Source organism: Dromiciops gliroides, chromosome 3, assembly GCF_019393635.1.
Source record: "Dromiciops gliroides isolate mDroGli1 chromosome 3, mDroGli1.pri, whole genome shotgun sequence".
Lineage (NCBI taxonomy): Eukaryota > Metazoa > Chordata > Mammalia > Microbiotheria > Microbiotheriidae > Dromiciops > Dromiciops gliroides.
In genome coordinates, this window is record NC_057863.1 from 128,025,243 (window position 1) to 128,097,331 (window position 72,089).

Here is a 72,089-nt window from a genome sequence, read left to right on the forward strand (position 1 = left end):
TTTAACAACTGAGAATAATGATGATTGCAAAAAATGTGAATTTGCTTAGACTCCAAATATAATATGTAATTATGCAATAATTCCAAGTCATAACTTTTTTACCAAGTATATAATTTCCCTTGTGAAAAATCAGAACATATTTTAATAAAAGTTTTAACAATCATAAGGAATAAAAATCTCTCTGAAAATAAGCCCATAATATTAATTTCAAAATGTAGATGCAATAGCATAAAAAAGACATCTTTACGTAACATTTGAACTGACTTTTTTGAGTAAATCTAGAACTGCCTGTTTATGGTAATAATAAATTTGATTACATGAATATGAAAAAAATTTGCAAATGTTCCCTTTTTTTTAAGCTTTGCAAAAATAATACTTCTAGAATTAATTTACACTTGCCATAGCAACCAATTTGCCAAGGAAATACTTTATAGAATTTGATCAAATAATTTGTTGGAAAAAACAATTTAGAATATGGGAGAACAATACTTCTGAAATTAATATTGTATTATGAAATCAAAACCATCTTGCATTGGTTCAAAAATGGAGACATAGATGAATAGAAGAAAATACACATGGAAGAATAAGAGACAATGAAATTCAATGGTCTACATGTGCTGGTACTGGTTTTATGTGGGAGCAATGGATTCATGAGTCCATCATTCTGATTTTGATGTTAGTCAGAGTTGTTAGCCATACCTGGAAAGGACATTCCCAAGCTGGCTGAGTTCCACAAGTCCACTGAAAAATTTTAATATATACACTGTCTCCTAGTCTCAAATCATGTAAGGAGAAGTCCAAGGGGCCAGCCTGTACTGCTGCTACTGCTTCGTGGAGTTCACGTAGCCTGGCTTGTAATTTCTGTATATAGGAAGCAACAGAGGTATCTCCCCCCACCAATGATGTATATACTGGGGAAAAAGGTTTTGCTTGGATAGGAGGATGTCCAAAAAGCATGTCATAAAGTGATATATGTAGTTCTCCTCTTAGCCTGCTGTGCAGATAGAACAGTGCCAAGGGTAGAACATCAGGCCACTTCAAATGAGTTTCAGTGCAGAATTTGCCAATAATGCTCTTAAGCTCTTCATACGTTCCACCTGGCCTGTGCTTTGTGGGTGGTAGGGTGTATAGAACTTTGGAGTTACTCCCAGGAAAGAGTAAATTTGGGATAGAACAGAATCAGTAAAATGTGTGCCTTTGTCAGAATCAATGCAGGCTGGTGGGCCAAAGCGAAGAACTATTTCTTTGAGGCGAATTTTGGCAACAAATGTAGTTGTGGCTGAGGTACATGGAAAAGCTGCTAAGTCATTCATAGTTGATCACTGCACAATATTGCTATTACTGTGTACAGTGTTCTCCTGGTTCTGCTCACTTCATTCAGCATCAATTCATGTAAATCTTTCCAGAGTTTTCTGAAATTGACTCATCATTTCTCATAGCACAATAGTATTTCATTATATTCATATACCACAACTTGCTCAGCCATTCCCCAAGTGATGGGCATTCCCTCAATTTCTCATTCTTTGCCACAACAAAAAGAGCTGATATAAGTATTTTTGTACATGTTGGTTCTTTACCCTTTTTTATGATCTCTTTGGGATATAGACCTAGTAGTGTTATTCCTGGATCAAACAGTATGTACAGTTTGATTTCCCTTTGGGCATAGTTCCAAATTGCTCTCTAGAATGATCAGAACAGTTCACAACTCTACCAACAATGCATTAGTGTTCCAATTTTCCCACATCTTCTCCTATATTTATCATTTTCTTTTTCTACTAGCCAATCTAATAGGTATGAAGCAGTACCTCAGAGTTGTTTTAATTTTAATTTCTCTAGTCACTAGTGATTTAATGTCTTTTTATATGATAATATATAGCTTTAATTTGAAAACTGCCTGTTCATATCCATTGAGTATTTCTCAATTGGAGAATTAATTGTATGCTTATAAATTTCATTCAGTTCTCTACATATTTGACAAAAGAGGCCTTTATCAGAATCACTTGCTGTAAAAATTGTTTCCCATCTTTCTGTTTTCCTTCTAACCTTGGTTTCATTGGTTTTGTTTATGCAAAAACTTAAAATTAATGTAATCAAAATTATCCATTTTGCAATTCATAATGTTCTCTATATCCTGTTTGGTCATAAATTCATCCCATTTCCATAGATCTAACAGTAAACTATTCCTTGCTCTTCTAATTTGCTTATCACCTTTTATGTCTAAACCATGTACCTATTTTTACCTTTTCTTAGTATAAAAGGTGAGATGTTGGTCTATGCCTAGTTTCTGCCACACTGTTTCCCAGCATTTCCAGAAATTTTTGTCAAATAGTGAGTTTTTGTCCCAGAACCTGGGATCTTTGCATTTACTATGGCCATTACCTACTGTGTCTTGTATACCTAACTTATTCCACTGATCCACCGCTTTATTTCTTAGCGAGTACCAAATAGGTTTTATGATTGATGCTTTCTAATATAGTTTTAGATCTGGTATAACTACAACAGCCTCTTTTGCATTTTTTCTTTAATTCCCTTGATGTTCTTAACCTTTTGTTCTTCCAGATGAATTTTATTATTTTTCTAGCTCTATAAAATTAATTTTTTGTAGATTCACTGCTCTGGTGCTGAAAAAGTAATTTAGGTAGAAATCTAATTTTATTATACTCTTTGATCCAGCAATGCTACTGCTAGATTTATATCCCAAAGACATCCCCCAAAAGAGAAAAAAGAGCTGTTTATACAAAAACATTTCTAACAGCTCTTTTTGTGGTGGCTAAGAATTGGAAATCAAAGGAATGCCCATCAATTAGGGAATGGCTAAACATACTGTGGTATATTATGGTGATGGAATATTATTGTGCTAGAAGAAATGACAAGCAGGATGACTTCAGAAAAGCCTGGAAAGACTTGTATGAACTGATGTATAGTGAAGTGAGCAGAACCAAGAGAATATTGTGCACAGAGACAGCAATATTGTTTGATGAAGAACTGTGAATGACTTGACTCTTCTCAACAATACAAAGATCTAAGACAATCCCAAAGGACTATTGATGAAACATACTATCTACCTCCAAAGAATTGATGATGGAACAGATGGAAATATGCTATTTTTATGTACTTTCATTTTTTGTTTTGTTTTTTGTTTTTTGTTTTTTTAGTGAGGCAATTGGGGCCAAGTGACTTGCCCAGGGTCACACAGCTAGTGTTAAGTGTCTGAGGCCGGATCTGAACTCAGGTACTCCTGACTCCAGGGCCGGTGCTCTATCCACTGCGCCACCTAGCTGCCCCATACTTTCATTTTTTAATGAAGTTTTCTTATACAAAATGACAAATATGGTAAAATGTCTCACATAATCATACATGTATAAACCATATCTGTTTGCCACCTCAGAGAGGGGGTCGGGGAGGGAGGGAAAGAGGGATAAAATTTGGAACCCAAAATCATAAATAAAAATGTTTATTATATTAGCTTGGCCTACCCATGAGCAAATTATATTTTTCTAATTGTTTGGATCTGACTTTATTTGTATGAAAAGTGTTTTGTAATTAGAAGTTAAATAGCTAAAGAAGTGAAAGTATCCAGAGACAACCAGAAACCAGAATCCCAACCAGAACCCAGTTTCCCTGATGACATCTCAACACTCAGAGAAGACAAGATTTCAAAGACTTTAAATGAACTTCTTTGTTTTTTTCCTTCTGTTATTATATACACCATCTGTAATATGTATTCTCTGCAGAGGCCCTCCCTCTGTAGACATTGTCAAAGAGCAGGTCCATGAGAGACTGCCCCTCTGGACAAAATTTTACCTTTCTCCCTTTCCTATATTGTTATTAACATATTATTTGTTAGCATAGGGTATGATAGTTTCTCAATGAAACAAAGGGGGAAATGTGATAAAATAACGGAATTTGGCAGACACCTAGGGGTCTTACCTGATTGATTTAGTATTGTTTGAGAAACTGACTAAGTACCTACTTGAGATGATTAGATATAGGCCACACCTGGCCTGCCCTGAGTGACATATACTGCTGACATCACCAGGGGGACCACTCTTGGCCAAGCAACTTGAAGGACCTCCCTTTTAGGGGAGGGAGAGAAAAATTAGAAAAGAGGACGCTGAGGCTGGGAGCTCTCTCTTTCCTATTGGTGAGCTTATAAGAGTGGACTGGAGAGGGGCTGCACAGCTGACTCCTATAGAAACTATGGACCCCAGGTGGTGAGTTAATAGAAATTAGGCCAGCTCTTTGAATTAGCTGAGCTCCAAGCAAGTTTGGGGATTGAGTCAGTCTTTGCTAGAGTCATGGAACTTATCCATTTTTCTCTTCCCCAATTCCCTTGTCCCTGGCTTTATTCATTTCACCTTTGTTATATATTTTATCCATTAATAAAAACCCAATTTGTTTGTGGAAAGAGGCTGTTAATCTCTTTTCTTATTTGCTTGGGAGAAATAACTTTAAAAAAGCAGTTTGAAAGGGAGGAAACTTTGTACCTAGAGGTCCTCATTATTTTCTGAACCCCATTATTATGGCAAGTCACCCAATTAACTCTCACCATATTATATTTGGCTCCTACAGTTTTGGTGAGCCAGCCAGGATAGTTCCTGGGTTTGTCTTGTCAAGAAGACTCCCAAATACTTTATATTGTTTACAGTTATTTTAAATGGAATTTCTCTTTCTATATCTTCTTGTTGAGCTTTGTTGGTAATATATAGAAGTGCTGATGATTTATGTGGTTTTATTTTATATCCTGCAACTTTGGTAATGTTGTTATTTCAAGTAGTTTTTTGTTTATTCTCTAGGATCCTCTAAGTATACTATAATATCATTTGCAAAGAGTGATAGTTTTGTTTCCTCATTGCCTAATTTAATTCCTTCAATTTCTTTTTCTTCTCTTATTGTTAAAACTAACATTTCTAGTACAATGTTGAATAATAATGGTGATATTAGGCATCCTTGTTTTACCACTTATCTGTTTAGGAAGGCTTCTAGCTTATTCCCATTAGAGATAATGCTTGCTGATGGTTTTAAATAGATACTACCTATCAATTTAAGGAAAGCTCCAATTAGTCCTTTGCTCTCTAGTGTTTTTAATAGGAATAGGTGCTGTATTTTGTCAAAAGCTTTCTCTGCAACTAGTGAGATAATTATGTGATTTTGGTTAGTTATTGATATGGTCAGTTATGTTGATAGTTTTCCTAATATGGAAGCAACCCTGCATTACTGATAAAATCCCACCTGCTCATAGTATATTATCCTGGTGATAATTTGCTGTAATCTTTTTGCTAATATTCTATTTAGAATTTTTACATCAATATTCATTAGGAAGTTTGGTCTAACATTTTCTTTCTCTGTTTATGCTCTTCCTGGTTTGGTAGGATCGTTTTTTCATTTCATTTCTGAAATAGTTTGTATAGTATTCAAATTAATTGTTCTTTAAATATTTGGTAGAATTCACTTGTAATCCCATCTGGCCCTAATGATGTTTTCTTAGGGAGTTTATTGATAACTTATTAAATTTCTTTTTCTAAAATGGGCTTATTTAAGGATTTTATTCAATCTTCTGTTAATCTGGGCAATTTATATTTTTGCAAATATTCATCTATTTCATTTAGATTGCCAGATTTATACAGCTGGACAAAATAGCTCCTAATTATTGCTTGAATTTCCTTTTCATTGGTGGTGAATTCATCCTTTTCATTTTTGATGCTGGTAATTTGGTTTTCTTCTTTCTTTTCTTACATAGAATTAACCAAAGGTTTATCTATTTTATTGTGTTTTTTAATGGAACTGGTTCTTAGAATTATTTACTATTTCTATAGTTTTCTTACTTTCAGTTTTTATTAATCTCTCCTTTAATTTTCAGAATTTCTAATTTGGTATTTAATTGGACATTTTTAATTTGTTCTTTTTGGGGGTGGGGCAATGAATCCATGGGTGGTACTTTATCCACTGTGCCACCTAGCTGTCCCCAATTTGCTCTTTTTCTATCTTTTTAAATTGCATGCCCAATTCATTGATCTGCTCTTTCTATATTTTATTTGTGTAAAGACTTAAAGATGTAAAATTTCCCCTAAGCACTGCTTGGGGTGTGTCCTATAAATTTTGGTATGTTGTCTCATTATTGTCATTCTCTGATGAAATTATCGATTGTTTCTATTATTCATTGCTTGATCAACTCATTCTTTAGGATTAGATTATTTTGTTTCAAATGAATTTTAAGCTATTGTTCCATGGCCTTTTATTACATGTAATTTTTTTTTTTTTGCATCATGATCTGAAAAGGATGCATTTGCTATTTCTGGCTTTTTGCATTTGATTATGAGGTTTTTATGTCCAAATACATGGTCAATTGTTGCATAGAAGCCATATGCTTTTGAGAAAAAGGTATATTCCTTCCTTCCTTCCCCCATTCGATTTTCTCCAGATATATAACTTCTGAAATTCTGTTACCTCCTTAACTTCTTTCTTGTTATTTTGTGGTTAGATTTGTCTAATTCTGAGAGGGGGAGCTTGAAGTCCCCCACTAGTATAGTTTTGCTATTTTTCTGTAACTCACTTAACTTCTCTAAGAATATGGATGCTATAACAATTGGTGTATATATATATATATGTATATATATATATGTATATATATATGATATTACTTAATTGTCTATGGTACCTTTTAGAAAGATGTAGTTTCTTTCCTTGTCTATTTTTATTAGATCTATTTTCATTTTTTTTGTCTAAGATGAGGATTTCCACCCCATTTTTTAACCTGAGCTGAAGCATACATACACATACACGTGTGTGTATGTGTGTGTATGTATATATAATATATGTATATATATATATATATTATAGATATATTTCTCTCTCTCATCCCTATCTCTATCTCTTCTGTTCCAGCCTTTTACTTTTACTCTGTGTGTGTCTCTCTTTGAATGTGTTTCTTGTAAACAACATATTATACAATTCTGGTTTTTAATCCACTCTGCTATTCCCTTTCATTTTATGGGAGTGTTCATCTCATTCACTTTCACAGTTATCATTACTGTGTATCTCCCTCTATCCTATCTTCCTCTTTTTATACTTTTCTCTCTCCTTTCACCCTGTCCCTCCTCACCAGAGTTTTGCTTTTGACCACTGTCTCCCTCAATCTGCCCTCCCTTCTATCAGCACCCACTCCCTTTTCTTTACGCTTTCCCCTCCTCCTTCCCTATAGAGTAAGATAGATTTATTTATCCAACTGAGTGTGTATGTTATTTCCTCTTTGAACCAAATCTGATGAGAGCAGAGTTTAAACAATGCTGATCCTCTCCCTTCTTTCTCTCCACTCCCAATATAATTTTTAACATGTACTTAGACCATGGATTTTTAAAATGTTAAAACATTGAGAAGAAAATTAAGGATGTTTGGAATTCATTGAATCTCTTTCTCCTCCTTTTGGAATATAATCTTTATTGCTTATACTTATATTTGGGTGATTTGTATTCGCCTTGGGCTAATCATACCCTTACTGTAATCCTATTGGCCAAAAAAAGAGCTTTGTTATTGCCACAGTGTGTGTGTGTGTGTGTGTGTGTGTGTGTGTGTGAAGCTGACTCTAAACTACTCTTCAGTGTTTTTACAATTTCTTTTGGCTTGACAGAAAACCTTACACTTTCAGTAATTGATTTAATAAGGCATTCTAATTTGACCTTTCTGATGAAATGAATATGTTGACTTTCACATAGTTTCAACCCCCCTACCTCGAATTTTATTTAACTATCCTTTGTTGCAATAAAACCTTTTGTTATAATAAGTCTTCATGATAATAAATCCCTAGCCAGTTTTCAAAACTGTACCTATTTGAGTTACTCATTTAGTTTAACAAAAAAAAACAAGACAAAAACCCAGTCCCTTATTCTACAGCGAGTACACGGGACTCTAGCCATTCCCTAATATAATAAAAGTCAACACTAGCTAGCTTTAAGAAATTCAGGCAGAATGTCTTCAGTGCTGATCTGAGAAGAGTTTCCCCACACTCAACACTCCATTTTCTGCCTCAGGACACACGCACCCTCCTTTGAAACACATATCTCTGTACTGTGACTCCTATAATACTTCTCTCTTTGACACATTCCAGCACATTTAATTCTTAAATGACATACTTATCAAATTTGCAGGTGAAACTTATAGCTTGGAGAGATAGCTAATATGTTGGATAACAGAATCTGGGTCCCCAAAGTCTCAAAAAGTTAAAAGTTTGTGTTGAGCCTAATGAGATGAAATTTAGGAATAAGTGAGAAGTGTTGGATGTATGTTTAAATCAGGTAACTTTTCAAGAAAAAGATAGGGTAGATATGTCTAGACAGTCTTTTTTCTGAAAAAGAACCAGGTATTTGAATGGACTGCAAGTGGAATATAAGGGGCAGCAAAGTGGGGAAAGACTCATCTTTCTGAGTTCAAATTTGGTCTCAGACACTTATTAGCTGTGTGATTCTGGGAAAATCATTTAACCCTATTTACCTTGGTTCCTTGATCTGTAAAAAGGGCTATAGAAGGAAATGGCAAACTGCTACTGTATCTCTGCTGAGAAACCCCAAGAATCAGACACGGCTGAAACAACTGAACAAAAATAACAAAAGTGCAATATCATTCAATAGATAAATGTGACACCCCCCAAAATTAATGGGATCTTGGGCTACATTAAGAAAGGTATAACCTCTAGAAGTAAGGTGATAGTACTTCTAGAAATAAGGTGAAGGACTCTGCCTTTATTGAACTTCATCTAGAACATTCTAGTTCCAATTCACTTTTGGATATCACGTTTTATTTTATTTTATTTATTTAATTTTGGTGAGGCAATTGGGGTTTAAGTGATTTGTCCAGGGTCACACAGCTAGTAAGTGTCAAGTGTCTGAGGCTGGATTTAAACTCAGGTCCTCCTGAATCCAGGGTCCGTGCCCTATCCACTGCACCACCTACCTGCCCTGGATGTCACATTTTAGTACAAAAAATAAACATTTTTGAGGAGGACAACCAGGGTGTCAAAGAACCTAGAAATCATACCATAAAGGGATGGATTGAAAAGAAGCCTGCAGGGGCAGCTAGGTAGCGCAGTGGATAGAGCACTGGCCCTGGAGTCAGGAGTACCTGAGTTCAAATCTGACCTCAGACACTTAACACTTACTAGCTGTGTGACCCTGGGCAAGTCACTTAACCCCAATTGCCTCACTAAAAAAAAGAGAAGAAAAGAAAAGAAGCCTGCAAATATTTGAAGATAAATAACATACTGATTTGGGTGCAGGGAGGGCCCATGGTAAGGGCAGCTAGGTGGCACAGTGGATAGAGCAACAGGTCTGGAGTCAGGAAGACCTGAGTTTTATTATTATTTTTCTGGACTTCCAGTTGTAAAACATTTACCAATACAGTCCTGAATGGATCCTAGTTATGCCAAGGTGCCTGGTCTGAACATTTTTGGGGGGTTCTTTTTGATTCATTCCTTGATCTGCTTTATCTACAAGCTATATTTAACAATCTAGAGCAATAATCTACAAAGTTTTTTGATTCCACACACTTGTCAGAAAAACAAAAATGTTAGAAAAGGAATCCTCAATATGCATATATTTACATAATTATACATTACATACATGCACTATTTAGTCATTTGTCAGTTGGGTCTGTTTGGTTTTCTTGGCAGAGATACTGAAATGGGTTGCCCTTTCCTTTTCTAGCTCATTATACAGATAAGGAAACTGAGGCAAGCAGAGTTAAGTGATTTACTCATGGTTACACAACTACTAAGTATCTGAGGCTATATTAAAACTCAGGAAGATAAGTCTTCCTGATACTAGTCCTGGTGCTCTATCCACTATATCACCTACCCGCCTAATACATATGCACTACTGTATTGATAATTATATACTTTAAAAAAACTTACACAAAATAAGGCAACTTGATAACATAGTGGATACAATGCCAGTCTTGGAGTCAGGAAGACTCATGTTCAAATATAGTCTCATACTTACTAGTTATGTGACTCTGAGCAAGTCATTTAACCTCCATCTGCCTCAGCTCTTTCATCTGCAAAACATAGATAATAATAATACCTATTCCCCAGTGTTGTTGTGAGAATTAAATGACATATTTGTAAAGTTGTTTGCAAACCTTAAAGTGCTATATAAATGCTAGCTATTAAAAATAGATTTTTTTTTTTGCGGGGAAATGGGGGTTAAGTGACTTGCCCAGGGTCACACAGCTAGTAAGTGTCAAGTGTCTGAGGCCGAATTTGAACTCAGGTACTCCTGAATCCAGGCCCGGTGCTTTACCCACTGTGCCACCTAACTGCCCCCTAGAATTTTTTTTAATGGATAAGATAAAGATGAAATTCTATTTATTCTAGAGTTAGTAGAGGTTTGGTTGAATAGGGCAGTGATATGGACAGACCAGTGCTTTAGGAAATTCATTTTGGCAGCCTTGTAAAGGATGGATTAGAGAACGGAGAAACTTGAGGCAGAGAGGCCAATTGGGAGGCTATGATAGTAGTCAAGTAAGAGATAAGGTCAGCTAAATCCTCTAACCCCCACTTTAGAGCTCACCATTCTAGTGTGTAATTTAAGATTCTAAATGTGGATTCTAATCTATTCCCCCAGTTTTGGGGGAAACTGACTAAAATCACTGATAAAACGAATTTAGGTTTTTTAAGGGTTTATTGAAAAATAGAAAGAAAAAGATTGAGAACAGAATTCCAACAGCCTGGCAGTCCTATCTTTCCTCAAGTTTCCTGTGAAGTCCTCTGCTGCCACCACCACCATCAAGTCACCCACCACCACCATCAAGTCAGGAACCCAAAAGAGCCAGAGCTCTCTGCGCAGGCTCCCTTTCCTCCTTCCTGTCTCCTCCCAGAAAATAGGAGGCTCCTCAAGTTGATTGGCTGGTAGCTTTGATAGACAGCACCCATGAGCAAAATGTCATTTCCTGACGCCAAGGAAAAGCCACATGGCCTTGCCCTCTGAGGCATTTTCCTCATGGCGGAGCTCTCCCACAGCAAGTCTCCAGTAGGTGGCATCATTCCAATCATTACACTAGACAACCTCATCTATGGAGACAGACTTTTAAAAATGATATATTATACTTGCCAAGTATTTAATATTACTAGACTACCTGTCCCAAGTAGCAAGGTTATTCAGAAACAGTGGTAGACCATTAGCAAACGTAGGTCATGTGATTACGGTCACTAAGTCTCTATGGTCCTCCAATTTTTCTACCTGTAGAGTGAAGAGTTGGAGCTCTGTGGTTCCTTCAAGTTTTGAACTTTTCTTCTCATTTTGAATAGAGGTGTCTGGGTCTACTGTTTGGCATTATAAAAGCCAACATAGATGCCAGATCTCTAGAGCTTCTTTATTACTTAATTTGCATAGCATTTATTCTGTCAATATTTGTTACAATGCAAAAGAATAAGAATGCTTATCACACTCAAATAAAGGTGGTTCATTCTTGGTGACTAACTACAGGTAGCCATTTCTTGCTTGTTCATCTTTCTACATCTTCCTGTCTTTCCACCATGACTCAGAACTCCTTTGTATGCCTAGAGTGTTAAGCAGAAAGGGGGCAACAGGAATCTAGGTGCTATCAGGGAGGGATATTGATTTCCAGAAAAACACAAAACAAGAAAACTCTGCCAGGTCCTTAAAATCCCACCATTTTGAGAATACTATAGAAAGTAAAAATCAATTTACTGGCCATTGATGAATGAAGTCCTTCAAGTCCTTGGAATCAGAAAATACTTAGGTGGGAATCCTGTCTCTGACACTTACTATGTGACCTGGTATAAATTACTTAATCTCTATGGGCCTCAGTTTCCTCATCAGTAAAATAAGGAGTTTGGATTTGATGATTTGAGGTCCCTTCCAACTCTAAATCTATCTATGATATAATGTAGGTAATATTATTATTAGATAATTATAATAATTAATTATTAGATGATTGATATTGGCAGTTAAACTAAAAATGCCATTTTAGTTCATTAATTTCAAATGTTAAATTCTTTACTTCCCTATTCCTTGGTGGAAAGGCTGTTAAACACTGAAATAAACAAAAGGCAGGGAGCAAAATAGAGGAAAACTCAAGATAACTATATCAGTTTCCTCACCTGCAAAATGCAGTGGTGAAACTGAATGGTCTCTAAGGGCTCTCCCAGCTCTAGCACACCATGATTCTTTAATTTACAAACTTAATAATCATCCAGGGAATAAATAATCCAGAGTGTTTTCATCTGGCTCCTTATGGTAAAATAAATATTATAATAAGAACAAAGCCTGTTATATACATGACAGGATGTCAGAAAGCTTGGCAGCACATCCTAAATAATTTTCATCTCTACTAAAATGATTCATAGAATGTTAATATTAACAATTCAGGAAATATTTACTAAGTGCCTACTATATGCAAAGGTTCTCTAATGGCAACTCTCTTTCCTTGGAACCACATTTATAAAAAAAATCAGTATGTAATGAAGTAGGGAAAAATACAACATATTATTTAAACAATTAAAAATAATTTTATTGATAATTTCATTTTGTTTACCTAGCAAATAAACACTCAGCAACTACAGTAGTTGCCACTTTAAGTGACCACAGAAAGCAAAATATATATTGCTATATGTATATATATATATATATATATATATATAGTTATTTTACATGGTTCTATACAACTTTATAAAGAAAATGTTTGTTTATTTTCAGTTAGCTACAAAGTCCCCTTACTAAGTCATGGATTGAATGCTTTTAGACACACAATCTGGCAATACTCAGCAGGGAATGAGCCTCAAATTAAGTAATACTGACATATTAGCAGGACATGACGAAGATTAGAAATATTTAAAATCTGTAAGCTACAGTATAAATGCAACTCTTTGGGGCCACTACTATATTACATAGTTCTTGATGCTGGGGGATGAAAGTTTTTAGCTTAAACATAATTTGGTCATTATTACATGGTTCAAGTAGCACCTTTCTGAGCTTGGCTTCAGTAATACCAAGAAAACATAAATGTTTTTTCCCCAGCCTTTATTATTACTTTGAAAATATCAAAATAGCATTTTCAGAAGTTATTGAACATGATTACTTTTTTTTTTTTTTAGTAAGGCAATTGGGGTTAAGTGACTTGCCCAGGGTCACACAGCTAGTAAGTGTCAACTGTCTGAAGCTGGATTTGAACTCAGGTACTCCTGAATCCAGGGCTGGTGCTCTATCCACTGCGCCACCTAGCTGCCCCTGAACATGATTACTTTTTAAAAAAAACAGTGCATATGCTCTTTGTGTGTGCAATTTCCAGGTTTGGCAAAATTCTCATGCAATGAAGTTTAAGTCATAAGGCATGAGAATGTAGCCATGCCCAAGGATGGTTGACTTAGCAAGGAATTAGTGCAGAGAAATGAAAATGGGTTACATAGCAGTAAAACACTACAGCTGTAACTTAAATAGAAACAAAAATAGATAATGAAACTTTGAAAATAACACTGACCAATAGCTAATTTAGAATTCAATGTTTCCCCCTTTTAAGGCACTGAAAATATTTTTATGATGATAGGAGTTCAAGGCAGTGGCTATGAAAATTAATAGATAGGACCCATTGTGTAATTTATAAATAGTATGCACATGGCATGTGAATTATCCACACGGAGTTACTGTCATTTCTTCTTGGCCATAATGTCAGTTTTTGGTTTAGTTTATCTTCAGTTTAGAAGCTGGCAGGAAACTACATTAGTAGCTTATTTCCTACATGTGGTCCTGGTTACCAAAAAAAAAATTCTGTGATATTTTAGGAGTAAAAGGCAAAGCTCTTGGGTCCAATTCGTTCCTGTACCATTACAATTTTTGCTATGCTGAATTTGAGTTAGGATCTTCTGTATTTGCATCCACAGAATGACAACTTCTGATTGAGTGGAAAGCTGTATCTTTCAGTTTTCCTTTGATCCCACCTAATTTCCTTTTTCTTTCCCTTTCTCCTTTCCTTTTGCTCATGTGGATATATTAAATTAATCCTGTTCATAATTAAGGCACTTTGCAAAGGAGATAAAATATTTGAGGAGAATTTAAAAAGTCTCATATTTCATAGTTTTTAGAAGTATTTTTGTCTGTCATGATAGTAAAGCATAATATTATTATATATGTATTTTTTCTGATGGCTAAAATTTAAGGAAAAATGGGAATAAATATATGAAGGTCTCTAGTTGCCCTGTGGGGAGAAAGTTAATAATTGACTGATTAGAGTTTTAAAGCCATTTTAGAATAATCTTAGTATTTTATTTATATATTATTTACCTATGAATTACTTAGAGTATTAAAGGGACTGTGTAGGGCATGGGGCCTTCTCACTTGCCCTATATATGCTTCTCCAGGCAATCCACCTTATGGTTGCTACTGGTATCTCTCTTGTTTAAGGAGACGTAGACTGGGACCTGCCCTTAGGTAAGTAGTCAACATGTAGCTTAAATATTTACAGAAGCTCAGATTAATCAAAAGTAGCCTTAAATGACAGCTATGAAAGTGTAAGAATCTTCTGAAAACAACCATAATCATGTTGGCAAGAAACTTAGGTAGTTTTTTTTTTTCTTTAAAGAGAATACTAAGCATGTAAGCATTCTAAAAGAACTCAATTCGAACAATAAGCCAAATCTTCCCTCTTTATCTTTGCTACATTTGATTCCTTCGGCTCTTTTTAAGGTGTTGAATGTATTTTGGTCATTGAATGTATTTTAGATGGCATTTTCTGAGCCTCCCTTGGGATTATTCAAGTATTCTTTTAATCTTGAACAAAAGAAACCAGAAAAGCTCATTTTCACATACTTTCACCTTCTGTATCTAGTAATAATATGTCTAGCCAGTAGTGTAACACTTGTGATAAAAAACAAAGAAATACACATTTATTTTTCTTTTTAGGATTTTTTTTAAAAAGCCCTAATTGAATCACTTTATACATCTGCCCTATGCAGATAAGTCTGTTCTTTTGTATCCTATGTTGGATTCACATCAATTAGAAAACAGCCTCTTTACTGAAAACTCTGTGTGAATTCATACTGAATAGAAATGACATATTAATCTACAGGAAGTTATTTAGAGCTACACCGAAGTGCTAACTTCAAAGATTTTAAGTGCTATGACAATGAGGTGCTCTTTCTCTTCTCCCTACTTTCCTTCATGTAAACAACCTAGAATACCATGAAGAATTATTAGTGTTAAAAAAAAAAACAATCACTTTCTCACCAGTTTTTTTGTGCAAACACAAAACCATTACTCCAAATGCCCCACTGTCTTCATCATAACAATTCTGTCCAAAATGAAGGAATGGCAGCTCAGTGACTCCCCCCATTCTTGTTTCACGATGAGCTGTATTTATTACTGGAGCGGAAGTTGTCATATCCATGATCATTTGCTTTGAACTTTAAGCAGGACTGCTTTTCCTCCAGGGATTGTTTTTCCTCAAAAGATTGGCACCAGCAACACAAGCATGACTGTACAAAACAAAAATAAATTATTATCATACGCTTATGCTAGTCAAATGTCAGAAAAAAAGCTGTGTACACTGTGAGACTCTGACTTTCTATCCATGGCAGAAAATCCATGGACCACTTGATTTTGTTTTTCATAGCCAGGAACTCATTGCCAGCCTTCAAAAGGAGTCACAGTAGACATTCACCATCCCACCCCACATTATTTTTTTTATTTTTCTGCATTTTTTTCTGTAGTTTTATTTTTCCTCTGAACATATTTTAAATAGGATGGTGGAAGGACAAGAAAGGCACAGTTTGGAGGGTAGTGGGGACCTTCACAATTTCCCTAAGTCTTAGTTTTCTCATCTGTAAAGAAATAAGGGCTGATTCTTGAGATCTCTTCCAATACTATCTTTTTTATGATTAGGCAAGGAAGACATGACCCGATAAATTGATTCTGATTTTATAAAAGTAGAACATCTTGTAAATAGGATGATGAAGATATAAAATACGTGAGAAAACAATCTTTTCTTATAATTTATGTTGCTTTAGCCTAGAAACACTTGATTTGGAGAAAAATGACGAATACCACAGATAAGGCCGGGCATTTATTTCTATCAAATTTCTTGTGGATTCCTTGCCTGAGGTTGTTCAAATGTTGTAAGGCTATTCAAGAGTGGTAAAATTTAATTGAGCTGAAATATTTCCCTAATCTAATTAGCTAAAGTTCATCTACTAGGCTACATCATGTGATAGGAACCTGGACATGCCGGTCTTTGTCACTTGGGTTATTAAGATGGCCCAGGGGGAAAAAAAAGCTAACTTTCAGTTGGGGCCTCAAAGATTTGTGATTATTTAGAAAGAAACAGAGCCTTGGTAGAAACAGGGCAATATGCAATTGCTTCCTGGCCCTGGTTCATTGGGTCCTAATTCCATTCTGCCAACTCTGTCAGAATTACATATCCACATGTGAAATCCTTTTTGATTTTAATGGCACTTCTATATATAGAAGAGATTAGCTGGGTTGGAGGGAATGGAAGAGAACATGATTAGCTGATTTTGTAAATAAAAACCCTGACTGTGTGTTTTTTTAAATAACAAAATCAATTCTAATCCTTTAAAGTTCAGAGCTCTCTGTTGCAATGAAAAAAAAAAGATTAATGAATTTGGAGGGCCTATCTTTTAGGTCAGGATAAGTAGCCCCCTTACCTTAAAGCAGTTTTTGAATCTTTTGCTCACCAAATACAGAGCTATTGGATTAATACAGGAATTCAATGAAGCCATGTTGATACCGATGTAGTCCAGGACCAACAAAAAGCTGCAAATACACCCCCCAAAGCATGTCAGTGATGCCCCATTTATTCAATGTAGAGATGAAAAATATTTTTAGGAAGATAGTTTTTTACTCATAAACAGTGGTTTAACTTCCTATTGGCCTTTCTTCCTCCTTATAGCTTTTATTTCTTATAATGCTTTCCTTGGAAAGTGCTATGAACCCTCTGAGCTAAAGGGATCTCTGGCAGATGAAAGAGAATCAAGACTGGTAGATTTAATCATGTCATTCTTTCAGCATTACTGGTCTCCTCTTTCCCTCTATTCTAGGCATTTCCTCCACTCTCATTCCTCCCCTCTCAAATGGAACAGAAGCTGAAAAATTGGGATTTTCGAATTCTCCTTCCCTCACTCAGAAGTGCAGAAATGCCTTCTACAAAAGCAAATACTCAGCAAGCAGCATTCTCAAATGGCTTTTAATCAGCCAGGCAATTTCTATAGGATAGCATTCTTACCTCAGCAGTTCACATCTATTGGGATCGCTTTGATCATAGATAGTGAGCTTCAGAATCCTGCTGAGGTGAAGGGGAAGCCAGCACAGGGCGAACACCAGCACCAGGCAAAAAACTGTTTTGGCTACTTCACGTCTCTGAAAGGAAAGGAGAGGCAACCTTTAGTATCATTACCAGAAATGCTTTCTTAAAATAAAATAGTTGAGATAAAATATATACAAAAGGAATAAACACTGGAAGACTTTCAGAATGATGAGCTATAAATCAAATGGCTATTCTAAATGAGTTAAAGGAATAGAATATCAGTTTGGAAACTCAATATTGGTTCTACTCAAGTCCTGTGAGGGTAGGGGTTCTAAACCTGGAGCTCAGGAATCCCCTGAGGTTCTATAGGTAGACTCAGTGATTACAGGAATTTGGATGGGAAAAATACATCTTTATTTCCACTAACCTCTCACTGAAATTTAGCATTTGCTCTAATTATTTAAAAACATTATTTATTGAGGGAGTGCATAGGCTTTAGGAGTCTGAGAGTATGAAACAGTCTTCCAAATCATGAGCTCTTAGTCTGGAATCCACAGAGTAGTTTTGGGTAGATTTAATGGGTTCCATGAACTTGGATGGAGAAAAGAAAAATCACATGGTTATTTTCACTAACATTGAGTTTCCTTTGTAATTATATTTTTGGTAATTTAGTTTCCTTTGTGTTTTGGGTATTTCAAAACATTATTCTGAGTAGTGTCCCATGATACATAAAAAAGGTTAAGAGCCCTTGTGCTAGATTCAGTTGTTTTTCAGTCATGTCCAACTCTCCTTGAGCCCATTTAGGGCATTCTTGGCAAAGATACTTGAGTAGTTTGCCATTTCCTTCTCCAGCTCATTTTACATATGAGGAAACTGAGGCAAACAGGGTACAGTGACTTGCCCAGGGTCACACAGCTAGTAAGTGTCTGAGGTTGGATTTGAACTTAGGTCTTCCTGATTCCAAGTCCAACATTCTATCTACTGTGCCAACTAGCTGCCCTTATATTAGCTCAAAACCCTATAATTTATACTGTATAGAATCACAGATTCTAAAGACAAAGTAAAAAGCATAAGGGATATATTATCTGAGCCACTAGCAACCTGCAGTAACATTTTTTCCTTTGTCATATTTACCTCCTTATAATATCAAAAGTGATTTAGATCAAAATAAAAATAAGAATGTTGCATCTAACAGGGGTTTTTGGTTTGTTTTCTTACCTGCTTTAAGTGGTCATTCAAAGCGATTTGCATACCACTTTTCTTCCTCAACATTTCACAGGTCATCAAAGTATAGAAAAATGCAGTGATGGCCAAAGGCAAGCAGAAATAAAAACTAAACAGCCACCAATCTTTAACTGTCTTATAGAACTAGAAAGAGAAAAGGAACACCATTAGGAGCAATATCATGTCCTCTTTTTAAGAAATTCCGATTTATTTGAAGATAAGAAACCAATAAATTCAGGTAATAAGTTCTGGGACAGTATCTATAATATCAAACAGGTCTTTGAAACTTAGAACTGGAAGGGACTTGGACATAATTGAGTCCAAATCTTGCCTTTTATAGTTGAGCAAACTGAAACCCAAAAAGATGAAGGGATGTGACTACTCTCATGCTGTGGCACATCTGCTGGACTTGGTATCAGCAAAGGTCTGGATTGCATCCCATGCTCACTGTGTGACTAAGGAAATCATTGAATCTCTCAGCCTCACTTTCTTCATCTGTGAAATGGGGCAAATGATGTTTCCAATGCTTATCTCACAGATTATGGTAAGGGAAGCACTTTTGAACCTCAATCAACTGTGCAATCTAATAAGTTCAAGCCCCTCACAAAAATTCATTCTGTTTTATGACTTCATCCTCTTGTCCCTTTTTTGAACTATATTCAAAGAGATTTTTTTCCTTTAACGAATGCTACACAAGCATGTGCAGGGGGAGAAGTTTTTTTTTTAAAGAAAACATATTCATTGAGTATTTCTTACAGTGAGAAAAGGAAATAAGGTACCATTTCCCCTCCATTTGTCCATACTTTTACCCTCTGCCAAAGATTAATAATTTCTTTCTTTCAAAGAAATAACAAAAAGGAAATGCTATTACATGTCATTATATTAGGATAATTCCCCATATAGGGCATCGAGGGTCAGAATATTGGGGACCTTGTGCCTGGCTTATGGTAGTCCCAGGCACATCTCCTACCAAGTGTTCTTTTTTTTTTTTTTTTAGTGAGGCAATTGGGGTTAAGTGACTTGCCCAGGGTCACATAGCTAGTAATTGTTAAGTGCCTGAGGCCAGATTTGAACTCAGGTACTCCTGACTCCAGGGCCGGTACTCTATCCACTGTGCCACCTAGCTGCCCCCTGTTCTTTTAATAAAGAAAAAAAATAGAAATAATTCTGTTTAATTTTAGCTTCCACTTTAGTTTTGTAGACAAAAAGGGGGGCAGCCAGGCATATAACCATCCAGAAATCTTCAGTATTAGGGTTAAGTTCAGAACCAAAATGTTTCTGTCATCTACTTTCTCAGAGCCTACTTTACTTTTGTGTGCACAACATTTCTTTGTCCTAGCCATTTGTCTGAATACACAAGCTAAGTTCAAATGTAACAAATTTCCAGTTCACTAGTTTGAGAAGTGGTCAGAGATATGACCTATTCTCTGTGTGAGTCCCTGGAATTCTCTTAAAAAATAAATTTACAGTCTGAGGACTTGGTTTCCAAACCCAACTCCCCTACTTACCATCTCTGTAAAACTTGAGTCAAGCCTTTTTGTGCCACAGTTTCCTTATCTGTAACCCGCGTTTGGACTCATTAATCTCTACTGTCCCTTCCAGCTCTAAATTCTATTAACTATGAATGCACTGGGTCATTGTGTGACATATTTTCTTGCAATTCTGAGTTCTAGCAGACCCAGGCTTTTCCAGATCTCAATTCTAATTCAAACCACAGCCTGTTATGAAGCAGTAATTTTCCACTGCAAATAAAAGGGGGGCATTGGGAAACAAGATAACTAATCGTTCACAGAACATGAATCATTTTATAAGGCATACAACATCTTATTTACCTGCATAAAGGAAGTTTTCTGAGTAGGATGAAGCAAGCAGATTCGAAGGTACTTTCCTTTGTAGTCCATAGCAATCATATCAAAACCAATAGCTTCCGGGACAGCCAGAACAACAGAAATGATCCAAATTAAAACAATTTCCACCGCAGTCCATTTCGGCACTCCAATCCCTTTAATTCGGCTCCAGGAAGCAACAGCTCGATACCTTAGGATCAACAGATGGAACACATTAAAGCTGAGAGGCCGATCACATCCAGCGACATAGTCTTTTAAAGCTCTATATCCATTTTAGCCTGTAATTGAGCATTTACAGTATTGTTAGCTTAGATCCAAGATCTCACCTGTCGATACTTAGAGCACATAAGCTGAGTACCGTGATGCCCACAGAGGCCTTCTGAATGAAAGGGACCAGCTTGCACATTTCAACTCCAAAGGGCCAGTCCTCTGCAAGCAGCTGCATTGAGAAAACATGAAGCTAGGTTAGGTATCATTTCATAAGGTGCCTTATGGATTGAGTTTGTTGCAATATGGAGCCAAGACTCTTTTTCTAACACACAAGTGGATATCAGAAAACCAGATACTTACTTATTCTTCTCATGGAATAGCCTTTGAAAATCACTCAATATATGGAAAAGGAGAGTGTGGGGAGAAGAATGAAAATTCAATTTGGTTCCCACTTTGAGGTATTACTTAGGAACATACCCTTAATTTCCAAGATCTATACAACTGAGTAGCTCTTCTTAAAAATGGCAAAGATTAAAAAAAAATAAAATAAAAAATGGCAAAGACTGTCACTGTGTGAACAAGTAATGGAGTTTAAGATAAGTTATTAAGATAAATATGTTAACATCTATATAAGTGTGTGTGTGTGTGTGTGTGTTTATGTACATATGCAGAGGCTGCTAGATGGCTCAGTAGATAGATCCCTGGGCTTGGAATCAGGAAGGCCTGAGTTCAAATCCTACCTCAGACACTTAGTATCCATGTGATTCTAGGCAAGTCACTTAACCTTAAATGACAAACCACTCCAGTATTTTTTGCCAAGAAAGTCCCTTGGACAGTATGGTCCATGGGGTCATGAAGAATCAGATACAACTGAAAAACAAAAATGAGTGTACACACACAGAGTAAGAGGGAGAGGGACAGAAATAAGAGAGGGAGAGGAAGGGAGGGAGGGAAGGATAAAAAGAGAGAGAGAGAGAGAGAGAGAGAGAGAGAGAGAGAGAGAGAGAGAGAGAGAGAGAGAGAGAGAGAGAGAGAGAGAAGGGAGAAAAGGTGTGGGAGAGAGAGGGAGGACATTGTTGGAATAACAGGAAAATCTGAGTTCAAGTTTGACTTCTTGCCATAGGCAAGCAATTTTGCTTCTTAGTGATCCTCGGCAACTCTAAGACTGTAAGCTGTAGAGAAAGTACTAATCTGTACTCAAAGATAACTGTTTCCTTACTGAGGGTTAGATCCCTAAAGTCACATATAGGCTTGTTCTAAATATCATCACATCATCATCTTCATCTTCTTCTCTTCCTCCTCCTCCTCCATCATTCTATATTTCTCTCTCCTTCCTCCCTCCGTCTCCTCTCTCTTCTTTCCTCTTCTTTCCTCTCCATCTCTTAAATTACAAGTAGAAGGAAAATTTAGAATACATGAATTTATTATTTTTAGGGTAAACAGAATTTTCTTTGGGACAATTGGGTGGGTATCAGACACTGGTAATGAATCATTTTAGGTGAACATCTGGAAAAACTGTTCATGGGGTTTTGAATACAAAGGGAAAAATTCCCAAGCTCTTTTTTAAAAGTTTTAAAAAATAACTACTCCTTCACCGCCATGAAAAAAAGAGAGAAAGGAAGGAAGGAAGGAAGGGAGAGAGAGAGAGAGAGAGAGAGAGAGAGAGAGAGAGAGAGAGAGAGAGAGAGAGAAAGAAGGAAACAAATAAAAACATTTTGGAAATGTTGTGCTTAGGACTGACTTTTTTTTATTTTCCAAAGCACCTTTTCTTTTGTTGTTGTTTTAATTTAGTTTAATCTTTTTCTTCAATTTACAAAAATCCATCTTTTTCTCCCATCTCCCCCCACACATGGAAAAAGCTAGCAAAAGAAAAACCTTCGATAAATATGCATAGTTAAATAAAATAAATTTCTGCAAACCATGCACCAAATTCCCTGAATTTTTCAAGCTGGGTAAATAACACTTTGTTCAATATTCAGTCCAATGCTAGTAAATGAGACATTTTTTATAATAATTGAGTAAAAATCGAGCTAGTTATATTTCTGGAAAAGGAAGGAAGGAAAGAAGGAAGCATTTATTAAGTGCTTATTAGGTGCTAGTTACTGTACAAAGGTGCTTTACAAATATGATCTCGTTTGATCCTTACAACAAGCTGGGAGGTAGGTGTTATCATGTCCATTTTACAATTGAGGAAACCAAGATAGACAGAGATTAAATTACTTGCTTAGGATCATAAAGCTAGTAAGTATTTGAGATTGGATTTGAACTGGGTTATCCCTGATTCCAGGCCCGGCACTCAATCCATTGTAACATCTACTTGCCCCTGATTGTACTCCTAGGTTGGAACTGGTTTGTTGCTATTAAGATTTGATGTGAAGAAAATACAAATACCTTTTCACTGGTCTGTTAAGAGACAACATAATCAAATATCCCTTGTTTTACTTAGAGGAAAAATAATGTTCAAATCACCAGTACAGGGTCTTTTAAACCCAACATTTCTTACTCAACCAAAAGAATGTAAACTTCTTCAGGGTAGGGGCTGTTTGTTTTGTTTATTTGTATCTCCAGCACCTAGAACTGTGGCTTGGACATTTTTTTTTCTGAACTTGTGATTTCGTAAGTGTAGGGCAGCTAGGTGGTGCAGTAGATATAGTACTTGCCCTGGAGTCAGTGGACCTGTCCTCAGACATTTACTAGCTGTGTGAACCTGGAGAAATCACCTCACTCTGTTTTCCTTAGTTTCTTCATCTGTAAAATGAGTTGGAGAAAGGAAGGGCAAACCACTCCAGTATCTTTGTGAAGAAAACCAGAAATAGGGTCACAAAGAATTGGATATAAATGAGCAACGTGTACGAGGAAACTCAAGTTAAAGAAGCTCTCTGTATTAATTAATGCCGGTTAGCAACTTTTCTGCACTTTAGAATCTGAGAGAATTACCTAGGGATACTTAGAGCTTTGTCTGGGGTCACACAGCTAACAGTGGGGACAAGATTTGAACCTGGGCCCTTCTGAACCTAAGGTTAGCTCTCTCCACATGCCCACTCACCTTTCACTAAATATATGCTTGACACATTTGTTGAATTAAATTGGACTGCACCTGATAAACATAGGCTATTCTTTGAAAAAGAAGGAATAAAAAGGAGAGAGAATGATTTCTACAAAGTTTTCTAACAGAAAAGTTAGGATTAGAGAAATCTTTAGAATCCCACAGGCTTGTATCTACAGGATGCTGAACTATCCAGATGAAAGTTAGTGTGTCTTTATAGTCTGTCTGTCTATCTATCCTTCCATCCACCCATCCATCTATCTAATACCTGTATATATTCACTCTGTGTATATATATATATATGTGTGTGTGTGTGTATATATTCACTCTGTGTATATATTCATATATATGTATGTATATATTCACTCTGTATATATATATGTGTGTGTATATATATTCAGTGAATCATCTGAACATTTTATCTACATGACACCAAAACATCTGGATGTCTCCAAAATTTTATTCTTTCTCAAAATAATCTCCAGCAAATATGGATGTCATGGTGATGTTTGAGTGAATAAAGCCATGAGAGGATTCAGATCTAAGGGGAGATATTGGGTGGAAACAATCTATTCTCATGAAAAAGGGTCAATTAGCTGAATTGAGATCTTATTTCAAGGTTGAACTGGGCTGGGTTGGTATGCTTTCAGGGATGCTATTTTCTTTGGCTCAGGGAGAAGTTGGATTATTGCTCTTTGTACCCAGCTGGAGGTCTGCACCACAACCTCTGACCTGAAGCTATCATCGTGAAACTGTAAAAGCAAACTGAAAATTTTAACAATCTCACTACAGCCCAACCTAGTAACAATAGGTAACCACATTGCGGTTTTCTAGTCTCCTCTTCCTATAGGAGAAGAGCTAAAATCTTTAAAGCTGGCAAACTCTGAAACTGCTAAACTTCAAAAGCACTCTGCATTTCAAAGTCCTTTCTTGTACCCACCCACTTTACCTTCAAACTTATATACTGAGTAATGCTAGAAGATCACAATTAAGTAAATGGTAATTCACTGCTTTATTGTTGTTCAATTGTTTTCAGTCATGTTCAACTCTTTGTGACCCAATTTGGGGTTTCCTTGGCAAAGATACTGGAGTGGTTTGGCATTTCCTTCTCCAGCTCATTTTACAGATAAGGAAACTGAGGCAAATAAGTTGAAGTGACAGGACCAGGGTCACACAGATAGTAAAGTATCTGAGGCCAGATTTGAACTCATGTCCCCCTGACTCCAGAGTCAGCACTCTATCCACTATGCCACCTAGCTACCCCTTCCAATTAGGAAGAATTTATTTAATTATGCCAAGATACAGCATGGCATAGTTAATAAAGATCTTGATTCAGAGTTAGGAAGAGCTGGGTTCAAATCCCACTTCTGACCCTTGGAAATTTAAAATCTCTCAGGATTCTAGGCAACTTGTAAGAATAGAGTTTGGGAGATGTTGACCTTCATTTGTACAGACTCCCTTTCCTTGGGAGTTCCATGAATCACAGATCTAGTCCCTATCTCCCTCAGAGTCCAGATTTTGATAGACAGTTATTTGAACTGCCTGAAAAGTACAGTTCATGCTTTTGCTTTACATCGGCTTTGGTGAGTCCTTGCCAAATCTGACAGCATATGATATGACCTATCTCTTGATCGAAAGGGCTGGGGCAGCAGAAGCTTTGGGCTATTTCAGTCCTAAATTCAGGGTTAAGATGCAGATGCTTCCCAAACCGAGCCAAATCTCCTTACAGGGAAAAGGACTGGATGATCTGGCAAGATATCACACATACAACCAAGAAGCGTTCTCTAAATTTTAACAGGAAATGACATTCACATTCACACACACACACACACACACACACACACACACACACACACACACACACACACACACACACACACCCCAAGTTATGTTGGTGAACAGAACCAACTTCTTCCACCTTCCAAGGACCAGAATGTGGTGGTTCCTAGGACTTGGTGACCTCTTCTAGCTATATTTTGTTGCTCTGAGAACCAGTGTTTCAAGGCAGGCAAGCAATGCTCCCCTCCTTTTATTTTCAAAAAACAAAAATAACTTTTTTAAAAAATTTATTTATTTTTAAGTGAGGCAATTGGGGTTAAGTGACTTGCCCAAGGTCACACAGCTAGTAAGTGTTAAGTGTCTGAGGCTGGATTTGAACTCAGGTACTCCTGAATTCAGGGCCCGTGCTCTAAAAAATACCTTTTTTAGCTCTGGGAACAGTCCACTATGTTTCCTTATTTCTCAGGTGCAAACAAGAACTATCCTCACTGCTCATTTTTCTCTCACTGCTCACAGGCAATTTTCACTAGTAACTAAAGTCAAAATTCTGCTTATAGATATTATTTAGAAATTTCTGAAGTGCTCAGATAACCTTAAGGTTATGTCAGTGTAGTGTGGGGAAACAATGATTTCAAGCATATACATAACAAAATAATAATAGCTCACAATATAGCCCTTTTAAGATGTATTAAAAAAAAAACTTTTTTGAGAACAATCCTGTGAAGTAGGCAATGTAAGTAAGAATACTGTCCCCATTTTGAAAATGAAGAAACTGAAGCTCAGATAAATGAAATGACTTGCGCATGGTGGGGCAGCTAGGTGGCGCAGTGGATAAAGCACTGGCCTTGGATTCAGGAGGACTTGAGTTCAAATCCAGCCTCTACACCTGACATTTACTAGCTGTGTGACCTTGGGTAAGTCACTTAACTCTCATTGCCCTGCAAAAAAGAAAGAAAAGAAAGAAAGGAAGAGAGAGAGAGAGAGAGAGAGAGAGAAATTACTTGCGCATGTTAATAAATTAGTATTAGAGCTGAGGTTTGAATCCAGATCTGATTATGTTTTATACTTTCCAGAAAAGGTTCATACAATTACAGGTTTAGAGTTCGAAGGGATCTTTGCTGTCACCTGGTTTAAGTCTCTCATCTTATAGATAAGAAACCTGAGGTGCAGCGAAACTGTGTCTTGGCACACAGATGTTAAGTAGAGAATCCAGGATTTCTTCCTCAGGTTCTCTGATTCCCAATTTCTACCACAAATCAGTGCCTTGATTACTTGAAGGTTTTCTAAACGGAGTTAAGTACTAGTACAATTCTGTGTCAAGTCCTGTGAAGCTAATCTGGATTTCCTCCAAAGCTGAGTTTGAATAGACATTAGTGCTAGTATCCTTCACTGATACCATCTGTAGATTGACACTTCTGTTTCCAACCTAATGAGTTCTTGAGCCAATGGCTATTGCACTTATATGGTCTAGGTGTTGGGTGATACGGTGTTGACTGAATTTGACATGGCCCATGCTCATAGTGATAGAATCTGATATACCTGCTTTCCCATAAGGTTAATGTAGTTCTTAACACCTTTTTTATGCACTGAGATCCCTAAATAAGAACAGATAAATAGCAACAAATCAGGCATAATCTATTAATTAGTGAGTATAAAGGTTATTGAATCTTTATAGCTTTAAGATTTGAAATGAGGCGGTTCTGCTCCAAGCAGGAAGAATGCCTGTATAATTTTTTAAAAGTTCTGTATGATAATATTAAAGCTATTAATTTTTAATGGTACTTATCATAAATATTGTATAATTTTCTATTCTTCTTCAAAGATGCCGCCACATGAGCCCAACAATGACTTGTAGGCTGAGGATTTTACATGAGATTTTTTTTCTTTTTTCCACCTACTTTCTTTTTTCCCCTTTCTCTTTTTAATTAAAAAACACATTCACTGAGAAATTAAGTAGGGGGAAAACACCGTTAACAGATTGTTAATGCAGAAAGGAGTCAAGCCCCATAAAGTCAGGAAATGCCAAAGTTAACCAGCTTTCACTAATGAATGTCACTGTTTCATGGCCCATAATACTACTTTCCCTTCCTGTTTTTCTTATTCATTGTATACAGTGATATGGGGCCATTTGTGGTTTTCAAAACATTCCATCAAATGCAAACTATGTGCACCATTAACAAGATAGTCTACAGGCAGACATCTCAAATGCTACCATTTCCACTCATTCCCAATCTTTTGCTTCTTTTATTCCATCTGAGTCAGTTTTTCTAATGATTTGAGCATAGACTCTATCTAGCTTTATGTGCTTTATGAAACACAGACTCACCCTTGAAAATGACATATATATGCTCAGTGACTCGGAACTCAGGGCTGGGGCCCTGAGATAGAGTTTTGTAGGGGTTTAGACCTTCCAGGCAGACTGGAGGAGGTGAAACTCATAGCTATTAATTATCAGTTCTCTCCCACTGTCCTACACTTTCTCCTAACCTAAAACCTGTCAGAGAAACTGCTGATCTATTCCAGAACCTACTATTTCATCACTATGTAATGGAATTCCCTGGAGAATTTTAATTGCTTAAGGGATTCTGTCCAGGCTGAAGATGGATATAATGAGTATGAGGAGGAGAATATTGTTAAGATGTGACTTGTTAGGCAAAAATTTGCTCTTATAAGTATATGGATTAGAAATATATTTATAGGTAAATCATAAATGCTTACTGAGGTTGAAGAGTATTTAATATTGTTGATGAAGTGTGAACTTTACTTATATAGCTGGCATTGTATAAATATATTGATGGGAGAAGAGCAAGAAAGGAAGGGGGAGAATTAAAACGCTGCCTTTCACTAATTTTTGGAAAGGGTGTTTCTTTGCTGTTGTTTTTATCATGGCTTCCTGTAGTAGATAAAGAATTTTACTGAATTTTGGCCATTTTTCTAATTAGTACACCTTCATTCCAGCACATTAGTATTCCATTTATTTCTTTTTCAATCATATCCACAGATATTGGAGATGAATACATTTCAAGCTAAATGCAGTAAGAATTTTTCTTAACCTTATCAAAGGGGCAGCTAGGTGGCACAGTGGATAGAGCACTGGCCCTGGAGTCAGGAGTACCTGGGTTCAAATCCAGCCTCAGACACTTAACACTTACTAGCTGTGTGACCCTGGGCAAGTCACTTAACCCCAATTGCCTCACTAAAAAAAAATTAAATTTAACCTTATCAAAGCTATGAATGCATGGAAAAGGAAGTGGGATGGTGCTATAGTGAGATAATAGGTGGGCAGCTTTTCCCCTCAACTGGTAATCATGTAATGTCAGGAGATCTAGAAGGTTCCCAGAACATTTGGTGGACCTCTTTGGAGAACTTACAAGAAGATATGAATAAGTGCTCGGACTAGAATTTCAGAGACCCTGACCCATCATATAATTGACCCTAGAACATGTTTCTTCCCATCCAGCCATTCAAAGAGAAGACTCCAGGGCTTGGCCAATGTGTGAGCATCTTGACATCTGCTCTGCCATTGACTGTGAACCCACCATCCTGTCATTCCACACCCTGCTCAAGGAATGGTAATCTAATCAACATTACCACCAACATTATCACTACTGCTGCCAAGAGTATGATAATCTTTTGCCTTATTTCTCTACTCACAAATCCCCTGCCTGTGACAAAATTCCCTTCCTGGGCTACCAATCTGTAAAAGTGACTATAAAGTGATGTTAGGTTGAATTTAACTTCACTTTAATTTACCTACTTATTTTTAAGGTGAAATTTAACTTAACTGTAACTACGGATTTTTTCACCGTGGGAACTCTCTCCACTTATATAACAACCTATCAGGGAGTCTAGAACAGAGTTCTTAAAACATTTTTGAGTGTGTGTTATGAACCACCATGGGCAGGCTGGCAAAGTCTATCAATCCCATCTGAGAATAATGATTTCAAATGAGTAAAATAAAATACATAGGATTACAAAGGAAATAAATTCTATTGAAATACAGTTGTCAAAATATTAAAATAAAACAAACAAGCTTGTGAACCTCAGATTTAAACCCTTGGTGTAGAGAATTAGTTGTCACAAGGTCTGGGAGGTTAAGTAATTTCTTCATGTTACACAACTAGTTGGAGAAGGAAATGATAAACTACTCCAGTATCTTTGTCAAGAAAACCCCCAAAAGGGGTCATGAGAGTCATCCATGACTGAAAAATGACTAAACGCACAGCTAGTACTGTAAGTGTCAGAGGTTCCCTTTCAACTCTACCTAGAAAATAAAAATCAAATCATACCTATATTTTCTCCCAACACATCATAATGGAATTATTGTTTATACTTATGAATTAGAGGAAATTATATCCTCTTCACCATCTATAGATATAGATAGATATAGATCATAACATGCCCTTCCAAAGCTCATATTGAAAAGAAGGCACCATATCTCTTACTTAAATACCTCAAGGATTGGTTTAATTGCATGGGTACTTCTTCAAACTCTCTAGATTTCTATTAGTTACTGTGATTTAGCCTGGTGGTCTCTTAACCACATAACTAAACTAATCTTCTGGGGAAAGACTAAAGAGCTTATCCCTAAGTTCACATTCAGTTTCACAATGTTTTAAAAATTCCAACAATGTCTGCAGCACAAGATTGTGACAAGGGCCTCTTATTCAAGTTGGCTCCCCTAATAAGAACCATGGTTGGATTTGTCCACTAAGATACGTGCACAGTTAAATCCTAGTAGTTTACTAAAGGAATTTTAAAACTTTTTAAAGCCAAGGAGTTTTATATTAATGATAATGGAGGTGATAAAACCGAGAAACTTTATCAAGCTATAGAATAGAAAGTTTGCTTCCTGGCCTAGTCCTTGATTGCACTTGGAAACATATATTGCACCAAAATGGATGAAGATGAAACTGTCATTTCAAGTCAGAAAAAGAAAAAGGAAACTGGGCTTCAGCTTTTGGATCTAAATGGTATAACCCTCTATCCTGTCCTTCTTACACCCACAAAAGCTTCTTGAGGGTAGGGATTGTTTGTTTTTGTTTTTTCTTCTCCTTCTTGTTGTTTGTCCTTCATTCTCAAAGAGGACCATGACATCAGGAGATGATGTCATGACTTGCACTGACTTGGATTAAGTGAGGGCGGGCTGTGCAAGGTCACCAACCTCACTCTCTCCTTCACCTCCATCTGGTTCTGGTGGCAAGATATACATCAGGATGACTAGAGATGGCCCCACATATGTAAGGCAATTGGGGTTAAGGGACTTGCTCAGGATCATACAGCTAGTAAGTGTCTGAGGTGAGATTTGAATTCAGGTCCTCTTGACTTCAGGGTTAGTGTTCTATTCACTGTACCACCTAGCTGCTCTTTGTCCTCCTAGCAGTTAGCACAGTGCTTTGACATAGTAGGTGCTTAATACTTATTTAAATAAATTAAATGTTATATGTATAAATATTAATGTATGTAACTGAGGAGGGGGGATTTGCATTCTAGCAAGATTAACATATTGACCTAGATTTCTTTATTAAATTAATAAAGTGAAACTGAATAGAAATAAAGGTACCAAGGAACTGGGATATAGATAGGAAAGCTAAGTTGTTTTGTTTTGTTTTTTTTCCTTTCTGGGAGAACCAGTGGTGATCCAGCATGTTATGGCATACTGTAGAGAAGACAGGCTTGGGTGGGGCAGGAAACCTAAGACAATGCTCAAGGGGCACTCATCCATGGCACAATGACACAATGTTGGAAGAAGTGTCCTTCTTTTCTTGAAAGATAGTATTAAATTGAAATGACTAAGGTAAATTTTACATGGCAGGGGAGGTCATAAAAATACTATATCAGAAATAAGTTAAAAGAAGCATGTGTAGTCAGGGAGACAACAGTCTAACTAAAACTGGAACACTTGGGTTTGCAGTCTTGGAGTTGCTTCTCTCTTTTTGTATGTGACCTATGTAATTCTCTTCCCCTCTTTGAGCTTCAGTGTCCTCAGCTGGAGATTAAATGGGTTTGACTAGATCAGGTGCTCTTACCTTTAGGTTTGTATGCATTTAAAAATATTCCAAGATGTGATTCATCGGCCTCATAAGACGGTAAAAGGGTTTCATGTTAGGAACAATATTAAGAACTTAACTAAATGGTCTCTTAAGTTTCTTCATACCTCTAAAATCCAGGAGATACCAGATGATAAACTGATAGTATCCTATGCTCTCTCAAGCGAACTGCCTACTTTTTGGCTATTTTAGTGTCTCTAGAAGGGTGTTCACAGCTAAAAAGAAAGAAAGGGTGACTTAAATCCACACATTATGAAAAAGCAAAATTACAAAACTGGAGAGTTCTTCAGCTGAAGGGGTACTATTCATTGTATATAACATTTTCATAAACACAACTGGCCTCTCCTTAGTGTTTAAAAGCAAAGAAACAGAATGTTTCACATTATAAATTATTTCTTAAATCTTATTTCAACCCCCGTTTGATCCTGTCATCACCACTTAAAACACTTCATCATTTATTAGCTTGTGACATGTCCTTCTAAATAAAATCAACTATAGCATAATAGGCACACATGCCGAACCATATATAGTCAGTTATTTGTCTTTTGGAAAAGCAAGATCACAGATCCCTGGATTAGATACTCAATGCAAATGGAGTTACACAATCTCCCTTTTGCTAGCTTTGAAAATATTATTCAATCTTGTTTGGATAACTCGAAGTGGGGAAAGAACAGTTTAAAAGACCAAAATCACTTAATTTGATAGATAAGAAATCCCATCTATTGCATAATAATTTGATCACACTTGGGGACTTTAAAGTCTATGATTTAGGGAAATCTGCAAATTCTTTGTCTCCTGTAGTCATAAGGAATATCCTTAATTTTATTTTCCCCAAATAACAATGTTTATTTTGGTCACTTTTTTCCTTTATCATTCTCAAAAATATGTTACTGAACAAATTTCCTGAGTGTGAAAAATCTTAATAGGAAATGAATAAATTTGGGCTTTCCAGCCTTCATCTCTACAGGCTAAACATTTAATGAATATCTACAGGCCTCAACTGGTAACAGTCCTATTCCTCTGTCTCTTTCCCAAATCACCTTCTCCAAAGGAATGGTATCACTGAGGCTTCCTCTGGCCATAGAATAAAAATCAGCAATGCTACTGCTTGGTATAATGCTATAAATAGACATTGTAGTATCTTAGAATGAGTTAACTTGGGTTCTCTGCTGTTAAACAGCCTAAGTTACCTTAGGCAAGTAACTTTATCTCTCTCTGGACCTCATCAGTTTTATCACCTATAAAATAAGAAAATTAGATTATATTAACAACCAAGGTTCCTTCTAGAGTCAGTCTATTTCTCATCTAGAGAGATGACCTCAAAGGTCCTTTCCAGTTCTCTGTTACTATGTTAAACTGCCTATGGAAGCACCCAGCCCATTTTTCCTTCCTTCCCTTCTTTTGGGAGGAACTAGTTAAATATTATAAAGATAAACTTCTCCTTAGGAAGTAAGAGAAAGGAAGTGGTTAGAGATACCATTCAATAAAACCTAGGAGACCAATGTAAAAAAAAAGGAAGACAGAAATGAAGAAAGTTGAGAGTGGGAGAATAGAAAAGTGATTGAGGGAGGGTAATGATAAACAAAGCATTTGTGGTATAGCTAACTGATTGGTACAATGAAAGGTAGAGCTTTCATTTAATTTCTGCATGAAAGGAGAAACTCTAAGAGGAAGAAAACCCAATAAAGACTAGCAGAGCATAGAAAGGAGAATGAGAGAAAGGAAGACAAAGGCGACAGGGAAGAATAGAGAGGGACAGTATAGCATGTCTTAACATCACCCCCCCACACACACACACACATCATCTACCTTCTCCCAATTCCTAAGATTTTGAGGCAACTCATCATTACCTCACACTAATAATTAATCTTCCCAGAAACAATTTGAGATATTTTAACATTGGAGAGTGGAGATAACTTTTGTTGTTGTTCCTTTCCTTTCCTTTCCTTTCCTTTCCTTTCCTTTCCTTTCCTTTCCTTTCCTTTCCTTTCCTTTCCTTTCCTTTCCTTTCCTTTCCTTTCCTTTCCTTTCCTTTCCTTTCCTTTCCTTTCCTTTCCTTTCCTTTCCTTTCCTTTCCTTTCCTTTCCTTTCCTTTCCTTTCCTTTCCTTTCCTTTCCTTTCCTTTCCTTTCCTTTCCTTTCCTTTCCTTTCCTTTCCTTTCCTTTCCTTCTCTTTCTTTCTTTCTTACAAAAAAGTGATTTTGATGGTTTTCTCTGTAGTCAAGTCTTGTTATCATAGAAGGCCATTTCAAAATCATATATAGTTAAATGTAGATACAATCAAGCAATTTCCCATCCTGACATGCCGATGTTTACTAGTTAGGTCCTAAAATAAAGATATGGCATCCAAAATGCTACCTTCTGTTCTGTGATCCAGAACCTTTCCCCAGTATATTCACAGACTCTGGAAGTCAAATTTACATAGCCTTAAAGTCAAGAGTGTGTGCTTTGCTGCAACTCTGAAAACTAAAGTCCATACGCAGAATTAGAAGTGTCATGTAAGAAAGTTATGATTTGAACCTTGATACTATCTTACTGTATAGTCTGGAGCAAGTCATTCTTAGAGTTGAGGAGGTAAATACCAATGATAATAAGTGCCATTCTCTTACCAATATGTCTTGGGGCAATTGTAATATACTTTTTTCAGTCCTTATTTGTAGCAGATTATTTATAGTCTTTAATTAATTCCCAGTATATTGCAGAGGATAGAGAAGTTGCCTTAGAATCAAGAAGTCTGGCTTCTGATACACACAGGTTTTGCAACCACAGTGGGCAAGTCACTAAAGCTCTCCTGGCCCCCAAACAACTCTTCCAGATTATAAACTGCAGTATAGTTGCCAAACTGCATTTATAGAGGGAATTTCCTCATCAGGAAGTTCTCTTGAACTATTAAGTAAATCAAAGGTCTCAATAAAATAATAATAAAATAACTAAAATAAAATGATGGCGATGATTCCCAGTCATCAAAAGGTAGCCTATTGTATCCTCATTACTCTTAATTGGAACCAAATTTAGTTTTAGGTTCTCATAACTTTTTATTTTGGACCAGGCAATGAGGGTTAAGTGACTTGCCCAGGGTCACACAGCTAGTAAGTATCAAGTGTCTGAGGCTGGATTTGAACTCAGGTCCTCCTGACTCCAGGGCTGGTGCTCTATTCACTGCTTCACCTAGCTGTCTCCTAACTCTTAATAACAACTTTCTTTAAATGATTTAAGTTGGACTTGTCACCTCCACTCAAAAATTCCTTGCTTTTTGTATCTTCCTACATTAACGTGATATAGGTGGAATTCCAATGATAAACAACTTCTTTGCTCACTCCTAAATTCTAGTATTCAGGAACTTCATCTAACTAGTTCAAAAGCTAAAGATTTAGAAGTTTGAAAGTTAAAGATTCAAAGATTGCCCTTTGAAGTGGTAAATTAACCAGATCCTCCTTACTCAATTCACAAATATTTGACTACCTACCATATTGAAGGCAGTAATTACCTGGTTAAAAGGTGAAGAGTTGAAAATCAGTAACCCTGCCACTTTGTCAGGACATTGGGACCCATCATTTCCCTGACAACACCCTAACAACACCCATTCCTGTAAATAATCTCAAATATCATCTTTGACCCCTCACCCTTATCAGGAAGCTTTGTCATTTTTGTGCTTATTAAGGAGTTAATTCCTATCTATTATATATCAGATGTCAGGAAAGTTTATTAGAATGTCCTTTATCATATGTCAAAAGGAGTTTGTAGGAGTTGACTTGGCTACCTTTCTTCATTGCCCATTTTAATGCAGTGAATGAAAAGCAAAGTTGAATCTATGGGTCCTACCCTTTCCCCTAACTCATTTTAGTCAAAGGACTCAAACTCTCTCTGTTCTAAATTGTCAATAATGCCGACTTCAGTTGCCTGCCTGTTAATAGAGCTGTGATATTAGCAACAGTATCATTTATAACCCTGGTTGAGAAACAACCAATGTATGTTTGCCAAGCTCTCCTTCAGGTGAGAACATTGAAGAAAGTTGTAACAAGTGGCTTTGGAAAAAGAGATTTGTAATTTTTATCAAATACAGGAATAGAGGGGAAGGGTATTGAATTTGGATTTGAAGGACTCTGGGTTTGAGTTTCCAAGTAGCTATTTACTAGCTGTATAATACTATACAAATCACTTAACTTCTCTATACCTTAGTTTCCCCATCTATAACATAGGGATAATCATTTGCACCCTATAGGTTATTATGAGGATGGAATGAATATGTGCAAAAGAATTTCAAGTCTTCTATAAATGTAAGCTTCTTTCTTTTGTTCCCAGATATACTAATCATACATCATATTTTTAGTGCTTTTTCTTTTCTTTTCTTTTTTTTTTTTTCTGGGCAATTGGGCTTAAGTGACTTGCCTAGGGTTACACAGCTAATAAGTGTTAAGTGTCTGAGATCAGATTTGAACTCAAGTCCTCCTGAATCCAGGGCCTGTGCTTTATCTACTGTGCCACCCAGCCGCCCCTAGTGCTTTTTCTTATAAAGCACTTTCCGTACTGGGAAGTTCTGTGGGTTAGATAATGCTGATTGCCTCATCACAGATGTGGGCCACAAACTATGTTCTTCATGTGTTGCTGTGGCTGGAAAACAATTATCTGGTGGCCAACCTTCTTCCGAGGAGCCTCAAAGGCTTAGTTAGGCCAGTCTTCAACCAACAAACATCCCTTTGGTCAACAGGTCTGCATTCCAAGCTTTTTCAGATAAGTAAATCCTAACAGACCTTTCAATCCACTTGTATAGCCTTCAAGTGCCCAGAATCCTTTCCACTTTGGTGCTCTTCCTGACCCATCCTACAAGAGGCTGATGGAGAACCTCAGTGGTGGTAGGGAAATTAGTGCCATTTTCATTTTACAAAGAGTGTAAACTCCTTGAGAGTAAGGACTACTTCATTTTTGTTTTTTTAGGTCAATATCTGGCCTGTGGTTTGTATGTAATAAATATTTCTTGATTGACTGTTTTTTGACTCAGATCTCCAAGTTCAGTACTTTTCCCATTCTTTCCTCTTCTATATTGTAATAGGGATGGGGGGGGCCCGCAGAAAACAATATTGTTACCCACTGACCATAGCAAAACCATCTAAAACATCAGGGCATTTAGAGTGGTCAAAAAGTATCTTCTTTTTCTCATTTATATGAATATTTAAAGTGTTTCTATAGCCACAATTTTCATCCAGCATGAACAGAACACCCATGGGGATAGGACTTTGGAGGAGTTCTGGATTTTACCTGGAAAAAGAATATTTAGTCCTCGCTGTTGCATAAAGTGATCTAGTGAATAGTCTGGTTGTATTTGGAAGTGTCCTGAAGTCCAATTGTATCTTAAGGACACAGTCCAAACACAGCACATACTTAGTCCCCATAATGGATTACCAGCCAGATCCTGAACAATCTCTGTGTGAGGTCTTTATTCAGCCCATCTCTTAGAGGATCAGGGACTCTGGCTTCCAGCCAGACTTGGGGAATTTGAGGCTTTTCAACTTTAGTGAACTAACTTATCAGGTGTCTAGTTTTAGATACTGAGCAATGTACTAGTCTCACATTAAGGATCATCTGAGGGTAGAATCCAGAACAAATAATTAAATTACAAAGTGAAAAAATAATTCTAACTTAGTGTTTAAGCCTGCTTTCAGTGAATCCCATAACCCCAAGTGTTTTTTTTTTCCTTTACACTTATGAGTCCTAAAATGTGGTCCAAATTCCTATTTGCATAAAAAGAGTTACATTCAAATAATGTGAAATATCGTCAATGTAATTTGAAATGTAATTTCTAAAACACTTTGGGGAGTATGTGAGAGTGAGTGAGTGTGTGTGTGTGTGTGTGTGTGTGTGTGTGTAAACTCTCCATCATTCAGGACAGCTCTGAGAGAATTGCCTGGGGCATTGACTGTAAATGATTTGCCCTTCATCACAAGCTAGTATATATGAGAGACAGGACTCGCAGCCAGTTCTTTTGATTCCAAGCTCAGCCTTCTGTCCACCACCACCCCATGTTGCTTCTCTCCAAATACACTGAAAATTTTTTAAATGTTCCTTAAGCATTATATATTGTATGAGGCCAATATCTATCCCTATGTAGTAAAACACTCCAAAGCAGAGATATATGGGTCAGTGCAATTTTTTGTTGGCTGCCCTAAGCACTGATCCAAAATAGTTTTAGACTGTGCCTTCATAGAATGCCACCCCACCACTCCCAACCCTGTGTTATGCACATAGTAGTTACTCAGTAATTGCTTGCTAAAATCAATTTAGGTGGAGGCCTAAGTCTCATGGGGAGATATGACTCTGTAGAGGGATTTATTTCAGTATTCCTCTATAGGCATATCTCACTTAGTACTGCCATAGCCCCGCTTGTCAATGTTTAGAGGTATTCAAAATCCACTGATCTTTCCAAATCCATGAGGCTATCAGCTGGCTGAGTTGGATCACCTCTTCTCAGCAGTCCCATAAAAGCTTTCACACGAATGTGGCTTCATCCATGGGCTGCCTCAATCCTAACCCATAGCTCTGAGCCCTTGGGTGTAAGACGCTCTAAATATGGAGACTGGGTTAGAAAGTTCCTAGGTTTTTTGGGATCAGCATATTAATGAATACAGTAACACCTGTGCCTTTACTACCAATGGACTTCTGGTATTTGACTCCTTTGTCATACTCAATGACCTTGAAGTAAAGTGAAGTCCCAAAAAGGTTGTCTTGGGCATCTACCCCAGTCAGTGACCTTCTGTGTTAGACTGCCTTTCTCCAGACAATCCTGTGCTTCATTCTGCAGGCTTGCAGTGTCCTTTCAAGTGTTAAGGTTTCAAAATTCCCAGAGGAATCACATTTTAAAGACCAAAATCCCTAGGAGACTCAGGGATATGAAATTAGAAGAGGGAAGGAGAAAGTTGGGGATGAAACTAAAAAAACAATTAATAAATTGCCTCTACTTTCCCTTCTCCAGTTACTTATTCTGTCCCAGCCTCTGCCCCAAACCCATCTCTAGCTTTCATACCGTTGTTTAGAACCAGTTTGGTTCAGATGTCATTTACCTTGTAGACATTAATGGGGATGTCAGTGATGATATGCAGGAGGTCGCCCAAGGCGAGGCTAGCGATGAGGATGTTGGGGCCATTCCTCATGCACTTGTTCTTGTAGATGATTCTTAACAAGGTGGAATTCCCGATGATGCCTAGCACAAACACCAGGCAGGACACCACAGTATTGATGTATTTGAAAGTCTCCTTGATCTCCGTCTGGCCTGAGCACATGGTGGGAGGGGGGCCTCGGGACCGCCCGTGCGGGACGGACGGAAGAGGCTGGCTGGCGTTGGCCGCCTTGGGCCAGGCGGCTCTGGCCGTCGGGGTCATCACCTCCCCGGCCTCCGGCGGTGGCAAGGTGTCCCGGGCGGAGAGGAGATCGTTCTCCTCCCCCCAGACCCCAGAAGTGCAGCAGGCGAGGAAAAGCAGCAGCCGGGGGATACTGCAGAGGCTGCGATGCGGCGGCATGATGCTGCTCTGTTCCAAAGGAGAGTAGAAATCCCAGGACACTTCTCTGAGGCTTGGCTTCGGGAGCCTGGAGAGGGAAGGAAGGTGGGGGTCGGGATTGGCGAGAGGAACAGTGCAGAGGGAGAGAAGACACGAAATCAGTTGCCTAACAGTCACTCCTGCAACCAGCCCCGTCTCCCCTTTTCCTTTACCCTGGAGTGCTGGTCAGCTGGGTGCTGGTACTGCTCCTGTCTGTGCAACTGGGGAAATAGGGAACTCCCGCGCACAACAAGTTCTGCGTAATTCCATCCCAAGAGAGAAAGAAAGAGAGGGGAAAGGAGGGGGAGTGGTGGAGGAACGTTGCGTTTTCTGTGCCTACAATAGGGCTCACTCCTAGCTGTAGGGACGAGCGTCTTGAAGTGTCTGGGGGGAAGGGGAGGGCAGAGAAAGAAAGAAAGAAGGGGTTCCGAGGCAAACTCAGCTCCGTTACTCTCCCGTCTTCAGAACTATAGGCATAATATATCTATTAGAGAAGGGGGTGAGCGGTTAAGCAGCAAAAGGGCATAAAGGACCCGTTACACACTGGATTGCACCTGGTTCTCCTTATTTCTTGAAGCTGAGGACCGGCCAAGCAAGCAAGCATTTATTAAGTGCCTTCTGTGTGCCAGCTGTAAGTGATTATCCATGCCTTCTCACCGGTGATTAGGGTAGGGAGAGATGTGAAGTTTAGGACTTTACTAGAGCAAAGATTCAAGGGTCGCACCGAGGCTAAGGTGGAGGCTTTAACAACCCAAAGGAAACAGCTTCGTTTCGGGGTTTTTGCATAGTCAAAGTAGGAATATTCTCTGTTATTAACTCATCAGGACCTTTCTCCTTTATGAAGCCTCAAGCAAATGAAAATGATAACCAAAATGTTCCCCCAGCGCACACGTTAATTTGTCACATCTCTATTTTATCAAATACTTTTTAAAAAAGTCCAAAAAGTAAACAGGTTGTACTAAGGCAGAGTCTCATAGGTTGGACTACTTTGATGGTACTTTTTAAACCCAAGCAAGCTATTTACCTTGTGGATCGTCCAGGAACAAAATATCGGGCTCTCCTTCCCAGCGGGCGGGGGCTGGTGCTTATGCCTGTAGATGGATGATCCCAGCTCTGAAAAGCACATTCAGCTCTCCGCTCTGCTCCTGGCTGCACATGGGGTTAAGCACGCCCCTCTGGAGTTGCAGGCGGGTCTGGCTCTGACGAAATGACTCAGATGATGCCAGACAGGCAACATCCACAACTTGCTGGGTCCGTGCTCGCAATCCACAAGTACTTTTATTCATTCGTATCTTTCCCATCAATCATTGCCAAACTCCTCCAGTGTCTTCCTACACAACTGAAACCTTTTCCCCTCTGGCTGATGCTGGTTCTCACTGCTGCCTGGATAGCATCAGCACAAAGTTTCCCCGATTTCACAGGCAGGCTAGAGGGTCACGCTGGAGGAGTCCGCCAGTCAAAGACGATCTTAAAGTGACTGATTATATTTTAATATAATCAGAGTCCGTCTGTGATTGTGTCTGATTTTTCTCTTATTTTGTTTTTTGACGGCACATTAGGCAATCCAGATCCTGCAAGTTAAGGAGATGTGATTTTTCTTTATTTCTAAAATACTTGCTGCAGAATCTAATTACCAGACTTCCCATATTGGTTGTTTCTTTTCTTTCCAATTAAATGTTCCATGGTATCTAGACTTGGGGAATCTTAGCACTGGTCACATTTGGGGGGGGCAACTATTGTACATCATTTTGGTTTTCTTTCCCAAAGTAACAAATATACTTTGGCCCCCAAACTGAAAGAATTAAGCCCCATTCTTCTTATGTCTACTGACCCTCCCCAAAGGGAGCTAAGAGCTCTTGTTATTTTCCCTAAAAGAAGCTTCTTAATGCCACCCCGCCTCTCTTCCGGTTTAATTCTATAATGCATTATTGTGCTGGGGCCAGTCTGGTCTTCAGGGATTATGTACTTCAGCGATGAGTGACATGATTGCTCTTCAGAATTATTTGTCATTGGTAAGAGCTACTACGTAATTTAGGATGCTATTCATTTAATTGGCATAACAATAACTTAATTTCTTCATGCCTTCATCTGAATGAGAGACAGCTGGGGCTTTGGATAGAGAACAAGCCTCGAAATTAGAAAGATCTGAGTTCAAATCCCATCTCTGGAACATACTAGTTTGTTCGACTCTGGGCAAAAGTCATTTACCTTCTCAATGCTCTAGGCTACTCTCCAATACTAATAATAAGCTGCTGAAAAGGTACTAAACTGATTTGGTACAGGGAATTTCCTCAACTGGGGGTCCTTGCATCTATGAAATTGGAGCTTCAGTCTCTATAGTTAAATATTTGTTTTTATGATACAGAAAAATTATAGTTATCTAATCCCTTTGACATTTTGCCCAAGGAGTGGAAAAAGAGAGTGAAAGAGACATGTTGGATAATGTGATCTCCTCAGTTTTTTTTTTTGTGGCATAATTAAAATAATTTTGTTGATGCCCTTTCTTATATCATAATTATTTCTGAGGAAGAAAAAAATCCTCCTTCAGTCGTCATATGCACAGCATTCTGTTCTGGTAATCCCATCGCTCTTCAATGAAGAAGGAGGTATTTCTCAATCTCTGTTCTGCAGGAATTTAAGTAGTTATTTTATTTTTTTGTGTCTGTAGGGGTTCTCAACATTTGTTAAATTCACATTATTCAATCATTGTCATCTTGATCCTACTTATTTAATTTTACATCAATTATTATTGATCCCAGCATTTTAGTCAGAAGAAAACTTGGTGTCTTCTAGTACAAAATATGTACCAAACAAATTTCCACTTTCATATTTAAATGATCATCCATCCTCAGCTTTGAGAGCTCCAGAGAGGGGAGAAAATCATCACCTGCTGAGAAAGTCCTTTCCATATTTCTCTGAATTCTTCATGTTTATAATTTCTTACTGAACAATAATATTCTATTATATTCACATGCCATAAATGTTTCTTTTTTCCTTTGAGCCATTCCCCAGTCTATGGGCACCCACTTTGTTTCCAATTCCTTGTTACCAAAAAGAGTACTGCTATGATTATGATGGTGTATACTGGATCTTTATTGCTCCTTGAGGATCCTTGAAGATTCTGACCAGTAGTGGGTTCACTGGGTTAAGGGTTATGGGCATTTAGGCATCTTTCTTGCACATTTTCTTTTTTTTAAATTTTATTTTATGGCAATGAGGGTTAAGTGACTTGCCCAGGGTCACACAGCTAGTGTCAAGTGTCTGAGGCCAGATTTGAACTCAGGTCCTCCTGAATCCAGGGCCAGCACTTTATCCATTGCGCCACCTAGCTGCCCCATCAGATTTTCAAACTGATATCCAGACTGGCTGAGCCAGTTCACATCTCTACTGGTAGTGATTTAGTGTAATTGCCTTCCAATAGCAACTTCAATACTGACTGTTCCATATTTTCAGGCCATTTCCCACAATCTGCAGAGTGTAGAATGAAAGAATAGTTGCCTATATTTGCATTTATCTTACTTTGCATGCTATTTGCATTTGCAGTTATATGACATTCTATGCTACTTTAACATTCATTTAGTTTCCCATAAGTTTATACAATCACAGAATGTTAAGAGTTGGTCTAAATCCCACTTTTACAAAAGAGCAAATTTAGGTCTGTAAAAGTGAAGCAATTTCCCAAGGATCATATGGTTACTAAGTGTAAAATTTGGGCTGTATAGAAACCAGGCTTCTTAATTCCAAGTACTGGAGCCTTTCCATTATATTGTTTGGCCTCAGAAAGGTAGTACAGAACACTAATATTTGTTAAGTACCATCAGTTACATTTAAAAGATATCACTCTGAAAAGGTAGTATATAAGTGTGAAATATAGACAAACTGGAATAAGGAGTAAGTCAAAAATTTTATATGTGTATATCTCTTTGTGTGTGTGTATATACATACTCATTTATATATGCCCATATATCTTCTTTAAAATAAACTTTCCGGCATGGTTAAACGTGCTAGATACCAAGGACTATGAGTTCTAGGTCTAATTACAGTTACATTGGACAAATTACTTAACTTCTGTGTGCCTCAGCTTCTTCTACAAAATGATTATTATTCAACTATTTCATCAAGTTGTTGTATATCCCAAGTAAAAGTTGGCAAGTATAAGTGCTATATAAATAGCACTAACTGCCTTAGGCAGTTAGGTGGCGCTGTGGATAGAGTGCTATTCCTGAGTCAAGAAAACCTGAGTTCAAATCCAGTCTCAGACACTTACTAACTAAAAAATATTGTATTTTTAATTTATGGAATAAAACAAGCATTTCCATAACAAAGTATAATAGAAAAAAAGATGATTGCACATGAAACTTGCAAATTTATTATATACGACTTGCTGTTCCTTTTAAATATATTAAAAAATCATGTAAATTTCTTTTTTTTCCTTTCCCCCCCTTTTTTCTTCACTCCTTCCCTTAGCCCCCTGCCCTTTAGATGGCTACCATTAGAAACAAATAGGTATGTATGTATATGTATATGCATACGTATACCTATATCTATATCTATCTATATCTATCTATACCTATATCCATATCCATATCTGTATCTATGTGTGTATTCATATCTATATACCTATTTATATATATATATATATACATACATATATATATATATAATCATTCTATAATTACTTCTATTAATCAGTTCTCTCTCTGGATGCAGGTAGCATCTTCCTCCATATGTCCTTTATAATTAATTTGGGTATTCATAATAGTTAAAATGACTTATTTGTTTGAAGAGTCCTTTTTCAGATAATATTGCTTTTACTGTATACAATGTTCTCTTGGTTCTGCTCATTTCTCTATTATTTCATGCAAGTCTTTCCATGTTTTTCTAAAATCATTGAGCTCATCATGCACAGTAGTACTCTGTCTCAATCATTTACCACAACTTGTTTAGCCATTCCCCAATTAATGGGCATCCCTGCAATTTCCAGGTTTTTTTTAACCACCACAAAGACAGCTGCTATAAACATTTTAGAACATATGGGTTCTTTTCTTTTTTCCCTAATCATCTTTAGAAATAGATCTAGTAGTGATATCATTGGGTCAAAAGGCATAAGTAATTTCATAACTTTTGGGCATAATTCCAGATTGCTCTCCAAAATGGTTGGATCAGTAACAATCTATCAAAAATGAATTAGTGTCCCAATTTGGTCCCAATCCATGAATTCAAATTCCCCCCACCACCACCTCATACCACCTTTGTGATTTATAATCTCATTTGATCTTCACAGCAACCTTGTGAGGTAGCTTCTATAGCAGGGGACTCCTTCCATTCTTCCCCTAAACTGGGGTCCATGGATAGATTTCAGAGAGGTCTATGAACTTGGATGGGAAAACAACAATAACAACAACAGCTACTACTACTACTACCACCACCACCACCACTACCACCACCGCTGCTGCTACATATTTATTTTAGCTAGCCTTTAGTTTCCTTTCTAATATTATACATTTTATTTCATGCATTAAAAAACATTCTGGGGGACCCATAGGATTTACCAAACTTCCAAAGGGTATCATGATACAAGAAAAATTAGGAATCACTATTCAATTAAATTATTATGGTCATAGTAAAAGATAGAACAGTTGGAACCTTGATCACTTGAATTCGTATGCCATTTACCTCTCCTTTATAGCCCATGTTGATTTTTCTTTTTTAAATTCTCAAAGCACTTTTATGCACTTTTAGTACTTTAGTACTTTTTAGTACTTCATTATGAAAGTTAGGCATTATGTATTCACTTATTCAGTAAAAATTCATTTGAATTTGAAACATGCTCTACTAAGCACTGTGAGGAATATAAAAATGTATAAAAAGATTTCCACCCTCTGGGAGAGTAGATTCTGGTAGAATATATCATATACAATGATTATTATAATACAAGGCATCGTCTGATAAGTGCATTAAGAGAGGTTCAGACTAAGTGCTATAAAGTTTCAAAAGAAGGAGAACCAACTTCTGGCTGAGATGATCAAGAATGACTCCATGGGAAAGATTGTATTTGAGTTAAAACTTGAAGGACAGGTAGATTTCAATAGGTGAAGATGGTAAGGAAGTAGCCATGGGAGGAGGGAATAGCATGAGCCAAGAGGATTGCTTTTTATTTTTTGGAAACATTCAGAATCATTTGGAGTTGAATAAAGTGAGAACAATTAATCTATGAAATACAGTGTTCAGGTAGAAAATTAGGTATGACTGTAAAATTCTAAGGGACAGCTAGGCATCACAGTGGCTAGAGGTACTCTTCCTAAGTTCAATTCTGATCTCAGATACTTTCTAGCTCTATGACCCTGGGCAAGTCACTTAATCCCATTTTCCTGAGTTTCCTCATCTAGAAAATGATCTAAAGACGAAAATGGCAAACCACTCCAGAATCTCTGCCAAGAAAATCCCAAATGGCATCACAATTTGTGGAACATGATTGAAAAATGACTGAACAACAACTAAAATTCTAAAATTATTATGTCTCATACAACTTTCATTTCATTGGTCAAAATTGTAATTTTGATGGAAGGGACATTGAAAAAAATATTGCATGACCCATTTAAATAAGATATACAATAGCACCAAGAATGACTTATATAGGAAAAATGGAACCAAACTCATTATCAAAGGTATATGTGACTAGAAAATTAAGTGAATTGGCCATAATGGATACCTAATAGGTAATTTTTATATAATGATTTAAGGTCTACAAAGCATTTTGTAAATATTATTTTATGAGATGCTTGCAACTCTGTAAGGTAGGAGTTATTATTCTATTTTACAGATGAAGAAAGTGAAACTGTATAGTTAAATTACTTGCTTGTCATCATACAGCTAGTGTCTGAGGTGAGATTCAAACTCAGGTCTTCCTTGCTTAGAAATAATAATGGTTCATATTTATATAGTACCTTCCATGTGCCAAAGCAGCTAAGTAGTGAGATAGATAAAATGCTGGGCCTAGACTCAGGAAGTGGCAAACCATTCCAGTACCTTTGCCTAGAAAATCCCAAATGGGGTCATGAGTGGTTTAACATGACTGAAAAATAACTAAACAATAACATCAAAGTGTTAGATACTATGCCAAGCACTTTACAAATATTATCTCATTTAATTTTCACGACAACCCCGGGAGGTAGATGTTGTTGTTGTTCTTATTATTACCAATTTGCAGATGGATAAATTGAGGAAAAGAGAGGTTAAGTGACTCTGCCAGGGTCACATAACTATTAAGTGTCTGAAACTGAATTTGAAGTCAGGTCTTCCTGACTCCAGGCACTGCACTCTACCCACTTCACCACAGAAGAGAGATACAGAATATTGGATAAAATTTCAATGGGGATAAAACCATAGGAAATATTGCACAGAGCAAACAGTAGGGAATGGGTTATCATATGCATTGGTGGAAAGAATATATACGTTGAAGGAATTATGCATTTATCAAAATACATGAAAATGGCACCTACAGCACATAGTTAATATAATGGATAAATGCTTACTAATTAATTCATTGAGAACTATAAAAAAGTTTTTAATCTAAAAGTTTTTTATAGTGTTGAATGATGAAAAGCCATATTTTTTCTAAAAGAAATACATAATCTTTCTGAAATTCAACATTTTAATGAATGGAATCACAAAGGATCTGAGAAGTGGCATAGAAGAGTGGAGAGAGTACCAGAAGGCCTTAGAGTAAGGAAGAACTGGGTTCGAGGCATGTCTCTGATCTATTTTGTTTCTGTGACCTTGGGAAAGTTAATAAAACTGTCAAGGTCTCAAACAATTTCCAAAAACTAAACTACAGGAGTTCCTGATCTCTATGGATGGAAGTGTTTTCCATGCAAATATTCCCCATACTGATAAATAACAAGGCTAGAGTAACAATAAAAGGTGTGTTCAGAGAGTGGTGAGGGAGCTTAGACACCCTTGTGGCCTGAGCTTTGCTAAATTAATTATGTGGTTGGTTGTTTCAGTTGTGTCTTGTTCTTTATGACCCCATTTGGGGTTTTATTGGCAAAGATACTGGAGTGGTTTGGCATTTCCTTCTCTAGTTCATTTTACTGAGGAGGAAACTGAGGCAAACAGGGTTAAGTGATTTGTCCACGGTCACACAGCTAATAAGTGTCTGAGGCCAGATTTGAAATCGGGTCTTTCTGACTCTGGGCCCTTTGCTCTATCCATTGTGGCTTAATGTGATTCAACTCCACATTATTTGTTGAACTCCTACTATGTATGACAATTATTTAATGTAATATTAAGGTGAGTAAAATACAGCTTTTGCCTCAAGGAGTTTATAATTTAGTAATGGAGGTATAAAAATTACTCTCTAATGATGAAGATTATAAAATAACCACAGTATATAATAGAATATATTAAGTGCCACAGGACAGGAAATAACAAAATGCTGTGGGAAGTCAGAGGAGGATTACATAAGTCAGGAAGGGGAATGAATGAATGATTGACTGAATGACTGACTGACTGACTGAATGAAAGAAGCTTAAAAAAACCACATTTATTAAATACTTAGTTGTGTGTTCCAGGAAGGCTTCATTGAGGAAACACTGGAGTGGGATTTAAAGAATGAAAATATGAGTGTGATAAAGTGATCACAGGCAGAGAAAAAACAGCATGAACAAAAGGTAGGTGGGAATTATTTCCTCCTTTTGGTTAACTAGCAAAACAATGTTTTAGCTGCCTATGATAATGAAGCCCAACTCTACATTAACTAAGTTAAAATTTAGAGATGAAAATTATTTCAAATGTGTTCTTTAGTTTCTCTTATTGGCACACACTAGCTAAAAAGTCTCCAGGTGTGAAAGTGCTGGACAAAAGTTACTGAGGAAAAAAAAATCATGGAAAAAAGTGTCATTTAATGGAACCAAGCCAGAGGAAAATTCTTCTAGAGTTATAGTCTTCATAACTAAAGTATGTGCTTTCAAAGGCTACAAATATGACAAGTCCTAAAAATTTATGGTTTTGATTCTAGTTATTTTAAACTAGCTTCCTTCCCTTTTCACACTAATCCTACTACAAAACTCTCTAGGCTTCAGTTTTGTAAATTTTGCCTTTACAAAGCTCCCCCTCTCCCCTTCTTTTTTGTTTTTTTTTCAGAATGGTTTTCTTTCTTTGATTTTTCAATTACAAAAAAAAATTAATAATCTTTGTGTTTCCCTCCTCCATTCCGCCCCCCCCCCCTTTGAGAAGGCAAGCACTATGCTATGGTTCATATATGTGTAGTCATGCATTTTTCCATATTAGCCATGTTGCAAAAGGGAACAAAGACCAAAAAGAAAAATAAGGTTTTAAAAAGTATGCTTTAGGGCAGCTAGGTGGCGCAGTGGATAGAACACTGGCCCTGGATTCAGGAGTACCTGAGTTCAAATCCAGCCAAAGACACTTAACACTTACTAGCTGTGTGATCCTGGGCAAGTCACTTAACCCCAATTGCCTCACCAAAAAGAAAACAAAAACAACAACGACCAAAAAAGTATGTTTTATTTGCATTCAGGCTCCATCAGTTCTTTCTCTGGAGGTAAATAGCATTTTTCATCCTAAGTCTTTTAGAATTGTCTTATATCGTATTGCTGACAATAGCCAAGTCATTCACAATTGGCCATTATACAATATTGGTGTTACTATGTACAAATAATCTCCTGGCTCTGCTCACTTCACTTTTCATCAGTTCATATAAATCTTCCCAGATTTTTCTGCAATTGTGATGCTTGTCATTTCTTAAAGAACGGTAGTATTTTATCACAATCATGTACTACAACTTGTTCAGCCATTCCACAATTGATGGATATCCCTTCAATTTCCAATTTGTTATAAATATTTTTGTACATATAGGATATTTTCCATTTTCTTTGATCTCTTTGGAATACAAACTTAATAGTGGTATTGTTGAATCAAAGGGTGGGCACAGTATTATTTTATTTTTTTAAATTTTATTTATTTTTTTTACTGAGGTAATTGGGGTTAAGTAACTTGCCCAGGGTCACACAGCTAGTAAGTGTTAAGTGTCTTTGGCTGGATTTGAACTCAGGTACTCCTGAATCCAGGGCCGGTGCTCTATCCATTGGGCCACCTAGCTGCCCCCGTGTGCACAGTTTTATAACTCGTTGGACATAGTTTCAATTTGTTCTCCAAAGTGGTTGAATAAGTTCACAATGCTCCCAAGAGTTCATTGGTGACCCAATTTTTCCATATCCCTTTCAACATTTGTCATTTTGTTTTGTGTCATATTAGCTAAGCTGATAGGTGTGAGGTGCTACCTCAGAGTTGTTTTAATTTGCATTTTTCTAATCAACAATGATTTAGATCCCACTCCCCTTCTTATCAAATACAGGAAAGTGACCTGTGTGAAAAGTCAAACAAACAGAAGTGTACCAGAACTCTCATATCAGTGGTTTCTACTGGATCAAGAGGGAGATAAAGGAAAAATTTCCACTTCACTGCCCATGTTCTGGAATGGTTTTAAGTGGAATTCAAAACTCAATCCTCACAAAAATTTTTTGATAGAGAGGTTGTTGTTTAAGAAATAGGTAGGTTTTTTCCTGTTTTGTTTGTTTGTTTTTAGGGGAGGGGGTGGGGAAAGACTAAAGAGAGAAAGGAAAAGCTTTCCTGGGGGTGAGAGAATAAAGATGATCCACTGTAGCCAGAAAACAAAAAAGTTATTGCTTTCATTTCACTTCTGGGATATGAAAATACTCTTTAAAAACTGCCATGACTTCCATGATTCATCAGTGTCACAAATGGGAATGTGAAATAGGAAGTACAATCACCTCTTCATACTGTCCTCCAAGAATCCAATAATCAAATTGTATTGGGAGTCATAATGCATAAGAGAATTTTATTTAAAAATGATCCCAGATAGAGGAACAGCAAACATAGGTATCCCAAAAATGTTCAAGCCACTTTAAGCTTGAATCATCTACAATGACTTCAAGACATTTGGAACATTCTCAGCTCTGAGCCCAATAATCTTTGCATTTCAACATTCTTTGCTTATTCTCTATTTTCCTTTTTTAAGTTTCCAAAAGGGATATACTTTCTCAGAATTACAAAAGATCCATACTGCTCTATAATTAACTGATTGTACCACTGAAACTTCTATGACATTCATTCAATGTATCTCTTTTGGTCAGAAATCCTGAGGATCTTCCCCATACCCACCTTCTTTTACCTATCTATTTTTTTCCCTTTCTTTACCTCCTTTCTTACACAGCCTTAATCACTAAATAGGTGTTGCCTCATGCAAATTAAGACCTATTAAAGCCCTTAGTTTAATTGGCCAAGGTCTCCCACTGCATTGGGACCTTCTACAGTTCTCCTGATAGATATCTTGTCACTGGACCCAGACAGCTCCAGAGAAGATACTGGTGACTTTGCACAACTCTTCCTCACTTAAATCCAATTCATTGCAAGTCATGACTTCACCTCCCTAATGCCATAGTCATCTTAGAGAATGAAGGACAAACAACAACAATAAAAAAATGAACAATTTCAAGGACTTTTTATGAAGGAAGATTGAAAGCCAGAACAATTTATATAGTAACTGTATAAAAGCAAACAACTTTGAAAACCGTTAAGACCGATGATCAAGACAATGACCATTCATGATCCCAAAGGACCAGTGATGAAACATGTAATTCACTGCAGAGATGGGACAGATTTATGTGCAGAATGAAATGTGTTTTTGTATATAACTGTTGAGGGAATTTTTTTCCACTTGACTATGCATATTTGTTGCAGTGAATTTTTTTTTTGTATTCTTTTCCCAATGGCATTGGGATAGGAGGGAGAAAAATGCCTTTTATTGACTTTTTAAAATATAGATTTTGGAGAGCTGCTGCCGACTTAAAATGGGTACACTTTTACATAAGATTACTCTATTATTAGTTTTACTGATTGTATTTTTTTTACAAGATGTAATGTAAAAACAAGATGTCAATAACACTTTAAAAAAAACAAGTTAAATGGGTCCGCAACTGTGAAGGAAGTTCTTTTTGGAATTTGTAAGAAAGTTTCTATTTCTCTTTATTAAAATTCTCATCCTAAATAGAGCACCTCAAGTAAGTTGTATTGAACACAATCAAAGCTCTTGTTAAGATATTTTTTCCTTATTAATCTTTTTTTTTTTTAAGTGAGGCAATTGGGGTTAAGTGACTTGCCCAGGGTCACACAGCCAGTAAGTGTTAAGTGTCTGAGCCCAGTTTTGAAGTCAGGTCCTCCTGACTCCAGGGCCAGTGCTCTATCCACTGCGCCACCTAGCTGCCCCTTCCTTGTTAATCTTATTTTTTTTTTTTTTTGCCATTGGGTTACTATATAGACTAACGAGTTATGGGCAATAAGCAGAGTATGTTAGAGAGAGGCATCCTTTAGATTAAATCATCTAAGATTTAAACTCAGTTCATTGATAGTTTGATGACACCTAATACTAAATAATCTAAGCTTTAAACTTAATTCAGTTATCACTTGATGACATCAAGTACTGACAACTCTTGATTATGACTGATCTTTGCAGAAGTGTAAAGCCTGAGGACTTAGCACAACTCATGGTAATAGAAATGGATTTTCAGTCTTTTAAGGAATGGGAATTGGAAAAAAATTAAATATTTTCTCCATGTGGAGTAAATTGAAAAAATAATTAAGTTGACATTTTCCTCATTCAGTTTGAGAACAATTTAGCTACATTATGCTTCAGTCCACTTTAAGACCAATCAGAACTAATGTATGAATTCGTTTTTTACTTCCCTTTTGATCATTATCAGTATTTCTCCTGGCCTTCAAATTTTTAATTGTCTACTTAGTACAGTATAGATATGTTTCCCTTAAAATTTCATGCAAGGGGGGCAGCTAGGTGGAGCAATGGATAAAGCACTGGCCCTGGAATTGGGAGGACCTGAGTTCAAATCCAGACTCAGACACTTGACACTTACTAGCTGTGTGACCTTGGGCAAGTCACTTAACCCTCATTGCCCCGCAAAAAATTAAAAAAAAAATTTTAATTCATACAAGGGCTTCCTGCACAATAATAGTAACATACTGAAAAGTCTCCTCAATGACAATTATGCTATGCTATAACAGCAAGTATATTAAGTTTGGAATCAGAATGTTTATGTTTGAATTCTAGCTCTGCTAGCTATTTACCTGTCTGACCTTGGGAAATAACTTTCATTTGGTCTTAGTCTCATTATTCCCATCTGCCTTCCCTGGCTAAGGAGGCTTTGAAACTATCCAGGCTGTTTAACTGCTCATAGGGGTTGGATGGGATGGGAATCAACAACACTATTCCTACTGGAGAGATGGAGAACTACCAAAACTTACCATATATCTTGCCTCAATCTTCTGTAGACCCCTAGTACTGTCTTCTGCACTTCTGATATAACCTAAGGATATTTGGGTTTGCTACCTGCCCTGTTACTGATGCTTAGGACTTTGGGGCTTTTTCATCTTTCCTGAAACTGGATTTTCTTTTATGCGTTGTCTCCCCCAATTAGAGTATGATCTTCTTGAGAGAAGGGACTCTCATTTTTCCTATTTGTATCCCTAGTGCTTAACATAATCGTTTTTTCCATTGTTGTTTTTGTTCAGTCATTTTTCAGTGGTGTCCAACTCTTCACGATCCCATTTAAGGTTTTCTTGGCAAAGGTAATGGAGTGGTTTACCATTTCTTTCTCGAACTCATTTTATGATGTGGAAACTGAGGCAAAGAGGGTTAAGTGACTTGCCCGAGGTCACACAGCTAATAAGTGTCTGAGGCCAGATTTGAACTCAGGAAAATGAGTCTTCCTGACTCCAGGCTGAGAGTTCTATCCGATGCATGTTTGGCACATAGTGAATGTTTAATAAATGATTCATTACCATCATCAATAATTTATATAATTTTGTTATATTTACTAAATTATTTATATTAACAATTTAGTAATATGAAGCAACACTTGAAAACTTGCAAGGTACTTTACAACTTTTACCTGTTATTATTAAACCCATTTTACAGATGAGGACATTAAGTAAGCAATTAAGTGACTAGCCCAGCATCACACAGTTACTAAGTGTCTGAGGCTGAGGATTCCAGGTCCAGTGTTCTATCCACTGCCTTATTAGAAGTTTCATTCATTTAGATACAGTGACCAGGATGATGGAAATAGTAGCTCTGATGGAGATAATAGTACTACTATCTTTTGTTCTAATTACACAGCAGCTGGAGTGTTGTGTCTGATTCAATATTAAATTTTAGGAAGGCCATTGAAGGATATCTATAGGGGTGGTGAAGATCCTCAAGTTCATGTCATATGAGAATTGGCCCAAGGAATTGGAGTCATTTGGCCTGGAAAAGAAAGGACTTGGGCGGGGGAGGTGGGGCAGCAGGTAATAGCTGTCCTCAAGTATTTGAAGAGTTATAACATGGGGGCCAGAGTAGACTTGTTCTGATTGGTCCCAGAGGGCAAATATAGAATGAATGGGTGGATTTTCTAAAGAGGCAAATTTAGGTCAATCTTACCCGGTATGCACTCACTTGCCAAATCTGGTTTCTACTTCCCACATTTATTGATTCTCTTTACTTAAACAGCCTCTACACTTACTCAGGCCCCTATCATCTCTCATCTAGACTGTTTGCAATGGCCTTTGAATTATTCTGCTGGCCTCAAGTGTCTGTTCTCTCTAGCTCATCCTTGTAAAGCCACTAAAGTGATTGTCCTGAGGCACAGATCTAGTCATGTTCCCTACTCAATAAATTTCAGTGACTACATATTGACTCTGGATTAAAATATTTTATCTTTCTATTAGCCTTTCAAAATGTATGTCTTCTATTAATTTATAATATATATCCATGCTAATTAATACAGTAGGATAAGCACTAAATTTATAAATGAGTAATTATATACATTTTAGTATTTCATGCTTAATTGTTTTAAATTGATAGGTTTGCTTGATCAAAATCAGTTAGGGACTACTGATCTAGACTGATCTGATAAGAGCAGCAGATGTAGCAGGAAAAAGAAGTCAGGATTCTGGATAATCTTATCTGTAAATAATTGTGATTTTACTACTTCCATGATATAAAATTCTAAGATTCAGGGTCTAAAGAAGCTTAAAGGATTATTTATTTCAAACTTGTCGTTGTAGGGATGAAGAAACTGAGACCTAGACAACTGACATGAAACAGAATTCAAACCTCAGTTTGGGGATTCTAAATCCAATGTTCTTTAGTTCTTCTGTTCAAAATGGCTCCTTTCTACAATGGGAAAAGATAATTGTGGAGCAGAAAGCAAGCAAAGAATAATAAAGAAAAAGGAGACTTCCACAGCAGGGTTCTGAAATAACTGCATTTATTTCAGCCTGTGCAGCTTTTCTTAATTTTCTGTTTATAACTACCCGGTGCTTTTGTTTGGAAATATTTTAAATGAAAACTTCCTGACACCTTGGGGAGGGAGGGGTGGGTCTCATCATATGAGGCTCAGCTGCTGGAGCCTGGAACTGTGTAACCAAAATATAACAGGAAAACAATGATTTTCCTGGAAGTTCACTTACTGTGCCTATAGATGAATAACTTGACCTTTTCCAGTCTAAATTTAATGAAATATTTTTAAGGGGTGTCCATCAGCAAGGTGATACTTGCCTGTAGTGTAAATCAGTGAATCCTCTCAAAACCATAGTCAATTATTAAAAGAAACTTTGGGTAAACCTCCTTTTTTTTGGACTTACTGGAAATTAACCCTTGTCTTTCAAGCCTCCAGTAAGGGGAAGTTAGCACTAGCCCATGGTGACAAGGGCTCTGAAATGTCTTTCATCAACTATGGATCGACTCTGGAGAACATTACTCATGTAATCCCACAGGAAATGCAGTATTTGAAGTGTACTGGATACTTTGAAGCAGACTGTCTTTTGGCAAATCAATAGTCTTGGAATGTCTTATATAAACCTGAATTTCATATATTTTCCTCCTATGCTTCATTTCAGTTAAATTCAGTAGGGCAAGCATTTCTAAAGTACCTACTATGTGTCAGCCATAGCACTAGGCACTGTAGATACAAACCATTTAGCAAAACCATTTCCAACTGACATAGTGACATGTGATAATGTATATAGTTCCTTCACTCACTGGGCCCCTCACCTTTCTAGTGGAAAGAGGGAAATGTATTTCATTATTTCATTGTTTTTTTATATTACTACTTCCTGATATTCAGATATGATTTAGAATGGCTACATAAAAAATGTAGAATCAAGCAATTGAATTTATAATTCAACTTGGTTAAAAAAACCCTCCAAATTATAATTTCCAAGTGTATATTTTATGCCCTAAATATCCAGATAAATTAATTGTCATCCTGACTTTGAGTATAGCATATATGTATACTTTGAAACAATATTTTAGTGACCTGAGTTTCTTTTACCATAATCAAAGAGTATTTTATCTACTGATAATCCAGGGCAGTTATATTAAATGCAAATAGAAAGGGGAAGAGGACTTGGGAGCAGGTAGGGAGTGGTATTAAATCTACATGACTATCCCTGAAGGCTGCATATTGACTTAGAAAACTACATAATAGCACCATCTATGTTTTATTATATTTTTATTAATTTTGTTAATTATTTCCCAGTTATATTTTCATCTGGTTTGGATTTAACTAGATTGCTACATATCTAACACCTCTAATCAAAAGGAACAAATATTAAGTGATGAAGATACTAATGATATTAAATTAATTGTATATGTATACATACATAGTAGAATATGTATTATATTAATTATTCTACAGTTTTTAGCAAACATATCTTTTTACCTAAGAGATATCAATCTTTAGCTATTGTCAATTCTCCATTAAATTTTATTTCATTTAATCTGAATTTGGGAATCATAGATGAAAATTTATAATCAGTAGAAGGCACTTTTCATATATAGATTTTTTTTTTGGCGGGGAGAAGACTTGATCTTTTTGGTGGTCCCAATTCATTACAATGAATTAACTTTATAAAAATATTTTACTTATCCTGTTCACCACAGGTTTTTTCCAGCATTGTCAACAGATATTTTATAATTTTTTCCACTATGGTGTTTTTAGTTTAAACTTAATTAGAAAACATGATATTTTAAGGAGTTTTGTTTTCGTGAAGTTCTTACCCTGAAAATGTTTACCACTGGAAGCATCAACAATTTGTCTATTTAAAATTAGACTATGAAAACAACTTATTTAAATAATTCCATCTGAAATATGCAAATACAAATGGATTCACTTTAAAAATAAAATTGGCCCTGTTTACTTTGGAATTCCAGACTTATGAAGGCTTCTTGGCAGCCAGGGATAGATTATTTATGTCTAAGCATGCCGTTTTCCCCTTTTTCTCCAAGGAAAAGTTGATTTTGTTCTAGGCATGAGACGAATAAGCAAAATGTAAGCAGACTTTTATTGTATTTCTTTCAAATCCTTTAAAGAGAGCCACTTAACAATGCTAAGTCTGAATTTCAACTCCAGATTCTACGATCCAGTCCAGTAATTGCAAAATGTTGCTTAGGGTCTAGGAATGCAATTGAATTTAGGATCAAATATAGAAATATTTGGTTTGTTAGTAGGGTTTCATATGTGAAGAGCTGCATGGGATTCATTAGGTATTATCTTCAAAATTTAAGATGGCAGTATAGTGATGATGATGAACTGATCAATGAGTCATATCCTTGATGACTTGTAAACTCTTCCCAAGCTGACAAAAGCAGCATATACACGGAAGCTAACAGTGGTATGATTCATACAAAGGCCCAGACAAAATGGCAGTCAATTGAAATGATTCACTTGCCCCCTTCATAGAAGAGGAAAATAAACCCTCAATATTTCAAGATCTCTTTTACCTATGATGGTAAAATGAAGGATCAAATGATTTAAACCTTGAAAATACCTTAAAGAACATTAAGTCTATCCGGAGGGGGATTGGTTGTACATTCCAATGGTCATACAGGTAGAAAATGCCAGTAAAGTAGAGCTGAGATGTGAACCCAGTCATCAGACTCCAAATCTTTCCCCAATATGCCATGATGCTTGTGATTAATGGATATATCAAATATTTTACTTTGCTTCCAAAGTGGATCTCTAATGTTATTGATTATAATAGCTAATACTTATATAGTATATGGAGCAAAGCATTTAATATACATCATCATGTAATTAAGCCTATAGCAGATACATGGTCTTGGAATAAAGAAGACCTGAGTTTAAATCTATGTGTCCCTAAACAAATCACTTCAGTTTCCTCAACTGTAAAAAGCAAAAAACCAAAACAAAACAAAAACCATAATAGTACTTACTTCACCAGGTTGTTGTAAGGATCATTTTTTGTTGTTGTTGTTGTTTTTTTTGGTGGGTCAATGAGGATTAAGTGATTTACCCAAGTTTACACAGCTAGTAAACGTCAAGTGTCTGAGGTCAGATTTGAACTCAGATCCTCCTGAATCCAGGACCAGTGCTTTATCTACTGAGCCATCTAGCTGCTTCTGTTGTAAGGATAAAATGAGATTATATTTGTATAGCACTTCAGGCCAGTACCTGACACATAGTAAGTAGGTGCTTAAGAAATATTTGCTTCAATTCAAAGCACCTAACTTTTAAAATATTTCTTGAGTTCTAGAAGTGGCAAATTGGCTTTCATTGGATTCTATAACATTGTTTTAGAGTATTTTTCTCTCCTTCATTGGACTTCTTTTACTGGACTTGTTTCACTGGAAAGGCCTCAGAATAGATTTTCCTTTTTGTGTTCTGCCATAATCCTTAGGTTTTGCTTTGGCTATGGTATATCTCACTTTTTTTTTTCTGGATTCACAACAATTCATCTTACAGTTGATGTTTTCAAGCAATTGAAGTTGTCAACCAAATTAGCTTCAAAGTAGGTTAAATCCTATGATCCTCCATTGGTAAACAATACACTTACTGTATACTCAATGTTTTCTCTATGTACTCTTATGGTCACCAAGATCAAGCCTTAGCCTCCTGAAAATGATCTTTATTTTTGAGGACCTTAGGCTAGAGAAAGGACATTTTTTGCAAAGAACCATGTCTCCTAAGCCTGTAATTTCAAGGATATAGAGAAAAACTTCTATTAATTAGTCCTGGTGTACATGGGAGAATTAGCAACTTCAATGGCAGAACTTAGACTTCAAAAGAATAAATCAGACCATGTTAAAATGCAAAAAAGAAACCATCCTGGAAATATATGGAAAAAAATGAAAGCAAATATATGCTGTAGTTAGTGACTAACATTATGCATCGTTAGGTGTTTCATCAAATTCTTTGTTTTATTACCTTTATGTTCAAAAGAGTTTTTCAGTTTCTTTCTAGACTGGCTATCATTAGACTGTAACCTATCCAATTCACTCTGCGTTGTCTTTCAAACCCTCTATAGAGCTAGGTAATACAATATTATGGGAGGAGAAAATTGTTTTATATGTAATAATAGCAGCATCACGTTAGAACTATTTTCACTTGGGAAAAAAAAAGCCATTTGGGGGAAATGAAATATGTTGAGGTGTGAATTGTGTATGCTATTGCCCGAGGAGAAGGGGTACATTTCCCATTGGCACCATTGTGATTGTGAGAGGAGATCTTGGGCAACGGAAATCTTTTTTTTTTTTTTTTTTTTTTTGGTGAGGCAATTGGGGTTAAGTGACTTGCCCAGGGTCACATAGCTAGTAAGTGTTAAGTGTCTAAGGTCGGATTTGAATTCAGGTCCTCCTGACTCCAGGGCCAGTGCTCTATCCCCTGTGCCACCTAGCTGCCCCAGGGTAATGGAAATCTAAAGAAAGTGCTTTGGAAACAGCACAAGTAGGTGAAGTTATGGTAATCAATTCTAGGTGGACTTCACCTGAGAAGAAAGCCTGCCTTCCCATGTTGGCCCACTGGGGCAAAGACATACTATCCCTGTATAAGTTAAAGATTTGTCTTTTATAGAGTAGTATTGCTTTTATTCATTTTTGTTGATTTTCAACTTGAACTTGAAAAAGAGGGATGTATGCATCTGTATGAAGAGCAATAAATTTGAAGGATTGATGGCCCATTTGTGAATTCCCATTGTACTTAAGAGCTCTGGAAATCTCTGGCAAGTCACTTTGCTCAGTGGGCCTCAGTTTCCTCATCTACATAATTGATTAGTTTTGACTAGAAAAATTTTCTAAGATCCCTCTGAATCCTATTTTCTGAAGAAGCTTTGGGAATTGACTTGGTAATGTACATTGTCTGGGTAACAGCCTGCCTGGGTTTGCAGATTGTTTTGGCCACAGAAACTTTCAAAGACCATCTGCTAAGTTATAGAAGGGTTGTGATTGGTCCCAGTGGAGGGCATACCCTCTCTGATGAAACCCCAGCATCTTGAAGTACTGAAGAAATAAAAGCTGACATTTAAACAGCTCTCTGAGCTTGATGAAGTATGTATGAAGGAGGCAGTAGGATTTTTTTTGTTGGCAGTGGTTTTGTAGCAACAATGACCCCCATGCCTTGTTAATTCTAGCAAGTCTTCAAAATATATTTATATTCATGAAATGTGCTCTCAATAAACTGGTTTGCCATATATATATATATAGTCTATAAAGGTAATTTGTTCAATTTGCTTCCCAAACCGCAGCTATGCTATGACATATGATTTGACTCAATTTTTGGAAAGATTGTAATATTGTTTTAGACCAAAGACATGGTGCAAAAGCTCTTACAATGCAATCAAGCAGTGAACAAATATTTATTAAGCATCTTCAAGGAACCAGGCATCGTACTACGTGCTGGGGATAGAAATACAAAGAATAAAACAAAATCTACTCTCAAGGAGATTTCATCCCCAGTGAAGACATGAAAGCAAAATAAAGCCAGTCAAGAGAAATTTATTAAGCACCTACTATGTGCCAGATACTCTATTAAATGCCAGAGATACAAAGACAAAAAAAAAAAAAAGGAAAACATCTCTACCCTCAAAGAGCTAACAATCTAATAGAGGATGACAACACAAAAAAGGAAGCAGAATAAGGGTAATGTTGGGAAACAAAGGTATCTAGCATGGGGACATGACGGACAAATACAAAGGATTGTAGCCAAGTAGGAAAAGAAGAGATGGATGTCTGGATGCCCTTCTTTTTTTCTTTTTTCTTTTTTGTGGGGCAATGAGGGTTAAGTGACTTGCCCAGGGTCACACAGCTAGTAAGTGTCTAATGTCTGAGGCAAGATTTGAACTCTGGTCCTCCTGAATCTAGGGCCAGTGCCTTATCCACTGTGCCACCTACGTGCCCCCTGTATGCCCTTCTTAAATGGAAGTTTGGGGAGGAACTCATTACTCTGCTCTCCAGAGGGGCAGAGGATACTAATCAAATATGAAAAAGTCATAAAAAAGGTCATAATAAAACTACCTTAGAATTTTGCTATTCATGATCACCGTTTTTTTAGACCATGTTAGAAATTACTTTAAAATAATCCATGTTTATTAATGTACTCATAAATTATCAAAGTCAGACTTTTCAACATCTTTTTTTTCTGAGGCAATGAGGGTTAAGTGACTTACCCAGGGTCACACAGCTAGTAAGTGTCAAGTGTCTCAGGCCGGATTTGAATTCAGGTCTTCCTGAATCCAGGGCCGGTGCTTTATCCACTGCGCCACCCTTTCAACATCTTTGAGCTAATAATTCTGCATACCAAGTGCATTCATTACTTAAGCTTCTTTCAGTTAGGTTGCTGAACTTTATGGTTAGTACCAGAGTATGTACAGCATTATTTTATGGTGGTCTCATACCTCAATCTAAACTTATAATAGGAAGAGTGAAACCCCAAATGTGCATTATACACATGTCTATATTTAATAGTAAAGTAATGAACTTTGTAAAAGAAAAGAAGACAAAGAGAAACAGGAATTTAGTCTCCAGATGCTGAGTTGTATTTTTTTGAGGGGTTGGAGTGGGAAAAACAAATGCTCCATAACATGGGACAGTTAGGTGGCATTAAGCACTGGCCCTGGAGTAAGGAGGACCTGAGTTCAAATCCAGGAGCATTCGCTTGATACTTGCTAGCTGTGTGACCCTGGACAAGTCACTTAACCCTGATTGCCTCAAATATCCGGGGCCATCTCCAGTTGTCCTGATATATATATCTTGCCACTGGACCTGGATGGCTCTAGAGGAGAGAGTGAAGTTGGTGACTTTTCACAGCCCTGTGTAACTTAAATTCAGTTCACTGAAAATCATGGCATCACCTCCTGACGTCATAGTCCTCTTTGAGAATGAAGGACAAACAACAACTCCATATCACAAATAGGCTGTTGACCAAAATAAATCCTTCTTGTTTTCTGATAAGTAAAGTCAGATTCTTTATCTACAAAATATGTAAAATCTCCACACAATTGGGAATGAAAACATAATTTGTGATTTCAAATGTTCACAATCATATTGACTTAGAATGATAAAAGTTGGCTTTAATTAAGTTGTTTGTTAGAGTTTCTTATAGAACATTCCCTAAATTTTTGGCTCTTTTCACTCCAAAACCCCCCCCCCAAACCCTCTCATTGAAAAACCTATGACTATATGACTAGAAACATTGATCAACTTTCAGGAAAGACCACCTGCAGACATGGATAGTACCAACTAATAATTAGTAGCAGATAGGTAATGGACCTACTGGGACAGTGGTTAGAATGCTAGGTCTGGAGTCAGAAAGATCTAAATTCCAATCTGGCTTTAAATACTTTTTAGCTTTGTGACCCTGGGCAAGTCATTTAACCCTATTTGGCTCAGTTTCCTTATCTGTAAAATGAACTGGAGAAGGAAATGGAAACCATTCCATTATCTTTGCCAAGACAACCCCAAATGGGGTCACAAAGAGTTGGACATTCCTCAGCAACAACAGCAACAACAACAACAACAACAACAACAAACAACAAACAACAAATCTATGTTTTCACTGATATTGGTAACAAGCAGGTATGGAAATCCTCTTAACCAATTATATCTGCCTAGAATATTGAGAGAGTTTAAGTGATTTGGAAGGCAGCTAGGTGGCACAGTGGATAAAGCACCAGCCCTAGATTCAGGAGGACCTGAGTTCAAATCCAGGCTCAGACAATTGATACTTAACTAGCTGTGTGACCCTGGGCAAGTCACTTAACCCTCATTGCCCTGAGAGAAAAAGAGAGAGAGAGAGAGAGAGAGAGAGAGAGAGAGAGAGAGAGAGAGAGAGAGAGAGAATGAGTTTAAGTGATTTCTCCGTGGTTATAGAAGCAAAGAATAATGAGTAATTATCTCTACCAAGGAGAATCTTATGCAAATGTTCAGGCTTGCTTCCCTGGTTATAAACATAAGAGGGGGAAGCTAGGTGGCACAGTAAATAGAGCACTGGCCCCAGAGTCAGGAAGACCTGAGTTCAAATCCGGCCTCAGACACTTAACACTTACTAGCTGTGTGACCCTGGGCAAGTCACTTAACCCCAATTGCCTCACCAAAAAAAAAATAAATAAATAAACATAAGAGGCAGGAATTAAACATAGGCCTTCTTATCTTCAGGTCCATTTCTCTATATACTAAACCATACTGCTGCATTACAAATAATTAACATTAAAACAAACAAAAACTACTACTCTGTTGTATAATCAAAGCATTCCTTATCCCTACCCTTTACCCTGGAAAGGCTGTCTGTTGCTGAAGGAACCTTGCTCCATTTGGAAAGCCTTACTACCAAAAGACTACTCAGCAGTTACATTATTTTCATCCCAGTGACTCTTTAAGGCTGTCTTCTTCCTTCTTTATTGCCTGAAGAAATGCCCACACCTCTTAAATTAGAAAATATAGCATCTAGCCCATTGCCTGGCAAACAGTAGGTGCTCTGTAAATGCTTGTTGATAAAGTGGTAAAATTTTTGATTACAGAATCATGGAATTTCAGAGTTTGATTTATTTACAATCTAGTGCAACCCACACTTGAAAAAAATAAGAATCTCCTCTACAGTGTATCCATTAAGAAGTCATTCTCCTACAATGAGAGGGAATGCACTACTTCTTTAGGCAGTCCATTTCATTTGGTCTTTAAATCCATATTTGCTTCTTTGCAGATTCCTAGTTTCTACCCACTGGAGCCAAGTAAACAGGTCTAATCTCTATTCTTCCTTCAAGTATACAAAAGTGATAATCATGCCCCTTGTTTTCTCTAGAATAAAAAAATTCTCAGTTTCATGTAATTTCATACAGCATGAACTCAAACTGACTTAGGAGAACAAGACTATCAACTGATATTCCTGGAAGCTATACTTCTCTTAATGCAAAAGATTAATGTCTTTTTTAGACAGACAGACAGACAGAAAGACAGACAGACAGACAGATAGACAGACAGACACACACACACACACACACACACACACACACACAATCACTTCTTTTTGTTCCCAAGGGAAAGGACCTCAGCCATGGCCAGTAACTACACATTTAGGGTTTTTTTACAGCCATTCCTAGGGTACAGAAAATTGGAGTAAGCATTCTGGGCTCCACACTTTGGGGGGTGGGGTCCTCATTATTATAAGACCCATCTGGCTGGAGTTTTAAAGCATATGAAGGCATAAAAAAGGAGGTGTAGTCCCTAAGCCAAAAAGTCTGGTAACACTTCTCCCTGAACCATTGTCCATGTACTCCTTGATGACAGTTCTCCTTCTTATTTTATCATTGAAGGTTGCCCCTGCTGCTAATGAAAACCAGATTTTTATCTACATAAAAATATCATATGAGGCCACACAATGTGATCTGCCCTGGCCTACCTCCTTTCACCATCACCATCCCTCCCTACCCCATGATATTGTGAATAAACACAGATTAAAGACCTGTGCTATATAGACTTTGCTTTTGCAAAACAACAGCGACAACAGATATTCTGACTCTGATTCCCTAGAGTAAATGTTATACTTCTTTAAAATATTTTTTCCACCAAAACTCTCATGCACATTTCTGGGACATGGAAGCTACATTTATGATAAGATATAAGGAAAAAAAAACCCCTTTGCTTAGTAACGTTAGTTTCCTCATGAACCTTTTTAGATTCCATGATATTTGAATGAGGAAAGTATATTTACTGCACTTGGAAAAACCACCTATTTCAATTCGATTAAGTTCAACAAAGATTTAATAAGTTTAATTAGTAATTTAATTAATCAAATATTACATGGAAATCACCATGGCCTGTCTTGGGGACACAAAGATAGTATATACATGTATACATACATATACATGCATACACACATACATTTATAAATACACATATATGTATTGTTTATATATATATACAGTTATTTATGTGATTTCTTAGGAGCTAAGACTGTAATGGGAGGAAAAGACATATACATAAATAGCTGTGATACAAAGGGGATGATGATAAGTGTGAAGGAGAGGCTTGGGCAAAGTACTATGAGAAATTGGCAGATATGTATTCACTATCTACACGTAAAACAAAGGGTCATTTGGGCAGGCTCTTTCAGCTGACTAATTGAAGTAGCCTGGTCACTTGGCCAGTGAGGAAGTTTACCTGATACTGGGGAGGGGAAAAGTGCCGATATCCTTGTTGCATTCTAAGTCCACTCTTTCTGCTCCCTAAAGATAACTCCCATTGTAACAAACTGGTTTTATTGTTTGGGGATAAGCACCTACAATGCCTTATTTGTTGGTCAGGAAATGCTTTTCCTGCTGTCCTTGTTGATATAATCCTGAAAGGGCCACAGAAAGGATTTTTCAAGTCTTCGTATACCAGGTGCATTGTATTCATCAAATGTTTTGGTAAGAGGCACCCTGACCTTTCAGGTATACTTCTACTCAGTTTTCATTGCTATGTATACTTTTTAGGAGGTATGGCTGATACCAGTCAGTGAGTAAGCATTTATGAAGTGCTTACTATATGCCAGGCACAGTCCAAAGCTTCAGGGATAAAAGAAAGGCAAAAGATAGCCCTTGCTTTTAAGAAGTATAATGGGAAAGACATCATGAAAACAACTTTGTAAAAGCAAGAAAGAGATGGGATAAACTGGGGATAATTGATAGAGGGAAGGCATTTGGATTAGACGGGAATCAAAAAACTTTCTCTGAATGCATGCAAAAGCAGAAAGAAGAAAAATTTTCCCTCAAATTCTGTTCCTGCCAAAGTAGATTTCCCCCACAATCTTTTCTTAGACATCAGCTAAACTTTAACTTTTTAATTATGCACACCCAGAGTTCAGTTCAAATTACTCCAAGATTAAAATGAATGAATAAATCAAGAGGCATAACTACTTCTGGAGGAGTGCCAATCATAATGAATCAGTTATGACTAACTAAAGGATACAGCACATTAAGAAGCAAACTTTGATGTTGGTCCAAATATTAAAACTTGCAATGTCAATGTTCCCTGGAAGTAGATTTTGTGTGTTTTAATAATGCTGATGGCACATGTTAGCTTGAATGCTCAAATAGTGAATTTTTAAAGATATATTTGGTAGCATGAAAATACAGGAGATCTCTTCGTAGGATTTTAAGAACTCACACACAAGTTTCAAAATTGCTTTGGATTGTATAAAAGTTTGTAATTAAGTTCCTGGACAAATTTCCCTGGGCTTGACACTGTTTTTGCCCTTCTATCTAGGTAATGGGATTAGGCCATTATAAAAAAGCCTTGCAGACCCATGTGGTGGTTGGGTGTCACATCATTCTATGGCAATCCAACATATCATATTTGAGGTGATACTGAACCAAGCATGGACTTCTTTGTGCAATGACTTTCCCGTATACTTAACATAGACTCCTATATGAGAGGGGCTATCATGGACTGATTTGTTGCTACCAACAAATGAGATCTTTGTAAGCCACTTAGCACAGTGCCCATCACACAGTAGGTGCTTAATAAATGTTTGTTCCCTTCCTCCTTCCCTACCTTGTCCCTAGGAAGATTGAAATCTAGAAGCCATTTAGGCTCAAAGAGAGAATAGAACTGTTTTGTGCCTTTTAAAATCTGTTTAGATCTTATTTTAAATGGGCTGTTCCTTAGCTTGTGTGACATGATAACTGTTCAGAGGTACAGAAAATTCTGACTAGTGTTCTTTAGTGAAACGAATACTGCATTTGGTGGTATAACAATTGAATTAGTATCTCAGCCATGTTGTTAACTAGTACATTAGCTTGAGTGTATCTCTTCTTGTGAGCCTTGTCTTCTTAGGTAGTTAAGCAAAGCAAAGCAAAACAAAACAAAACAAAGCAAAGCAATCCAAACCAAACCAAACAAAAACAAAACCCAAATGGATTAGATTAGAATAATAGAGGGCAGGGGCAGCTAGGTGCCACAGTGGATAGAGCCACCGGCCCTGGATTCAGGAGGACCTGAGTTAAAATCTGGCCTCAGACACTTAACACTTACTAGCTGTGTGACCCTGGGCAAGTCACTTAACCCCAATTGCCTCACTAAAAAAAAAAAAAAGAATAATAGAGGGCACCTAGGTGGTGCAGTGGATAAAGCACTGGCCCTGGATTCAGGAGGACACGAGTTGAAATCTGGCCTCATACACTTGACACTTATTAGCTGTGTGACCCTGGGCAAGTCACTTAACCCTCATTGCCCTTAAAAAAAAAAAAAAAGATTAGAATAATGGTTCTCAAACTCTTTGGTCTTATAGCCTCTTTACATTCTTAAAAATTATTGGAACCAGAAGAGCTTTTGTTTGTATCTATCAATATTTACCAGATCATAAATTATGTTATATTTTAAAAAATATATATTTATTAATTTAAAAAATAATAATAAAACTAATATGGACTAACATACTTTTTAATGAAAAATAATTACATATTCCAAAATAATTGGTGAGAACAGTAGCATTATTCTTAGATTTTTGCAAAATTCTACACTCAATGACTTAATAGGAAGCAGTTGGATTCTCATATCCTCTTTTGCAATCAATCAGTTACAATGTATTGTTTTAGTTGAAGTATATGAAGAAAGTCTGACCTCAAACTGTTGGAAAAGGGAATATTTTAACAGCCTTTTTCAATTAATTGAGTATGTTCTTTGATTCCAGATCAAAAATTGACAAGTGGTAGTTTCCTAAAGGTTAGTTGAAATATATACTCTGACACTAAACCAATGAACTTTTCGTACTCTTTTTACATAAAAATCCACCGGTCTATACAGCACTTTGAATGAATCTTTTTACTTGTGTGATTTTATAATAATGTGCATTGGGCATTTGGAAAACACTAGTTTGCTAAGTTATAAATGATACATTTTGCTATATGATATTTAAAAAAAATTTTTCATATCACCACACTAATGAACTCAATCATATAAGTATGTTTCCTTGAGACAACCATCAACCTTTGGTTTGCAATAGTCATGCTTTATGCTTATTTCCTATTTTGTCTGTTACAAGGACAAGGGCTAAGACTTCATAAAAATGATAATTGTTAATTGTTTCATCAGGGACATTCTTACATGAAATTGGCATTTTGGTTTATTTTACTGGGAGTATGTGATGCTAAGTAAAATAATTCCTAGAACTGTTTAGTACCACTGTCTTGATTTGTGCTGAGGAACCAGTAATTTTACTCAATATTGCTCTTACACCATCAGTAAAACTGTTAACACATGATGAGATTCAAAAAAGTTATTCAACACTTCGAATATTTCAGCTCCATTTTTGTTTGTTGCTGAGCATTCACATAAAAGACTTTTGCCTAAGTACTTGGTGCTGATCCAAGAAATATAAGCAAAAAAGCAAATCCAGCCATGTTTGTAGATTAGTTGGTTTGTAAGGCAAAAGCAGCAGCCCTAAAATCAGGATAGACCTGAGTTCAAATTTGGCCTCAGATACTTACTAGCTGTGGAACCCTTGGCAAGTCATTTAATCCTATTTGCCTCATTTCCTTCATCTGTAAAATGAACTGGAGAAGGAAATAGCAAACTTCTCCATTATCTCTAACAAGAAAACTTCAAATGGGGTCATGAAGAGTAGGATATGACTGAAAAACAACAACAAACAACAACAATAAAAAGGCAAAAGTACCATTTTGTAGATGAAATATTAACTCAGCATTATGAAGGGAAGGGGATGCAAACTCATGTTTGTGGTTGTTTTAAATCTGATGAGTTAACCGTATTGTCAGAAAATGGTGCTATTGTGATTTCTTTTACTGACTTTTCATTCAGCAGTTTTTCAACATTGACTGTACAAGGCTTTATGAGACTCTCAAATATTGAGAATGCTTGTCCAATCAATGCAATATGATAAGTGACTCTGAAAGTTGCTTCAGTGACTTTTTACATTTCTAGTATAAAAAGCTGTTACAAACAGTTTTTGGCTTTTAAAGAGCTCATGACATTTATGTTTAAAATACTCAGTTCCTTTTTCTTTAAATGCAGTGAAATCTCAAATGACACTGCAATTGGCACTGTAATACAATTAGAAAATAGTCTGCTGAATGAGACACAATAAGGTAATTATTAAGATCTATAAAATGTAGGGAATTATAGCTTCCATAGTATTTTCATTTTCATTTTTTATTTACCTTTTCACTCAGTTTCTTTGGAGTAAATTTCTCTCTTCCATAAATGATAGAACTTTCTTAAATGTCAGTTCCATCTTTTTCAATATCTTCAGATGTAGACAGTTCAGCTGTGGATTGAGAAAGCACATTTTCTAATGTTCCTTTTAAAGCCAGCAATCCATCCTTAAAAATAAGGAAGCATGGATTTTCTTCTCTTCTAGAATAAAATATTTCTAAATTCTTAAATAACTTTTAAACAAAATTTAGAAATGTAGAAAAGCTTTAAAAATTACAAAATGTAATTGAAAAAAAGACAACAAAATACAATTATTTCTTATTTTTTCTTTGCAGGCACAAGAAAAACTTTGGGAATTCAAAATAACAATTTATTAGATAATAATGAAGTTACAAATATTATAGTAGATATAACTGAAGATAGCTAATAAGAACACAGCAGAAATGCTGAGAACAGAGTTAATCTCTGAAGACCCACATATTTTTACCCTAAACATTTTTGTTGTTGTTGTTCAGTCATTTCAGTGGTGTCTGACTCTTCATAACCTTATTTGGGGTTTTCTTGGCAAAGATACTGGAATGGTTTGCCATTTCCTTCTCCAGCTCGTTTTATAGATGAGGAAACTGACTGAGACAAATTGGGATAAGTGATGTGACCAGGCTCCCAGAGTTAGTAAGTATCTGTGGCCAGATTTTAATTCAGGAAGATGAGTCTTCCTGACTCCAGGCTGGGCATTCTATCTACTGTGGCACCCAGTTGCCTTAAACCTACTTCCTTAGAAAATACAAAACATAAGCAAACACATTCTATTAACCCCCAGAGCAAAAATAGCACCACAGTTCATCATGGTATCCGAAGAGCAAACACTAACAGTGAAAAAAGGCGAATAGAATCTTATGATGATGAAAATAATTTTGATGTTATAGACCTACTGAAAGGGTCAGTGTACCATATTTTGAAAATTGGTGGATTACATGATTCTTAAGGTACCTTCCTTTTCTAAATCTATGATCCTTTGAGTCCTAATATCTTCCAGAATTGTATCCTGTGATCCTAGAATATTTATAGAAAACACAAGATAGGTAATGATATGGGGAAGTGACACAAAGCCACATAAAAAAAATGCAAGAGAGTTGTGTGATGTAAGTCATCATCCCTTTGAAGGATGGAAGCAACATCCTGCTGACTTGGCAGAACCTTTCCACTGCAATAACAGCAACAGCAGCTGTTCTGAGTACAACACTTCAGTTTTGTGATATTTCCCCCCTTTTTAAAGGTTACTAGGGAATATAGCTGTTTTCGGAGGACAGAAACGTTTGTCAGGGTACATAAACTTACATGCTTCATTTATCTGGAAAAATTTGAATTTTACTCCTAGGGGTGATGTTAAAGATGACTGCCAAAACAAGCAAATAAACAAACAAAATCAAAACCCCAAAGTCATAATTTATCTAGAGAATCATGGGATCATAAGTTCAAGGAACTTAGAAGTTAGCTAGTTTAACATCTCGATTTTAAAGAGGAGATATTTGAAGTTCAGCGAGATTAATCAAGACATAGCTAGTTAGCATATAAGTAGGGTTTGAATGCCAGTCTTCTTGCAGCCAAATCTAGCACATTATCTCCTACACCAGAAATGCGGCTAATGGACTACATGCGACCTATAGCACCTCTGAGTGCAACAGAACCAGATTAAAATATTGTTCCTATCTGATTTTAATATAGTTACGTATTAATTTTTAAAAAGAAATATGATAAATAATATAAAACACATTTATATACAAATATAAAATACATAGTTTTCTAAGTCAATATGGAACTCTCAGGGGTCTTTATATATGGTTTAGTGGTTTCCATTTCTATTTTAGTTTGACACCACTGCCTTTCATCTTAGGTCCTGAAAGTTTCAAATGTGTTAGAATGAATTACATTACTTCACTTTTTTCTTCTTGAGGTAATTTGAAGGAACTTGCTAATTACCCTTATTAATATATAGCCAGTGAAAATTATTATGATAGCTGATATGATAGTTGTATGGTACTTGATAGTAATATTTATGGCAATGAGGATTTGTCTATAGTCTGCTCCATTGAGCTACTTGTCTTTTTAAAATCAATAACAAATTATTTTAATTCCCTATAAAATTCTTAATGTTTCTTGTTTTAAATAAAGTCAATGCTGTCTTAATATTTTGCATTATGGTATTTCTATATGCCTTACATCCTATAACTTACTATTTCCTATTATTGCTACCTCCACAATTTCTTTCACATCTTTCTTCTCTTACATCTCACTTCTTTCTGTGTAATTCCAGACATCATCTCTTCTCAAGACTCAAGACTTTTTGATCTTGCTGTTGTAATTATAAGAGGCAATGGTGCAATTCCCAACAGAGAGAGGCTGGGAAGGGTGCTTCTGTAAAGACAGTCAGTCAATAAACATTTATTAAGTTCCTGCTATGTGCCAGGCACTGGGCAAAGTGCTGGGAATACAACTATGAAAAGGAAATGACATGGAATGGAAGTACCTCTTCCTTGAACTTGGAGCATGTATATCTTTTCTGTTGCTGGTTCTGGTCTGCTAATCACATGAAGAAGAAACAGAATGTTGGTTGCTATAAGGCAAAAGATCTCAGGCTTTCCCCAATCTGGGAGGGAAGTTTGTGGAAAAAACCCCTCTATTCTTTGTTTCTGAATTTGTTCTTTTCTGTTTGGGGTGAAGGATATTCAGGGTAGACACAACCTTGTGAGTTGCAAAAGGTCAGGAGAGCAAGCCACCAGAAGTCCTGGGGATTTGTATGATGATTATTTATGAGAATATCATATCTTGGGGCAGCTAGGTGACACAGTGAATAAAGCACTGGCCCTGGATTCAGGAAGACCTGAGTTCAAATTTGGCCTCAGATGCTTGACACTTACTAGATGTGTGACCCTGGGCAAGTCATTTAACCCTCAGTGCCCAGCAAGAAAACCCACAAAAAACAAAAATTAAACAAACAAACAAAAAATAAAGAAAAAAAAGAAAAACAGAAAATATCACATCTTCTTCTAGACTTTTAGCCCACAAAGGACAGAAATTATGCTCAATTATGATATCCTGAATACCTAACCAAAGTTCCTATTATTAGGAATTATTCAATGAATATTGACTAAATGAATGAATACCACGAGTATAAATTATCATTGTACCATCCTTACCTTTTGGGTTTGGTTTTTTTTTGGTGAGGCAATTGGGGTTAAGTGACTTGCCCAGGGTCACACAGCTAGTAAGTGTTAAGTGTCTGAGGCCAGATTTGAACTCAGGTCCTCCTGAATCCAGGGCTGGTGGCTCTATCCACTGTACCACCTAGCTGCCCCATGTACCACCCCTTCTGGAAGGATTATTAATATCTGATTTAGGACATGAGACCTTGTGATATAATGAATAGAGAGGTGGCCTCAGAGTTAGAAAGACTGAATTCAAGTCCCGCTTCTGACTTTTTAACTTGGGACAAGTAACTTAATTTCTGAGAGTCCCAAGACAACTCCCTAAGACAATAAATTACAGAATTCAAAGAGGTAGTTTCCTATAGCAATGATGTCATGGATATGAACCCCAC

The 72,089-nt window shown here is 36.7% G+C and overlaps 1 protein-coding gene across 1 annotated transcript; it reads right to left on the reverse strand.

Moving 5' to 3' along the window:
- Positions 1 to 12,500: 12,500 nt before the first annotated feature.
- On the reverse strand, positions 12,501 to 40,303 carry EDNRB (endothelin receptor type B). Its single transcript, XM_043996734.1, is given in 9 exon segments — positions 12,501 to 15,478; positions 16,667 to 16,775; positions 17,245 to 17,378; positions 18,484 to 18,633; positions 20,322 to 20,526; positions 20,663 to 20,775; positions 38,476 to 38,998; positions 39,974 to 40,014; positions 40,016 to 40,303. Coding segments are annotated over 9 exon segments (1,470 nt in total). The 5' UTR covers positions 40,076 to 40,303; the 3' UTR covers positions 12,501 to 15,343.
- Positions 40,304 to 72,089: the final 31,786 nt, after the last annotated feature.